Source organism: Procambarus clarkii, chromosome 52, assembly GCF_040958095.1.
Source record: "Procambarus clarkii isolate CNS0578487 chromosome 52, FALCON_Pclarkii_2.0, whole genome shotgun sequence".
In the NCBI taxonomy this organism is placed as follows: domain Eukaryota; kingdom Metazoa; phylum Arthropoda; class Malacostraca; order Decapoda; family Cambaridae; genus Procambarus; species Procambarus clarkii.
In genome coordinates, this window is record NC_091201.1 from 6060363 (window position 1) to 6132451 (window position 72089).

Genomic DNA, 72089 nt, shown 5'->3' on the forward strand with positions numbered 1-72089 from the left:
GTCATGATATTCCCTTTGTCCCCTCTTCTTTTTCAGTCACTCATTCAGTGTTCTGCGGCCCGTATCTTAGTGATTAAATGGTATATAGTCTTTTCCATTTATCTCTCCCCAATTATCCTGCTTTCTCTTCTTGATCTTAAACACCTGTTGGCCTCCTTAATAGAGCATGTGCTCATTTTGGGTGATTTTACTGTTGGCCTACCCTCTGGGGTGATGCTCTGGCAAACACCCGAGGCCACCTTCTCGAACCATTTGTCCTCTCTTTTTCTCTGTCTCTTCTGAATTCTGGTGAGCCCACACATGTTAACTCAAAATAATTCTTTTATTTTCTTTGGAAAGGTTTGTGCGGTGCCATCCATAAGGCTAAACATGAGGGTTGGAGTTCTTTCCTTTCCACCATTACGTCTGACACTCCTCTGCCCCATATCTGGAAGAAAATCCGCAAGATAGCGGGTAAGTTTGTTTCAGATAAGATATCTCGCCAGTCCTTCACCTCCGTGGTTCTATTGTGGCGGATCCAGTGGCGGTCGTGACCGAACTGGGTTCACATTTTTCGACTGTTGGCTCCGGCTGTCATCTTCCTCCTTCTTTCCCTACTCGTAAGCCCCTGTTTTAATCTTTTCCCTTAGATTTTCGCACACATCTTCAGCTTTTCTATAACGATCCTTTCTCTCTCTCAGAACTGAATCTGTCCTGGCACTCTGCGGTTCAACAGCGGCGGGTTCAGATAATGTTCATTGTGAGATGCTTCGCCATCTCCCTCCATGCACCTTTCAGCATTTTACTGAATGTTTATGAACGTATCTGGGAGTAGTCGTCAGTCCCTAAGGACAGACTTGAGGTGGGTGTTCTTCCTATTCAGAGACCTGGTTCTCTAGGGTCATTCCCTATAGACTTCCGCCCCATTTCTCTAACGAGTTGCGTCTGGAAACTCTTTGAATGTATGGTCAATGTCTGTCTGACGTGGTTCTTGGAACACTATCACCTCCTCTCCCCTTTTCAATTTGGCGTTTACTAGTGTTTCGGCACGACTGATGTCCTCGTGAACTTGGAGGTCTGTATTCGCACGGCCTTTGCTGCGAAGCCCTCCGTGGTTACTGTCATTTTTGACCTGGAAAAAGCGTTTGGAGATACCTGTAGATACCATATTCATTTGGAGATACCTGGAGATACCATATTCATTTGGAGATACTATATTCCGTCCCAACTCGTTTCTTTTGGCTTTCGTGGTACTCTCCGTCTCTTCCTCCAAAGCTTCCTCTCTCGTCGTTCCTTTCGAGTGCGGCTTGGTACCGCTCTCTCTGCCTCTTTTTGGGAATACGAAGGTGTGCCCTAAGTTAGTGTTCTGAGCACTACTCTTTTTCTGGTTGCCCTCAATGGTCTTCTTTCCTCCCCTTCCCTCTGACATTTTCTCCACTCTTTATGATGACAATCTAACTCTGCTGTCAAGGTGATGACTCGCTTTTCCTCCAACGGTGGCTTCAACTTGCGATTGATGCTGTGTCGTCTTTGGACACCAATCATGGCTTCAAGTTTTCTACAGCTAAGTCTTGTGTTATGATCTTTACTCGGAAGTAAGTTGTTCTTTGGCACCACTTTTGTCGCTTTATGGTAATCTTCTTTTGTATAAGAATTCTGCTGTCTTCTGGGGTTAATCTTTGACGCTCGTTTGTCTTGGTCGCCCCATATCTCTTACCTCCGAGCTGAATGCTCTAAGGCCCTTAATTTACTTAAGGTCCTGTCCCATACTTCTTGGGGAGATGATAGGCACACGCTTCTCTCTTTACATTCCTCTCTCGTGCTGTCTAAACACAATTTTAGCTGTCCTGCTTACTCATCTACCTCTGCCTCAACTCTTCGCCGTCTTGATGCTCTAGACCATACTGGGCTACACCTCAGCTCTGGTGCCTTTCGTTAGACTTCTACCCAGATCCTGCTTGGTGCCTTCTTTGATAATTACTTACTTACTTACCCAGAGCCTGCATGTTTAAACCGGCATCCTGTCTCTACAGGATCGCCGTGATCGCTATTGTCTTCGCTACTTTGCGCGGTCCCTACAACACCCTCACTCTCATTTATTTCAAAGTTTCACCATTTCCCCTTCTGTGGTCCCTCTTCCCTATCACCACCTTTTCCTTTCTGTACGGTTGTCTCGTTTGCAAGGTTATCTCTCGGTTCGTGTTACCAATGTTTCTCCTCGTATCGTTCCGTCCTCGTCCCTGTGGAGGGTACCTCTTCCTAAGTTTTGAACAGTCTTGACCTGCATGACAAAAGCTTTTACCCCTCCTTCAGTTCTGAAACGCTTTTTCCTTGCACAATTTTCTTCGCACTCCTGTTCCATCTCCGTCTTCAGAGATGGGGTCTAAGACCCATCTGACGGTGAAGACTACTCCGTTGTGTTTCCTGACCACACCTATGTGTGTCGCCTGCCTCCAGAGACTAGCATCTTCATGACAGAACTTTAAGCAATTCTGTATGATCTTCATCAACTGCTTTCTCACCGTAATTCTTCCTTTGTTGTTGTATTTGACTCTCGCAGTGCCCTCATGGCTCTAGAGGCCTTTAATCCAGTCCATCCTGTGGTCGTCGAAATTCAGTATTAGCTGTTTCTTATCCCCAGCAGATTTAAGACAGTGGAGTTTTGCTGGGTTCCCAGTCATATTGGTGTCCTTAAATGAGTGTGTGGACGCTGCCGCTTAGGAGGCTATCCGCACTTGTCCCATCTCCTGTTAATGTGTTCCTTATTCCGACTTGTAACCCAGTTATTCATTCCTCCATCCTTGCTCGTGAGCAGGGTCGTTGGTTTTCTGTTACTGGTAACAAACTGCATGTTCTTCAGGGCAGTGTGTCCCCGTGGCCTTCCTCCTACCACCGTAACCGGCGGTGGGAAACGGCTCTGGCGATGTTATGTATTGGCCATTCCCGTTTAACTCACGGCCTCTTAATAGAGCGCTGCTCTGCTCCTTATTGTCTAAACTGCATTGTCCCTCTTAGAGTCGTGCATATCCTTGTTGAATGTCCGGACTTCCAGGATGTGTGTGTGTGTCTAGCTTCCCGACCGTCTCTCGCGGTCACAGGTTCCTCGATAGAATCCTTGATGAATCGGATACCTTTGATGTTGTTCGCCTTATGCGCTTTTGTTCACGTATTGGCATCCTTAGTGATATTTAGCGCTTTTTGAATATCCCGCACATTTGTCGGTGCTACATAGCCTTCCTGGCTTGGTGCCTTCATTTGATAATTACTTACTTTCTCAGAAGAGAACTATTGGATCGGTGGTGTAATGGCTAATACTGGCACTTAAGGAGGCCTTATGATATGACCTCACATTACGGTACTAGCTGGAGCAACTCAGAGCCGCCAGGAGAAGGGAAGAACTGTCCCCCTAATCCTCAAAGGTCACACCATTATATAATGAACCCCGTCTTTTAATATTTATTTCAGATTTAATACAATTCTTGGATGATTAAAAATACAGTGAGAGCAATTTTGTGAAATTAACTTTAAAACGAGCATAATCTTATGAGATTAACTGTAAAATGAGCATAATCTTGTGAAATTAACTTTAAAAAGAGCATAATCTTGTGAGATTAAATGAAAAATGACCATAATGTTGTGAGATTAACTTTAAAATGAGCGCAATATTGTGAGAATAACTTTAAGATTAGCATAATCTTGTGAAAATACCTTTATAATAAGTACTAAATATTATTATATTAATAATATTTAATTTGTTATATTTGTTAAGTATTCTAATGTTTTACAATAATATTTTGTTTCACCTTAACTGTAATTCAGAGACTTAGACGAGCCCATAGCATGTTATATTATATATAATATATATATATATATATATATATATATATATATATATATATATATATATATATATATATATATATTATATATATATATTATATATATATATATATATATATATATATATATTATATATATATATATATATATATATATATATATATATATATATATATATATATATATATATATATATATATATATATATATATATATATATATATATATGACAATGTCAGACCATTTCCTCCGTGGTCTGACATTGTCACATTCTTAATCACGTGTTTATTTTCGTGATATACACACACACACACACATATATATATATATATATATATATATATATATATATATATATATATATATATATATATATATATATATATATATATATATATATGTTATGGCAGAGATAAATGACAAGTTTTTCCCTGAATGCTCTGTGTTCCCTTCTCTGAGGCTGTGGGTCCCTATAATTACACCAGAGGTGGTACCCCCATATATATATATATATATATATATATATATATATATATATATATATATATATATATATGTCGTACCTAGTAGCCAGAACTCACTTCTCAGCCTACTATGCAAGGCCCGATTTGCCTAATAAGCCAAGTTTTCATGAATTAATTGTTTTTCGACAACCTAACCTACCTAACCTAACCTAACCTACCTTTTTGGGCTACCTAACCTAACCTAACCTATAAAGATAGGTTAGGTTAGGTTAGGTTGGGTTGGTTAGGTTCGGTCATATATCTACGTTAATTTTAACTCCAATAAAAAAAAATTAACCTCATACATAATGAAATGGGTAGCTTTATCATTTCATAAGAAAAAAATTAGAGAAAATATATTAATTCAGGAAAACTTGGCTTATTAGGCAAATCGAGCCATGCATAGTAGGCTGAAAAGTGCGTTCTGGCTACTAGGTACGACATATATATATATGTCGTACCTAATAGCCAGAACGCACTTCTCAGCCTACTATTCAAAGCCCGATTTGCCTAATAAGCCAAGTTTTCATGAATTAATGTTTTTTCGTCTACCTAACCTACCTAACCTAACCTAACCTAGCTTTTTTTGGCTACCTAACCTAACCTTACATATAAATATAGGTTAGGTTAGGTTAGGTAGGGTTGGTTAGGTTCGGTCATATATCTACGTTAATTTTAACTCCAATAAAAAAAAATTGACCTCATACATAGAGAAAAGGGTTGCTTTATCACTTCATAAAAAAAAAATTATAGTAAATATATTAATTCAGGAAAACTTGGCTTATTAGACAAATCGGGCCTTGAATAGTAGGCTGAGAAGTGAGTTCTGGCTACTAGGTACGACATATATATATATATATATATATATATATATATATATATATATATATATATATATATATATATATATATATATATATATATATATATATATATATATATATATATATATATATATATATATATATATATATATATATATATATGTCGTACCTAGTTGCCAGAACGCACTTCTCAGCCTACTATGCAAGGCCCGATTTGCCTAATAAGCCAAGTTTTTATGAATTAATTGTTTTTCGACTACCTAACCTACCTAACCTAACTAACCTAACTTTTTCGGCTACCTAACCTAACCTAACCTATAAAGATAGGTTAGGTTAGGTTGGGTTGGTTAGGTTCGATCATATATCTACGTTAATTTTAACTCCAATAAAAAAAATTGACCTCATACATAATGAAATGGGGTAGCTTTATCATTTCATAAGAAAAAAATTAGAGAAAATATATTAATTCAGGAAAACTTGGCTTATTAGGCAAATCGGTCACATATTCTCCTCTATCACATTCTTTCCTACATTCAAGACATTTATAATTTTCTTACATTTTTCTTAGATTATTTTCTTACCATTTTTTTTCAAAAGAAGATTTATTTCTAAGTAATGACTATCTTGCTAGAGTGAGGTCTGGAGCGTTCATGTGACATAGTTCACTTTACATGGTCTCCATCACTGAAGACTTTGTTACCACTGTGTAACACAGCTATGTAACGTATCCAGATAGATTTATTCTCGAACAATAGTTCCGTCTGTTGTGATCTATTTGGCAACATTTCGACCTGGCAATGGGGCGGGGGGGGGGGGGGGAGGGGCTCTTCATTGTGGTATACAATGACTGGGTTATCATTGTTATATACAATGACTGGGTTATTATTGTTGCATACAATGACTGGGTTATTATTGTTGCATACAATGACTGGGTTATCATTGTTGCATACAATGACTGGGTTATCATTGTTGCATACAATGACTGGGTTATCATTGTTGCATACAATGACTGGGTTATCGTTGTTGCATACAATGACTGGGTTATGGCGTTACTCTCTTTATAATGTTTTAATCATCATACCATTCTGTTTCCACCTCGATAGTTTTCAGAACCGGGGCACAAGAACGAACGCAAATGGCCGCGCACACGCACGCACACGCGCACGCACACGCACAAACGTGCGTCAAGGGTAGAGGAAGGTGATGAAGGGCAGGGAAGGTGGTGAAGGGCAGGGAAGGTGGTGAAGGGTTAGGGAAGTTTTTTTTTCAGGGATATTCCTGCGCGGGCCCTAAGCCTCTGGCTGGCCCACTAAGTGTTGCTTGTTTCTGTTTTACTTGGGCGGAGTATGAGTATTTATGACTCGTATGGTCGCTTCAGGAAGATTTTGTCCCATGTGTTTAACAACTTCTTCTGTGCTGTTGAATCTAAGTTGAAATATTAATGGGTTTGTAACTGTGCACTGTGTTAGGTAAGTAAGTAGTAAGTAATTATCAAAAGAAGGCACCAAACCGGGAAGGCTAAGTAGCACCATCAAATGTGTGGGATAATCAGAGGGCGCTAAATATCAGCAAGGATGCCAATACGAGAACAAAAACGTATAAGGCGAACGATATCAAATGTATCCGAGTCACCAAGAATTCTGTTGAGGAACAGGTGACCACGAGGGACGGTCGGAAAGAAAGACACACGCTCCTCCTGGAAGTCATGACATTAAACAAGGATATGCACGACTGTAAGAGGGAGGGACAATGAAATTAGGACAATAAGGAGCAGGGCGGCACTCCATCAAGTGACCATGGGTTAAGCGAGTATGGCCAATACACAACCTCGCCAGAGCCGTTTCCCATCGCCGGTTACGGTGGTAGGAGGATGGCCACGAGGAAACACAACATTTAAGAGTATGTAGTTTGTTACCAGTAACAGACGACCAAGAAGCCAGCCAACGGGTAAGGATGGAGGAATAAATAACTGGGTAAAAGTCAGAATATGGAATACCTTTACGAGAGATGGGACAAGAGCGGACAGCTTCCCTGGCAGCAGCATCCGCACGCCCATTTAAAGACACACCAATATGGCTGGGAACCCAACAAAACTCAACCGACTTAAATTTACTGTGAACAAGAATCAGCCAATAATGGATCTCGACAACTACTGGATGAACCGGATTAAAGGACCCAAGAGCCATGAGGGCACTACGAAAGTCAACAACAACTACAAAGGAAGACTGACAACAAGAAAGCAGGAGACGAAGAGCATAGAGAATAGCATAAAGCTCCGCTGTGAAGATGCTAGTCTCCGGAGGTAAGCGACACATATAAGTGCGATCAGGAAAAATAACAGAGTAACCAACACCTTCCGCAGACTTAGACCCATCGGTGAAGTCAGAAACGGAGCGGAAGTGAGAAGAAAAGTGCTCAAGGAAAAGGCGTTTTAGAACCGTAGGAGGGGTAAAAGCTGTAGGGTCAAGGAAGTACAAAACTGCGGAAGGGGGATTCTCCACGGGGGGCAAAGAAGGAACAACACGAGGAGAAACATTAGAAATACAAACGGAAAGAGAATCCTGTAAGCGAGATAACCGGACAGAAAGAGGGAGGTGGTGAAGAGGAACAGGAACCGCAGGAGGGGTAAAAGTTAAAGCACGACAGAGGCGAGAAGAAGGATGTTGTAAGGACCGCGCAAGATAGTGAAGACAGTAGCGATCACGGCGGTCCTGGAGAGACAGGAAGCCAGTGTCAACATACAAGCTAAGGGCGGGAGTCAAACAAAAGGCACCAAAACTTAGGCGCAACCCAGTATGGTGCAAAGCATCAAGATGGCGAAGAGTAGAAGGAGAAGCAGACGAGTAACAGGGCAACCATAATCGAGCTTAGACAGGACGAGTGAGGAATATAGAGCAAGGAGAGTGCGCCTATCCGCTTCCCAAGAAGTATGGGACAATACCCGAAGGAGGGTAAGAGCCTTAGAGCACTCAACACAGAGGTAAGAGATATGGGGAGACCAAGACAAACGAGTGTCAAGGAATAACCCCAAAAGCTTTGCGGAATCTTTGTACTCAAAGGGATGACCATAAAGTGACAAAGAGGGACGAAGAACAACCCATTTCCACGTAAAAGTCATGGCACAAGTCTTAGCAGTAGAGAACTTGAAGCCATGATCGGTGGCCCAAGACGACACGGAATCAATCGCAAGTTGAAGCCGGCGTTCAAGGAGAGGCGAATCATCACCCTGACAGCAAAGGGTAAGATCATCGACATAGAGAGCGGAGAAGACGCCTGAAGGAAGAGAGGAAAGAAGACCATTGAGGGCAACTAGAAAAAGAGTATTGCTCAGAACACTACCCTGGGGCACACCTTTGTATTGCTGAAAAGAGGCAGAGAGAGCGGTACCAAGCCTCACCCGAAAGGAACGACGAGAGAGGAAGCTGCAGAGAAAGAGAGGGAGATGACCACGAAGGTCAAAAGAATGAAGCTGGGATAGAATATGATATCGCCAAGTGGTGTCGTAAGCCTTTTCCAGGTCAAAAAGGACGGCAACAACGGAGGTCCTCGCAGCAAAAGCAGTACGAATATAGACCTCCAAGTTCACCAGGACATCTGTCGTGCTGCGGCACTTGCGGAAACCAAATTGAGAAGGGGAGACGAGGTGATGGTGTTCCAGAAACCACATCAGACGAACGTTAACCATACGTTCAAAGAGGTTTGCAGACACAACTTGTAAGGGCAATAGGGCGAAAGTCCTTAGGGGATGTTCCCAGAGACCCTGGTTTGCAAACAGGGAGGACAACGGCATCGAGCCAGTCCTCAGGGACTGACGACGACTCCCAGATCCGTTTATACAGACTCAGTAAATACTGAGACGTGCATGGAGGGAGATGGCACAGCATCTCATAATGAATAACATCGGAGCCCGCCGCCGTAGAACCGCAGAGGGCCAGGGCAGAACGAAGTTCAGAGAGAGAGAAGGGATCGTTATAGGGAAGTCGAAGACGAGTGCAGAAATCTAAAGGACGAAACTCAAGGACATAAGATGCCCAACATTCACGTTTAGCCGTACGGATGGCCCTACGGGCCACTGCACTCGCCTTCCGAAAGAATAGAAAAGAATCGCCCATCTGCCGACGGCGGTGTCTCTTCCAGGATGCACGCTTACAGTGGACAGCCCGAGCACAGTCTGCATTCCACCAGGGAATGCACTTCCGTGGACCCCGAGAGGAAGAGCGAGGAATAGAGTGGAGGGCAGCGTCAAAGACAGTGTCATGAAAAAGGAGGAGGGAGCGAGGGAGAGGTTAGAGAGAGCAGCGCTGAGGGTAAAGAGGTCCCAGTCCGCTTTCGCAAACTGCCACCTAGGGAAGGAGAGGGGAGGGAGAAAAGAGAAAAAGGTAACAAGGATGGGGAAATGGTCACTGCCATGGAGGTCATCAAGAACCTGCCACGTGAAATCTAAGTATAGAGAAGAAGAGCAAAGAGAAAGATCAAGACAGGAATGGATGTGAGTCCGAGAGTCTAAATGCGTGGGCTCACCAGAATTCAGAAGAGACAGGGAAGAAGAGAGGATAAATGGCTCAAGAAGGTGACCCCGGGTGTTCGTCAGAACATCATCCTAAAGGGAATGACGATAATTGAAATCTCCCAGCAGGAGCACAGGCTCCAGCAAGGAGTCCAGTAAGTGTTTCAGATCAGGAAGAGAAAGCGGGATACTCGGGGGGAGATAAATGGAACAAACAGTGTACCATTTCCCCACAAAGATACGAGCAGCAGAACAATGGAGAGGCGAAGGAAAAAGTAAGGGGACAAAGGGAACATCAGAGCGAATCAAGAGAGCAGAAGAGTTAGGAGCCCGTTGCTGGGGGAAGGGGGGGGGGGAGAGAAAGGAATAGCCACGAAAGCGACCAGGACAAGCACCAAGTATCGGCTCCTGGAGACAGACACAAAGGGGCGAAAAACCACGAAATCAGAAGTTGGAGTTCGAGGAAATTGGCGTAATAACCTCGAACGTTCCATTGAAGAATAGACATCGACGAGAAGAGAAAGGACAACAACAGAGAACAAGGAAGAAACAAAGGCAAAAGAGCAACACAGCACGTTAAAGAAGATCAGGGTTGGGATCAGGGTCAGCAAAGTCAGGGTTAGGGGGCATGGGTAAACTGAGCAAAGATGGAGGGAAGGAAGCGGGAGAACAGACCAAAGGTGGGTGGGCGGGGTCTGGAGGAGGAGGAGGAGGAAGAGGAGGAGACAACGGAGAGGAGCAGTCAAGGACAGCAGCAGGAAGAGGGCGAGTAGAAAGAGGGGAGTGCACCTCAGCAAGGGCAGCAACCGAGAGGGAAGCGGAGGCCAAAGAAACCTCCATAGCAGGAACAGGTAGTGCAGCCACCGAAACGGGAGGGGGAAGGAACAATAGTGTCAGTAGTAGGGGCTGAGGAATAGAATGAAGCCTTCTTACCCGCCAGGGAGGAGGAAGGAGAGGAGCCAGGCTCACGCTTCTAATTACTTTCTTAATCATTTACATATGTAAATGTCTACATTTCTTCGCTTAGTTGCAAGTTTTGCAGCTTCGTCTGCAATGTCATTTCCTATTATTCCCACATGACTTGGCACCCAGTTGATAAATAACTGACGGCCTTGCCGTTTGAGTGTCTGCATTAATGATATGACATTTGTGATCAAATGTATGTTATCATGTATGTGTACTTGTTGCAAGGTTTCAATGGCAGTTCTCGAATCTGTATGTATGATAACTTGTTGTTGGTGTTCAGCAAGAGAATGTTCCAAAGCCTTTTGAATGGCTAACATCTCAGTTTGTAAAGTTGAACACCAGTTTGAGAGTCTCCAACTATTTACAGAGTTTCCTGCTTTAACTGCAGCTCCGGTTTCTTGTCCCTACTGGTCTACTGATCCATCTGTGAAGTAAGTGAAGCTGTCGGATGCCACGTTTGCTTCCATATGCATTTGTGCAATATTACGTAGCAGATGAGGAGTTGTCTGGTTCGTTTTTCCGTCAAGAACCATAATCTTCTGGTGACGGAGATTCCCAAGGGGACTGCATAACAAAGTGTGGATGCATTTCCTCGACACCCTTCTCAGTGACTGTGTTTGTTATATTTGGAATGTATTGATGGTGTTTATCGCACAATGGGTCCACCAGTTGCTATTGGAGGCTCTTCTGTCCAGAGTTAGTGTTCCAGTGATTATATCTTTAAGTGAACTGATTCTTGGTCTAGTCAATATCTTGGGAAGGTGGTGAAAGGTAAGGAAGGTGGTGAAGAGTAGGGAAGGTGATGATCACTGTAAATAGGGTTGTCAGCGGTGCGAGGACAGTGAAAATGGTTACAGTGATGAGAATAATAGTGAGTATTGTCTATATATCAGCCCATCTTCCCGTTTATACAGTACTCTCTGTATAAACGTGGCCACCGTGCATATACTGACGTAGCGGACAATTAGATGGTAAAATTTGGTACTATTCACTTCACAGAGTCCGGAAAAATTAACCTAACAGTCGAACCTAAATAATCCTAGGTCTAGTATAACACAAATAGGTAATACATTAGGCCTCAGATAGCGTGCATTAGGCCTAGGAAGGTTAGGTTAGGGTTTCTGTGCCACATCAGCACTAAAGCGTCTCTAATTTGTCACCAATCAATACAACCGAATTACATAATCACTCACCAGATGTAGTTACCATTGCACTGATGAGATATTAATAATCCCAACTTTAGTATCTCCTCAGGTCAGGGGTTACAAGATGTGGTGAGTGATCAAGGAGCCAAGGAGCCTGTTACCCCCTATGCTTACACCTCTCCCCAGGACATCTGACCTAGTGTCATAAAAGCCCCCTACAGGTCATTGGCGCTCACTGCTGAAGAGGATCCCGAGTTGGGATTGAAATAAGCAGTCTACATTTCCTCGTGTTTTGAAAATTGTGGGTTATTATTCTCATTGATTAGCGCGATATTGCATTTCAATCTTATATATATATATATATATATATATATATATATATATATATATATATATATATATATATATATATATATATATATATATATATATATGTCGTACCTAGTAGCCAGAATGCACTTCTCGGCCTACTATGCAAGGCCCGATTTGCCTTATAAGCCAAGTTTTCATGAATTAATTGTTTTTCGACTACCTAACCTACCTAACCTAACCTAACCTAACTTTTTCGGCTACCTAACCTAACCTAACCTATAAAGATAGGTTAGGTTAGGTTAGGTAGGGTTGGTTAGGTTTGGTCATATATCTACGTTAATTTTAACTCAAATAAAAAAAAATTGACCTCATACATAATGAAATGGGTAGCTTTATCATTTCATAAGAAAAAAATTAGAGAAAATATATTAATTCAGGAAAACTTGGCTTATTAGGCAAATCGGGCCTTGCATAGTAGGCTGAGAAGTGCGTTCTGGCTACTAGGTACAACATATATATATATATATATATATATATATATATATATATATATATATATATATATATATATATATATATATATATATAATTACTGGTGTAATTTGCAGGATATCCAGGCCATGTTGCCTGGTTCTTGAAATCATCGTTCATGTGGTGTTGTCAGACGAGAGTTTGGTCCACCTGCCATGGCCCATGTGGCCCATCCTCTGACCCCGAAACAACACGTACTGTCAGAAACGGGTTTGGTCTGACACCTCCGCTTCCTCCCCTACTCCATTACCCTCAACTGCCTTCTCCTTAGCCACCACCACCTTCTGCCCGCTATCATCACCCTCCTCCGCTTCCTGGACGCTATCCTTCAAGATATCCTCATCGTCACCTTCCTGGATGTGGCCGAGCTTGCTATCCTCCATGACAATGGGGACCTGGGAGCTCCTCCGTCGGCGGCTGACCCCGGTCATCTCCGAGATGATGCAGACGCAGGCCTGGCCGTGAATGATGAGCTCGTGGGAGTGCTGGTGGTGCTTGTCAGAGATGGGCTGCAGGAACTCCTCCGTGTGGTACTGCCAGTACTCCAGCCCGCCGAAGAACGTCAGCAGCCCCAGGTGGACCAGGTTCAGCACCGCTGTGGAGGGGCAACGACGGCTAGTGGTTATTGACTTATCAGTGTTAATTACACTGTGTGTACCTTAGGATCACTATCTTCACTAAGCAGTGTACCATATGCAACATTTATCACAACATGCAGAGTGCAATAGCATCAATGTCTTCATTAAAGTGTACACCATCAACACCCTCGCTAATCAGTGTAGCAGTCATTAACACCCTCGCTAATCAGTGTAGCAGTCACTAACATGTATAATTAACAGTCATCAACATCTGCACTAAACAGTGCAATAGAGCAGCAAATATCTACGGTTTAGAAGTATAATTATAACTCTAAACCGGTAACAGGTAAGATTTCAGAGACTCTAAACCAAGTTTACCGTTAACGTGGACCATTGATGTAGGGAGACGAGACTTACTGTTGGCATAGACCATGGAGTTGATGTAGGGCGGGTAGCAGGGGAAGAAGTTGTAGTTGCCCAGGATGGTGACCGCCACCTCAAGCACCTTCAGCAGCACCAGCACCACCAGCATTGTTCCGTACTTCCTCTGACGGGGAGAGGGAAGAGGGAAGTAGCAGGTGAAAGCTCAGAGCCACTACGACACTGAGGCACTTGAACGGATGTGAGGACAAGAAGCTGGGATATGAGGACAAGGAGCTGGGATATGAGGACAAGGAGCTGGGATATATGGGATGATCATATTTAATAATGGAAAACGACCTTGAACAATAATGAATAATGATCGTCTATAATGCAGTAGAATAACTATCTATAATAATGTATGTATATATATATATATATATATATATATATATATATATATATATATATATATATATATATGTACGTGTGTGTGTGTGTGTGTGTGTGTGTGTGTGTGTGTGTGTGTGTGTTTGTGTGTGTGTGTGTGTGTGTGTGTGTGTGTGTGTGTGTGTGTGTGTGTGTGTGTGTGTGTGTGTGTGTGTGTGTGTGTGTGTGTGTGTGTGTGTGTACTCACCTAGTTGTACTCACCTAGTTGTGTTTGCGGGGGTTGAGCTTTGGCTCTTTGGTCCCGCCTCTCAACCGTCAATCAACAGGTGTACAGATTCCTGAGCCTATTGGGCTCTATCATATCTACACTTGAAACTGTGTACGGAGTCAGCCTCCACCACATTGCTTCTTAATGCATTCCATTTGTCAACCACTCTGACACTAAAAAAGTTCTTTCTAATATCTCTGTGGCTCATTTGGGCACTCAGTTTCCACCTGTGTCCCCTTGTGCGTGTTCCCCTTGTGTTAAATAGACTGTCTTTATCTACCCTATCAATTCCCTTCAGAATCTTGAATGTGGTGATCATGTCCCCCCTAACTCTTCTGTCTTCCAGCGAAGTGAGGTTTAATTCCCGTAGTCTCTCCTCGTAGCTCATACCTCTCAGCTCGGGTACTAGTCTGGTGGCAAACCTTTGAACCTTTTCCAGTTTAGTCTTATCCTTAACTAGATATCGACTCCATGCTGGGGCTGCACACTCCAGGATTGGCCTGACATATGTGGTATACAAAGTTCTGAATGATTCTTTACACAAGTTTCTGAATGCCGTTCGTATGTTGGCCAGCCTGGCATATGCTGCTGATGTTATCCGCTTGATATGTGCTGCAGGAGACAGGTCTGGCGTGATATCAACCCCCAAGTCTTTTTCCTTCTCTGACTCCTGAAGAATTTCCTCTCCCAGATGATACCTTGTATCTGGCCTCCTGCTCCCTACACCTATCTTCATTACATTACATTTGGTTGGGTTAAACTCTAACAACCATTTGTTCGACCATTCCTTCAGCTTGTCTAGGTCTTCTTGAAGCCTCAAACAGTCCTCTTCTGTTTTAATCCTTCTCATAATTTTAGCATCGTCCGCAAACATTGAGAGAAATGAATCGATACCCTCCGGGAGATCATTTACATATATCAGAAACAAGATAGGACCGAGTACAGAGCCCTGTGGGACTCCACTGGTGACTTCACGCCAATCGGAGGTCTCACCCCTCACCGTAACTCTCTGCTTCCTATTGCTTAGATACTCCCTTATCCACTGGAGCACCTTACCAGCTACACCTGCCTGTCTCTCCAGCTTATGTACCAGCCTCTTATGCGGTACTGTGTCAAAGGCTTTCCGACAATCCAAGAAAATGCAGTCCGCCCAACCCTCTCTTTCTTGCTTAATCTTTGTCACCTGATCGTAGAATTCTATCAAGTCTGTAAGGCAAGATTTACCCTCCCTGAAGCCATGTTGGCGATTTGTCACGAAGTCCCTTCTCTCCAGATGTGTTACCAGGTTTTTTCTCACGATCTTCTCCATCACCTTGCATGGTATACAAGTCAAGGACACTGGCCTGTAGTTCAGTGCCTCTTGCCTGTCTCCCTTTTTGTATATTGGGACCACATTCGCCGTCTTCCATATTTCTGGTAGGTCTCCCGTCTCCAGTGACTTACTATACACTATGGAGAGTGGCAAGCAAAGTGCCTCTGCACACTCTTTCAGTATCCATGGTGAGATCCTATCTGGACCAACAGCCTTTCTAACATCCAGATCCAGCAGGTGTCTCTTGACCTCCTCTCTCGAAATTTCGAACTCTTCCAAGGCCGCCTGGTTTACCTCCCTTTCTCCTAGTACAGTGACCTCACCTTGTTCTATTGTGAAGACCTCCTGGAACCTCTTGTTGAGTTCTTCACACACCTCTCTGTCATTCTCTGTATACCTGTCCTCTCCTGTTCGAAGTTTCAATACCTGTTCTTTCACTGTTGTTTTCCTTCTGATGTGACTGTGGAGTAGCTTTGGTTCGGTCTTGGCTTTGTTGGCTATATCATTTTCAAAACTTTTCTCTGCTTCTCTTCTTACCCTGACGTACTCATTTCTAGTTCTCTGGTATCTCTCTCTGCTTTCTGGTGTTCTGTTATTCCGGAAGTTCCTCCACGCCCTTTTGTTCAGTTTCTTCTCTCCTTGCATGCCCTATTATACCATGGATTCTTCTGTTGCTTCTCGGATTTTTCCGTTTGGGCCGGGATGAACCTGTTTACTGCCTCCTGACACTTTTGGGTAACATAGTCCATCATACCCTGTACAGACTTATCTCTGAGGTCTGTGTCCCAAGGTATTTCACTCAGGAAACTTCTCATCTGTTCATAATTCCCCTTTCGGTATGCCAGCCTTTTGATTCCTAGTTCTTTTTTGGGGGAGATAAGTCCTAGCTCTACCAGGTACTCAAAGTTCAATACACTGTGGTCACTCATTCCCAAGGGCGCTTCCATCTTAACTCCCCTTATATCCCACTCATTTAGGGTAAATATCAAATCAAGCATTGCTGGTTCATCTTCTCCTCTCATTCTTGTTGGTTCTTTGATGTGCTGGCTTAGAAAGTTTCTTGTTGTCACGTCCAGCAGCTTAGCTCTCCATGTTTCTGGTCTTCCATGTGGGTCTCTGTTCTTCCAATCTATCTTCCCATGGTTGAAGTCTCCCATAATTAGTAGTCCAGATCCATTCCTGCTAGCAACAGAAGCTGCTCTTTCTATTATGTTAATGGTGGCCATGTTGTTTCTATCATATTCCTGTCTAGGTCTTCTGTCATTTGGTGGTGGTGGTGTGTGTGTGTGTGTGTGTGTGTGTGTGTGTGTGTGTGTGTGTGTGTGTGTGTGTGTGTGTGTGTGTGTGTGTGTTAATCACGGAAGTTAACACGTGATGAAAAATGTGACAATGTCAGACCACGGAGGAAGAATTGAAAAAGGAATTTCCTTAAGTACTTTCGTTTTTAAAACGAAACGGGACGAAACGTGGGGAGCAAAGTTAGTAGATGTTATAGACAGGAATTTCCTAACACAGCATGTGAAGGAAAACAGGAGGGAAAAAGGATGAGCGCTATGATGCTGATGATGAGCATCATAGTGCTCATCATATGAGTACTATGATGTGAATGACCCTATATAATGATAAAGAATGACCCTATATAATGATAAAGAATGACCCTATAATAAGAATGACTTTATATAATAATGTACAATGATCCTTCATAATGACATAGAATTTATCTATATTATCAATAGAAGATGCGTATATATAATGTATAATGATGCATGTTGACTATACTTTCAAAACGCTTAAATGTCTTGCCTTTTTCTTACTGTATAATGATGCAGAATGGATCTAAATAATGATGTAGAATTGCTCTAAATAATGAAGTTAAATGACTCTATATATATTGATGTAAAATGATTCTATATATATTGATGTAAAATGATTCTATTTAATGATGCAAAATGACTATATAATGAAGCAAAATGACTATATAATGATATATAATGACTATATAATGATGTAGAACGTCTCCATATGGTGATGTAGAATGAACTTATAATGATGTATAATAGCTCTACATAATGTAGAATTACCCTATATAATGATGTTGAATGAATATATAATGATGTATAATGACCCTGTATAATGAAGTAGAATAGCCATGCATATAAATATGTATAATGATCCTATATAATGAGGTGGAATAGCTATATAATGATGTAGTTATAGCCAGACCTAGCTAACAATATAATGAAAGAGCCAGAGTTAGCTAACTCTATTATGACAGAGCCAGAGCCAGAGCCAGAGCTCAACACAAGTCAAAGAAATCTGCCCCAGATGTTAAAGAATAGCATTAACAGGATGGTGAGGATACTATAGGACGATACGAGTTGCTAGTAGAAGGCTTAGCACTACTAGTCCATGATGATGAGTTGCTAGTAGAAGGTACCATTACTAGCTGACGATGGGAGCTCCTTACCTTGTAGTTGAAGGCTCCGAGATGGTCCTTGACGAGGTGGCCCAAGACTGTGAAGGCGTAGATGGCACTTAGAGATGAGATGATGTTTATAGCATCAAGGCACAGGTACCCGTAGTTCAGCGTGATCTGTTGACGGGTGAGGGGGTGAGGTGAGTGATCTGTTGACGGGTGAGGGGGTGAGGTGAGTGATCTGTTGACGGGTGAGGGGGTGAGGTGAGTGATCTGTTGACGGGTGAGGGGGTGAGGTGAGTGATCTGTTGACGGGTGAGGGGGTGAGGTGAGTGATCTGTTGACGGGTGAGGGGGTGAGGTGAGTGATCTGTTGACGGGTGAGGGGGTGAGGTGAGTGATCTGTTGACGGGTGAGGGGGTGAGGTGAGTGATCTGTTGACGGGTGAGGGGGTGAGGTGAGTGATCTGTTGACGGGTGAGGGGGTGAGGTGAGTGATCTGTTGACGGGTGAGGGGGTGAGGTGAGTGATCTGTTGACGGGTGAGGGGGTGAGGTGAGTGATCTGTTGACGGGTGAGGGGGTGAGGTGAGTGATCTGTTGACGGGTGAGGGGGTGAGGTGAGTGATCTGTTGACGGGTGAGGGGGTGAGGTGAGTGATCTGTTGACGGGTGAGGGGGTGAGGTGAGTGATCTGTTGACGGGTGAGGGGGTGAGGTTAGTGATCTGTTGACGGGTGAGGGGGTGAGGTGAGTGATCTGTTGACGGGTGAGGGGGTGAGGTGAGTGATCTGTTGACGGGTGAGGGGTTATGAATGATCTGTTGACGGGTGAGGGGGTGAGGTGAGTGATCTGTTGACGGGTGAGGGGTTATGAATGATCTGTTGATGAATGAGGGGTGATCTGTTGACATTTTATGGATGATTAATTGCAGACAATGAGTCACAATCACGAGGCCACAATCATATGTTGACCAGACCACACACTAGAAAGTGAAGGGACGACGACGTTTCGGTCCGTCCTGGACCATTCTCAAGTCGATTGTGATTCCATTCCATCCATTCTCACAATCCCCAACAAGTCCATTCTCACAATCGACTTGAGAATGGTCCAGGACGGACCGAAATGTCGTCCTCCCTTCACTTTCTAGCGTGTGTGGTCTGGTCAAGATGATTAATTGATGAATTAGGATGATCCACTGATGAGTCAGCAGCTCCTAGTAGTTTAACTTAATTATCTTTGGTGTTATTGAAAAATATTTGTATATATATATATATATATATATATATATATATATATATATATATATTTTCCCATATTTCCGAAGGTCATCAATATATCAAACCTTAATTATTGACATGACTTTCTATCTCGAATGTTTTAGGATAGTGCCTGATTAGATATGTCTATCTATCCTTACCTAACCTATCCTAACCTAACCTAACCTAACCTATCCTAACTTAATCTAAACTAACCTAACCTAACTTATCCTACCCTAATCTTACTAAGCCTAATCTAACCTAACCTAACCTATCCTACCCTAATCTAACCAAGCCTAATCTAACCTAACATAACCTAACGTATCCTAATCTAATCTAACCAAGCCTAACCTAACCTAACATAACTGACATGTACAGATGCCTTTGATAATTTTATAATCTTATAATTAATTAACGTAACTATTTTGTAAGGATGTGTTTGATAATCTGGTTAACTAGCCTAATTTAACCGTTGGGTACATATGTCATTAATAGTCTAGTAACTACCCTAACTTCACCTAACTTAACCACTGTGTAGTTATGTTATTAATTGTGTAGTTAACCATCTTATCTTTACTAATCTTAACCTAACCTAACTGACCCTAAGTAAATCTATGATAAGCAAACGTTCTTCTGGCGCAGAGGTAACATTCCCTTCGCGTGCGGCTTAGCCTGGTTCGTATCCTGGCCGAGGAGGATTGATTGGGTACCAATCGTCAACTGTACGCCTCTGTTCACCCAGCAGTGAATGGTTAGTTGATTTTTAACGGGGAAAATTAAGATTAAGGACCTGTCTGAAACGCTATACCTGCTAGTGGCTTTACAAGAATGTAAGAACTCTTGTATATTAATACATAAAAAGACTTACCAGACAAGTGAATGTGTTCTTGAAGGACTTACCAGACCCTGTGAGTGTGTTCTTGAGTGACTTACCAGACCCTGTGAATGTGTTCTTGAGTGAATTACCAGACCCTGTGAATGTGTTCTTGAGTGACTTACCAGACCCTGTGAGTGTGTTCTTGAGTGACTTACCAGACCCTGTGAGTGTGTTCTTGAGTGACTTACCAGACCCTGTGAGTGTGTTCTTGAGTGACTTACCAGACCCTGTGAGTGTGTTCTTGAGTGACTTACCAGACCCTGTGAGTGTGTTCTTGAGTGACTTACCAGACCCTGTGAGTGTGTTCTTGAGTGACTTACCAGACCCTGTGAGTGTGTTCTTGAGTGACTTACCAGACCCTGTGAGTGTGTTCTTGAGTGACTTACCAGACCCTGTGAGTGTGTTCTTGACTGACTTACCAGACCCTGTGAGTGTGTTCTTGAGTGACTTACCAGACCCTGTGAGTGTGTTCTTGAGTGACTTACCAGACCCTGTGAGTGTGTTCTTGAGTGACTTACCAGACCCTGTGAGTGTGTTCTTGAGAGACTTACCAGACCCTGTGAGTGTGTTCTTGAGTGACTTACCAGACCCTGTGAGTGTGTTCTTGAGAGACTTACCAGACCCTGTGAGTGTGTTCTTGAGTGACTTACCAGACCCTGTGAGTGTGTTCTTGAGTGACTTATCAGACCCTGTGAATGTGTTCTTGACTGACTTACCAGACCCTGTGAATGTGTTCTTGAGTGACTTACCAGACCCTGTGAGTGTGTTCTTGAGTGACTTACCAGACCCTGTGAATGTGTTCTTGAGTGACTTACCAGACCCTGTGAGTTGCTCTTAGCAGCGGTCCAGAAGATCTCCAGAAAGAAGTAGACGGTCTGACTGTAAGGGAACTGCCACAACAACCACTTCAAGACCCTCAGACGAGTCCTGGTGGAGAGAGAGACAATCTAAGCTCAAGGAGGAGGATTGACTTGACCAAATCAACCACCAATCTAAGACCCTCAGATTACTCCTAAGAAAGTATAGAGGTAAAGAGATATTATCTACTTTCATTAGGATAACTGACTCTAACAATATCTAACAAAACTTGTACAATTACATTTAGATGTAAGATTTTAGATCTAATGTTATACATTTTGAACTTGAAGATAAGTATTTGAAGATCGCAAGTTTGTCTGAATCTGCAACAATTTTTAAAAGAAACTTATTAATCGAACTTTTCAAAAATAATTCAGAGTTGAATATTAATTAAAGTAAATGTAACATAATGTAATTTAGAACACGTAAAAAAATTATTGATATATAATGTGAATCTTAAGAAATATATGCAAGTCAGCATTAAATTTTTTTTTAAGGGACTAAAAACTTTTTTATATGACTGACCTAAGCCTAAAAGTATTATTTTAAGACTAAAAAAACTGACCTAAAAGTATTATTCCCATATTATTAAATGTGAATCTTAAGAAATATATGCAAGTCTGCATTAAAAAAAAATTTTAAGGGACTAAAAACTTTTTGATATGACTGACCTAAGCCTAAATGTATTATTTTAAGACTTAAAAAAAACTGTCCTAAAAGTATTATTCTCATATTAATATATGTATCAGGAGAGGCTAAATATAGTCTACGGCTCAAATTGGCCATTAGAGGTCAATCACGAAAGAGTTTAGAGTTCTTAATGGTTAAGAACTATGAGTTCTTGGTTAATGATGCGTGTTTGTTTTTCCTATGGCCTCGTTAGTGGAGTATCTCACGAAGATCTTAACGAGTCATTAGAAATGTCTTAACGATGTCTCTGTAGCTTATCTTGATGTTTCTTGTGCAACACATTGTTTAGTGTGGGCTTATTCTGGTGATGGGGGGAGATGTCAGTGATGGTGTAGGAGCAGATGTCAGTGATGGTGTAGGAGCAGATGTCAGTGATGGTGTAGGAGCACATGTCAGTGATGGTGTAGGAGCACATGTCAGTGACGGTGTAGGAGCAGATGTCAGTGATGGTGTAGGAGCAGATGTCAGTGATGGTGTAGGAGCAGATGTCAGTGATGGTGATGGGGGGAGATGCCAGTGATGGTGTAGGAGCAGATGTCAGTGATGGTGTAGGAGCAGATGTCAGTGATGGTGATGGGGGGAGATGCCAGTGATGGTGTAGGAGCACATGTCAGTGATGGTGTAGGAACAGATGTCAGTGATGGTGTAGGAGCAGATGTCAGTGATGGTGATGGGGGGAGATGCCAGTGATGGTGTAGGAGCAGATGTCAGTGATGGTGATGGGGGGAGATGCCAGTGATGGTGTAGGAGCAGATGTCAGTGATGGTGTAGGAGCAGATGTCAGTGATGGTGTAGGAACAGATGTCAGTGATGGTGATGGGGGAGATGCCAGTGATGGTGTAGGAGCAGATGTCAGTGATGGTGAAGGAGCAGATGTCAGTGATGGTGTAGGAGCAGATGTCAGTGATGGTGTAGGAGCAGATGTCAGTGATGGTGTAGGAGCAGATGCCAGTGATGGTGTAGGAGCAGATGTCAGTGATGGTGTAGGAGCAGATGTCAGTGATGGTGTAGGAGCAGATGTCAGTGATGGTGTAGGAGCAGATGTCAGTGATGGTGTAGGAACAGATGTCAGTGATGGTGTAGGAGCAGATGTCAGTGATGGTGATGGGGGGAGATGCCAGTGATGGTGAAGGAGCAGATGTCAGTGATGGTGTAGGAGCAGATGTCAGTGATGGTGTAGGAGCAGATGTCAGTGATGGTGTAGGAGCAGATGTCAGTGATGGTGATGGGGGGAGATGCCAGTGATGGTGTAGGAGCAGATGTCAGTGATGGTGAAGGAGCAGATGTCAGTGATGGTGTAGGAGCAGATGTCAGTGATGGTGTAGGAGCAGATGTCAGTGATGGTGTAGGAGCAGATGTCAGTGATGGTGTAGGAGCAGATGTCAGTGATGGTGTAGGAGCAGATGTCAGTGATGGTGTAGGAGCAGATGTCAGTGATGGTGATGGGGGGAGATGCCAGTGATGGTTTAGGAGCAGATGTCAGTGATGGTGTAGGAGCAGATGTCAGTGATGGTGTAGGAGCAGATGTCAGTGATGGTGTAGGAGCAGATGTCAGTGATGGTGTAGGAGCAGATGTCAGTGATGGTGTAGGAGCAGATGTCAGTGATGGTGATGGGGGGAGATGCCAGTGATGGTGTAGGAGCAGATGTCAGTGATGGTGATGGGGGGAGATGCCAGTGATGGTGTAGGAGCAGATGTCAGTGATGGTGTAGGAGCAGATGTCAGTGATGGTGATGGGGGGAGATGCCAGTGATGGTGAAGGAGCAGATGTCAGTGATGGTGTAGGAGCAGATGTCAGTGATGGTGTAGGAGCAGATGTCAGTGATGGTGATGGGGGGAGATGCCAGTGATGGTGAAGGAGCAGATGTCAGTGATGGTGTAGGAGCAGATGTCAGTGATGGTGTAGAAGCAGATGTCAGTGATGGTGTAGGAGCAGATGTCAGTGATGGTGATGGGGGGAGATGTCAGTGATGGTGTAGGAGCAGATGTCAGTGATGGTGATGGAACAGATGTCAGTGATGGTGTAGGAGCAGATGTCAGTGATGGTGTAGGAACAGATGTCAGAGGAAGGGAAGACTCACTTGGTGATGGTTGGGGAGGGAATACAAGGACAACACCGAAGCAGACCAACGTGGAAGTCAAAGCTGGAGTCTTTCAGCTTGCCCAACATGCCCTTCTCACAGCCAAACATGAGGACGGTCAGGTCGACGAAGTGGCGGACCCCGAGTGAGAAGAACCTGTGGAGGCCCCACACACACACCTGATGTTATTAACCTCTAAATCAGTATATACCTTTATGGCACTTGTGTGGAATAGGAGACAGACTAAGAACTGTGTTTGGTGACCCAGGAGCCAGCTTGGGTCACAAAAAACACCACCCAGGTACACCAAACACTACCCAGGTAGCCCAAACACTACCATGGTAGCCCAAACACTACCATGGTAGCCCAAACACTACCATGGTAGCCCAAACACTACCCAGGTAGCCCAAACACCACCCAGGTAGCCCAAACACTACACCAGGTAGCCCAAACACTACCCAGGTAGCCCAAACACTACCCAGGTAGCCCAAACACTACTCAGGTAGCCCAAACACCACCCAGGTAGCCCAAACACTACCCAGGTAGCCCAAACACTACCCAGGTAGCCCAAACACTACTCAGGTAGCCCAAACACCACCCAGGTAGCCCAAACACTACACCAGGTAGCCCAAATACTACTATGGTAGCCCAAACACTGCCCAGGTAGCCCAAACACTACCATGGTAGCCCAAACACTATCCAGGTAGCCCAAACACTACCATGGTAGCCCAAACACTACCCAGGTAGCCCAAACACTACCATGATAGCCCAAACACTACCATGGTAGCCCAAACACTACCATGGTAGCCCAAACACTACCATGGTAGCCCAAACACTACCATGGTAGCCCAAACACTACCATGGTAGCCCAAACACTACCCAGGTAGCTCAAACACTACCCAGGTAGCCCAAACACTACACCAGGTAGCCCAAACACTACCCAGGTAGCCCAAACACCACCCAGGTAGCCCAAACACTACACCAGGTAGCCCAAACACTACTATGGTAGCCCAAACACTACCATGGTAGCCCAAACACTATCCAGGTAGCCCAAACACTACCATGGTAGCCCAAACACTATCCAGGTAGCCCAAACACTACCATGGTAGCCCAAACACTACCATGATAGCCCAAACACTACCATGGTAGGCCAAACACTACCATGGTAGCCCAAACACTACCATGGTAGCCCAAACACTATCCAGGTAGCCCAAACACTGCCCAGGTAGCCCAAACACTACCATGGTAGCCCAAACACTGCCCAGGTAGCCCAAACATTACTATGGTAGCCCAAACACTACCCAGGTAGCCCAAACACTACCCAGGTAGCCCAAACACTACCATGGTAGCCCAAACACTACCATGGTAGCCCAAACACTACACCAGGTAGCCCAAACACTACCCAGGTAGCCCAGACACTACCATGGTAGCCCAAACACTACCATGGTAGCCCAAACACTACCCAGGTAGCCCAAACACTACCCAGGTAGCCCAAACGCTACCATGGTAGCCCAAACACTACCATGGTAGCCCAAACTCTACACCAGGTAGCCCAAACACTACCATGGTAGCCCAAACACTACACCAGGTAGCCCAAACACTACCATGGTAGCCCAAACATTGCCCAGGTAGCCCAAACACTACCCAGGTAGCCCAAACACTACCATGGTAGCCCAAACACTGCCTAGGTAGCCTAAACACTACCATGGTAGCCCAAACACTACCCAGGTAACCCAAACACTATCATGGTAGCCCAAACACTACTCAGGTAGCCCAAACACTATCATGGTAGCCCAAACACTACCATGGTAGCCCAAACACTACCATGGTAGCCCAAACACTACCATGGTAGCCCAAACACTGCCCAGGTAGCCCAAACACTACCATGGTAGCCCAGACACTACCATGGTAGCCCAAACACTACCATGGTAGCCCAAACACTACCATGGTAGCCCAAACACTGCCCAGGTAGCCTAAACACTGCCCAAGTTGCCCAAACACTACCATGGTAGCCCAAACACTACCATGGTAGCCCAAACACTACCATGGTAGCCCAAACACTACACCAGGTAGCCCAAACACTACCATGGTAGCCCAAACACTACAATGGTAGCCCAAACACTACCCAGGTAGCCCAAACACTACCCAGGTAGCCCAAACACTACCATGGTAGCCCAAACACTACCATGGTAGCCCAAACACTACCATGGTAGCCCAAACACTACCATGGTAGCCCAAACACTACCCAGGTAGCCCAAACACTACCCAGGTAGCCCAAACACTACCATGGTAGCCCAAACACTACCCAGGTAGCCCAAACACTACCATGGTAGCCCAAACACTACCATGGTAGCCCAAACACTACCATGGTAGCCCAAACACTATCCAGATAGCCTAAACACTACCATGGTAGCCCAAACACTACCCAGTTAGCCCAAACACTACCCAGGTAGCCCAAACACTACCATGGTAGCCCAAACACTACCATGGTAGCCCAAACACTACCATGGTAGCCCAAACACTGCCCAGGTAGCCTAAACACTACTATGGTAGCCTAAACACTACCATGGTAGCCCAAACACTACCATGGTAGCCCAAACACTACCATGGTAGCCCAAACACTACCCAGGTAGCCCAAACACTACCATGGTAGCCCAAACACTACCATGGTAGCCCAAACACTACCCAGGTAGCCCAAACACTACCATGGTAGCCCAAACACTACCATGGTAGCCCAAACACTACCCAGGTAGCCCAAACACTACCATGGTAGCCCACACACTACCATGGTAGCCCAAACACTGCCCAGGTAGCCTAAACACTACCATGGTAGCCCAAACACTACCATGGTAGCCTAAACACTACCATGGTTGCCCAAACACTACCATGGTAGCCCAAACACTACCATGGTAGCCCAAACACTACCCAGGTAGCCCAAACACTACCATGGTAGCCCAAACACTACCATGGTAGCCCAAACACTGCCCAGGTAGCCTAAACACTACCCAGGTAGCCTAAACACTACCATGGTAGCCCAAACACTACCCAGGTAGCCCAAACACTACACCAGGTAGCCCAAACACTACACTAGGTAGCCCAAACACTACTCAGGTAGCCCAAACACTACACCAGGTAGCCCAAACACTACCATGGTAGCCCAAACACTACCATGGTAGCCCAAGCACTACCCAGGTAGCCCAAACACTGCCCAGGTAACCCAAACACTACACCAGGTAGCCCAAACACTACACCAGGTAGCCCAAACATTACTCAGGTAGCCCAAACACTACCCAGGTAGCCCAGGCACTACCATGGTAGCCCAAACACTACCATGGTAGCCCAAACACTACCCAGGTAGCCCAAACACTACCCAGGTAGCCCAAACACTACCTAGGTAACCCAAACACTACCCAGGTAGCCCAAACACTACCCAGGTAGCCCAAACACTACCCAGATAGCCCAAACACTACACCAGGTAGCCCAAACACTACACTAGGTAGCCCAAACACTACTCAGGTAGCCCAAACACTACACCAGGTAGCCCAAACACTACCATGGTAGCCCAAACACTACCATGGTAGCCCAAGCACTACCCAGGTAGCCCAAACACTGCCCAGGTAACCCAAACACTACACCAGGTAGCCCAAACACTACACCAGGTAGCCCAAACATTACTCAGGTAGCCCAAACACTACCCAGGTAGCCCAGGCACTACCATGGTAGCCCAAACACTACCATGGTAGCCCAAACACTACCCAGGTAGCCCAAACACTACCCAGGTAGCCCAAACACTACCTAGGTAACCCAAACACTACCCAGGTAGCCCAAACACTACCCAGGTAGCCCAAACACTACCCAGATAGCCCAAACACTACCCAGGCAGCCCAAACACTACCATGGTAGCCCAAACACAACCCAGGTAGCCCAAACACTACCCAGGTAGCCCAAACACTACCATGGTAGCCCAAACACAACCCAGATAGCCCAAACACTACCCAGGTAGCCCAAACACTACCATGGTAGCCCGTACTCTCACAATTAATGCTGGTAGCGTCTCCAACAATTACACCGTCCCGGGGACTATTTAGCAGGCAACGTGGTCCTCCTCGCTCGCCGTAACGATGTTTCTGCATTTTTCTTAGATACTAATTAATAATACGTGTCCCTGTGTGTGTACACGTGTCCCTGTGTGTGTACACGTGTCCCTGTGTGTGTACACGTGTCCCTGTGTGTGTACACGTGTCCCTGTGTCTGTACACGTGTCCCTGTGTCTGTACACGTGTCCCTGTGTCAGGGCGCCGATGTGTCCGTGAGGGAAGGGAACTATCAGGGGAGATCGAGCTCCGAGCCATTACATCTATATAGCACTTGGAAAGGGATCGGGATAAGGATTTGGGATGGGACAGGTGGAAAGGAATGGTGCTCAACTGCTTGGATGGTTGGGGATTGAACGACGACCTGCATGAAGCCAGACCGTCGCTCTACCGTGCTGCCCAAATGGTTGTGGTAAAGTATGTGTGGGCGCCGACGTGTCTGGTTCCTGACTACTGATCAGTTTCGTTTCAAGTGACTACAACTACCTTATTTGTGGCTTAGTTTGGCCACTTTTGTCGTTCTCAGATGGTTTCTCTGCTTCTCTTCTGCCTCTGACATATTTACTGCACGCTATGTGTTTCTTTTAGGGCAGTCTACCCTCGAACGTTATGCTAACGTTTTTTGTGTTTCTTAAACTCCGTGCTTTCTCTCTCAACGGACCAGGAACTATAGAACCGTATTTTGCTTCGGGGCCTCTTTATAATTTATGTGAATTAATCTTTGGCGTGTGGGCATTACAGTTCTAAATCTAGACCGACAAAACTCCTCAAGAATAGAAGGCGGGGTGGGGGTAAACCTATGACATGCCGCCGGTTTCCTGCCCCCTACTAGGTCACCAGGTAGACCTAGTGACCAAGTAGGTTCACTACTCTGCCCCAGCTAAGTGAGAAAAGTGGCCCTCAGGAAAATGCACGTAAATTTCCTGCTTTGTCCCCTCAGCTTAATCTCCCAAGTCACACTGTCTCACAGCTTAATCTCCCAAGTCACAGTGTCCCTCAGCTTAATCTCCCAAGTCACAGTGTCCCTCAGCTTAATCTCCCAAGTCACACTGTCTCTCAGTTTATTCTTCCAAGTCACACTGTCTCTCAGCTTAATCTCCCAAGTCACAGTGTCCCTCAGCTTAATCTCCCAAGCCACACTGCCTCTCAGCTTAATCTCCCAAGTCACACTGCCTCTCAGCTTAATCTCCCAAAGTACACTGTCTCTCAGCTTAATCTCCCAAGTCACACTGTCTCTCAGCTTAATCTCCCAAGTCACACTGTCTCTCAGCTTAATCTCCCAAGTCACACTGTCTCTCAGCTTAATCTCCCAAGTCACACTGCCTCTCAGCTTAATCTCCCAAAGTACACTGTCTCTCAGCTTAATCTCCCAAGTCACACTGTCTCTCAGCTTAATCTCCCAAGTCACACTGTCTCTCAGCTTAATCTCCCAAGTCACACTGCCTCTCAGCTTAATCTCCCAAGTCACACTGTCTCTCAGCTTAATCTCCCAAGTCACACTGTCCCTCAGCTTAATCTGTCAAAGTAGATTACGTAAAGACTCACAAACGCTCTCGTCCAGTTTGCAGATCCCCTGAGCGCTCTCTCAGGTCCTCTTGATGGATGTCAACACGACGTGATTAAGACCCAAGGCACGGAGGACACCATCTCACAGCACCTTGAGGGCCACCAACATCCGCCTCATTCTGGGTGAGTAACTAGGTCTTGTCCGCCTGATTCTGGGTGAGTAACTAGGTCTTGTCCGCCTCATTCTGGGTGAGTAGCTAGGTCTTATCCGCCTCATTCTGGGTGAGTAACTAGGTCTTGTCCGCCTGATTCTGGGTGAGTAACTAGGTCTTGTCCGCCTGATTCTGGGTGAGTAACTAGGTCTTGTCCGCCTCATTCTGGGTGAGTAACTAGGTCTTGTCCGCCTCATTCTGGGTGAGTAGCTAGGTCTAGTCCGCCTCATTCTGGGTGAGTAACAAGGTCTTGTCCGCCTCATTCTGGGAGAGTATCTAGGTCTTGTCCGCCTCATTCTGGGTGAGTAACTAGGTCTTGTCCGCCTCATTCTGGGTGAGTAACTAGGTCTTGTCCGCCTCATTCTGGGTGAGTAGCTAGGTCTTGTCCGCCTCATTCTGGGTGAGTAACTAGGTCTTGTCCGCCTCATTCTGGGTGAGTAACTATAGGTCTTGTCTGCCTCATTCTGGGTGAGTAACAAGGTCCACTTCTCATTCTAGATGAGTACCTAGATTTTGTCCCCCCCCCCCCAACCCCCGGAGATCGAATTACTAACCCCGCCCAGGATTCAACCCCAGAACAAGCTAACTAACTCCTGAAAACCTACTTTCTGCTAGGTGAACAGTCCCATTAGGTGATAGGAAATGTACCTAACTATTTCTGTCCCGCCTAGGATTCGAACCCGGAATTCTCGATTGTGTGTCGAGAACGAATCCGCATGTACTGCCGCCACCCTAAAAGCGAGGGGATCGGGCTGGTATATATGTGGGTGACCACGCAGCTAGCTTCACCTTACCATGGCTAGGAGGACCTTGCTAGGAGCGACAGCTAGGCTTCTAGCTGTGCCTTCCTAGCAGCTAGGGGTGAGGTCAAGCTCTTCATGCCCCCACCTACCAGCCGTGCTTCTGTTATGTTTAATTGTCCTGCCGTTCGAGGCCCTCATTGTATCTGGCCTTAAAACAGTGGCTGGAGGAGGCTTCCAGGACTTCCTCCACGTGTTCACAATACCCGTACATGGTTTGCATATTTTTGTTTATGGGAAGCTCACCCATCTGCGAGTCCTTTTGCCGGATTCCCATTTGAAGTTAAATAAATTTTGGAATATCTTCATTTAAATGTAAAAAATTCTTGTCTGTGTCATGCCATACATATATTGTTATTCAATAATTTGAATATTCAAGTTATTCAATCACTTAATATTTAGTCTCAAACGAAAGACATAAAGTATTTTAGTTTCCTTAAGTTAATACTGTTATTAGTTATTTTCTTTAGTTAATATTTTAGAGAAAACGAAAATAAATTTAGGGGTAACCCAATTGTCTTATCAAAAAGTTGCTGCTGCGTTATTTTTTCTTCATGGGCTGGGATTGGAAGTGCATGTCCGCTCGCTTTTCAGTGGGTAACTCGTTGTTCCATCCGGTTATTTAGGGCAGTTGGTTGTTCCAACCGGCTTTTGTAAATTGCTAGCTATTCTATAGCATTTTATAGTTCTATTACTATTTTGAGAAAATCTGTAGGAACCGTGATGAGGATTCATACCTCTGCGGTGAGTGATCCCACGCACACGCCCCACACAACCAGACCACGACATGAGACCTGTGCCTGGGAACACCTACCGCATAAGTTCGAACCCTCGCCATGGCTCCTATGGATTTTCTCATTGATACATCACGTTAGGGCGATTGCTCTCTGTATGTATATTCATATATAGTTGTAGGCATCCATCAGTCTCAGGAGACTGGTTGTCGGTCTGGAGTGGCCTCTCCAGGGCGCAAAGCCAGGGTAGGTTAATACGCGGGGGAGAAGCTGTTACCCATGCAGCGGGTCCCCGCTCTGCACTGCGCCGTAAGTCTCCAATGGAAAGGCAAATACCAATACGATTGGTTCCAGCGCCGTCGCAGAAATGGATATATATATATATATATATATATATATATATATATATATATATATATATATATATATATATATATATATATATATATATATATATATATATATGTCGTACCTAGTAGCCAGAACTCACTTTTTGGCCTACTATTCAAGGCCCGATTTGCCTAATAAGCCAAGTTTTCCTGAATTAATATATTTTTTCTATTTTTTTTCTTATGAAATGATAAAGCTACCCATTTCATTATGTATGAGGTCAATTTTTTTTTATTGGAGTTAAAATTAACGTAGATATATAACCGAACCTAACCAACCCTACCTAACCTAACCTAACCTATCTTTATAGGTTAGGTTTGGTTAGGTAGCCGAAAAAGTTAGGTTAGGTTAGGTTAGGTAGGTTAGGTAGTCGAAAAACAATTAATTCATGAAAACTTGGCTTATTAGGCAAATCGGGCCTTGCATAGTAGGCTGAGAAGTGCGTTCTGGCTATTAGGTACGACATATATATATATATATATATATATATATATATATATATATATATATATATATATATATATATATATATATATATATATATATATATATATATATATATATATATATATATATATATATATATAGAGATTTATTTATTAATATCAATTGTCAACCAATATATTTATTAGGTGAAAGAAAATTAATACATTTGCATATAAATACTCACACAATTTTGACAGCATTACAGAGGTCGTGAGACCTCGGGACGACCAGCGCCAGAGTGGTCATGAGGGCCCCCACCTGAGGACACGCAGGTTATAGCTTGTTATCAAGAAAAACTGAATTCAGTAACATTATAAAGGGAACAGAGTTAATTGAATACAATAATTAAACTACCCTGTTTTCTTGTCTAATAATGAACCTACCCTGTATCTTAGTCTAATAATTAAAATGCCCAGTTACCTAGTATAATAATGAAACTACTCTGTTACTTAGTCTAGCTCTCTAAGATTTCGAGCACTATTATTATTTGTTTTATTATTATTTTCTACCACAAACGTGGCCAGACATTTACAATGCTAACCAACATATATACATTTTCTTCTGTCCTCCATGGACAGGGTGAGAGATATGTTAAACATATAGTTCAGGGATTTATTGAACAATCAACCACAGAAGGTGATTGTAGTGCTTTTAAAATGCTAATCTAACCTACAGACATAAATACACAAATTTACGTCTGTCCAACATAAACAGTGTTCGAGGTATCTTTTACATAGTGTCATTAATGTGCGTTTACAAAGGTGAAATGCAATTCTGACCAGCGTCTACATATCCTGTATACATATACACATATACATATACATTTATGTCTCTCCTACTGTAACAGGGTTGGATAGCTGCTATAGAAACTAGTGTGTTATTAAGCACTTAACCACTGAAGGTGATTAAGGTGCTTTTCCAAGCTCAGGTTATATAGTTACATCACATACATACATTGTATAATTGATACATTACATGGTTAATCTTGGATACAAGTCCAATATATCATCAAGTGTTCCAGTACTCATATAGTAATTACACAGTTCAGCATACCTTAGCCCAGGAGGGCGAAAGTCAGTCAATATGGGACATTCTACAATATAATGTTCAAGGGCGTGCATGTTTTCTCTTTCACAAAGTTGTCACATTGTGTACTCGACACTTTCACAAAGTTGACACATGGTGTATTCGACTCTTTCACAAAGTTGACATATGGTGTATTTGACTCTTTCACAAAGTTGACATATGGTGTATTCGACTCTTTCACAAAGTTGACACATGGTGTATTCGACTCTTTCACAAAGTTGACACATGGTGTATTCGACACTTTCACAAAGTTGACATATGGTGTATTCGACTCTTTCACAAAGTTGACACATGGTGTATTCGACACTTTCACAAAGTTGACATATGGTGTACTCGACACTTTCACAAAGTTGACACATGTAGTATTCGACATTTAGATTTTGAGAAAGCTGCCAGATACGTCTATATATATATCCCAGGCGTATTCTGGCCACTATAACATCACATTGCTGAGTTCTTGTTCTATTAGTTCTATATGTGAAAGTCTCCTCACGATATTTATCATCATTTTTAATGGTAAAACTTTAAGGTCTTTGTGAATTTGTTAGGTCGGTGAGATTTTCATTAGATATTTGTTTAAGTATTTTCTTTGTCACTGCTAATGAAACACCCACATCAATTTCTACCACTGGTTTTCCACAGGCTGTCTTTGCAAGCATATCAACAGTTTCATGCTTTGAGATGCCAACATGTGATGGTATCCAAAGGAATTTTATTGCAAATATGTTTTCTTTAGCAGCTAAAACATTCATTCGAATATCACTGACTATTTTCTGGGTGTCACTACTATGTGCATTCAATGCCTGGAGTGCACTCTGCGAGTCACAGTATATAAGTCCACTGCCTTTGTCTTTTAAAAATTCAGTGGCAAGGTATATGCCTGCAAGTTCGGTTTGAGTTGTACTTGCCCAGTCATTGACGCGCTTCATTGCTGTATGTACGAGAGAAGATTGTTCAAATATTACATGCACATCCGGTACATCGTCCACCTTCTTCTACAGAGCCGTCGGTATAGCACTGATACACATCATTACCCATACCCTGAGTACTCTTAATGATGCTTTTCAGTGTTAACTGTTTTAATAATGTAGAGTGTACACTATCTTTCTTGGGTGCATTTACAAAATCAGCTGATAGATCCCAGTTATCCCAAGGATTAATTGGGTTATTAATCATTAATTGAGTTGGGTACATATTTAATATTTTGATGGAGTTGGCTACCTTGTAGAACCAAAATGCATAATCAGATTTCGCTCTTCTTCTATAGACCTCAGGTGTGTGTAGAAAGTTTAGCTTGAAACTTCATGTGTTGTCTAGATCTACTCAATGCCTTCACGCCGAAAACTGTGCTAATAGACAAAATTCTCTCACTTATGGTAGGTAAGTTTAACTCTGCTCTCATATTAACTATTCTCGTGGACTTTGGAGCCCCAAGGATGAGACGCATAGCTTCATTTTGCAAGGTTTCAAGAGATTTCAGCTCTTTGTCAGTATACAGTGTGAGATGTAGAGCATTGTAGTCAATCACAGAGCGTATAAATGATACATGAAACATTCTAGCAAGTCTCACGTTAGTACCATGATTGACACCAACAAGGACGTCTTAGTGGTAACATGTCAGGACACAGAGTCATTAGTGACCATGATAAACTCTGCGTAATCCTTCTCCCTCAGAAGACCAGAGTTCGAGCCCCGTTACAGCTGTGGAGGATTCCCAAGTCTCCCTCGTTGTTTGAAATACTCTTAATAAAACATCTTAAGGCATGCTCAACTGAGGAAGACTTTCCTCAGCCCAGACACACGGCAAGTACAAATGACCATAGTAACGAGGAGATCAACATCACTTTAAGACAACACACAAGAAAGTTTGATCATTAAAGACAGACAACAAGTTCCAACCTACCGGGTAGAAGCAGGCGATCCAGTTGATGTGTCTGCGGTAGACGGTGTTGGTGTTCTTGTAGGTGAAGACGATGTGTTCACAGTAGAACACGAAGAACGCGGCGGTGATGAGGGAGCCGACGGTGTGTATGGCTGTCCTGTACATCCCCAGAGCTGCCAAGTGGGTGAGGAGAGATGGGTGACGTGTGGGTGATCCTCTAGGTATAGATAAGCCCCCTTGGGCTGCAGGGGTAATGGGCTAGGAGGGCTGGGCTATATCCAAGTGGGAGGAGAGATGGGTGACGTGTGGGTGATCCTCTAGGTATAGATAAGCCCCCTTGGGCTGCAGGGGTAATGGGCTAGGAGGGCTGGGCTATATGTTAAGGGCTACTTGTTATGGGGCTACATATTAATGGGCTTCATGTTAGGAACCACATGTTTGGGGCTACTTAATAGGAGACCAGATTAGGGGGTTTATAAGTTAGGGGCTACATGTCAGAGGGATACACATTTGGGACTATGAGTTAGGAGGCTACAAACTAGAAGACTACATATTAAACACGGAAAGATTAGAAGTATATTGTAGGCTCAGGTACTGGACAGCAGCGGTTGGAAAACTAAGCAATTAATGTTTGACTTGGAGTTGACGTTAAGGCTTATCAACCTTAAGGCTATCAACCTCACCACAACAATCTACTGACTATAACCAGCAAGTATACCATAGTCCTGAACATACTCGGTGTATACTGTATACAAATATTCCCTTACTGTATATATATAGTGTATTCCTTTAACACATAGAATGTCAGTCTACAGTTCTCTATAAAAGACTTGTTTCAGGCTGCGAGAACGACGCATCGTCTCATCTACGTCGTTCCATGTTCATCGACCAATCAGTTAAAAAATGCGACGTATTTCTATAAATAAAAGCAACTTTTTTTTGTACATCAGCTTCGATGGGTTAGGTGGGTTGCTGGGGTTTGTATGTTTCTGGTTAGGCCAAACAGCGGCATTTCTGTACGGAGCGCAGCCTATCCTTCTGGTAGACACAGGGAGAAGCGTCTTGCAAGGTTCGAGTTCGATCCCCGATGGTCCAAGTACATGGGAACTGTTCCTTCACTTCGTCTTCATATCTTCAGCTCTCATTGTCCTCATACCCCAGCTCCTTGTCCTCATATCCCAGCTCCTTGTCCTCATATCCCAGCTCCTTGTCCCCATATCCCAGCTCATTGTCCTCATATCCCAGCTCCTTGTTCTCTTATCCCATCTCCTTGTCCTCATATCCCAGCTCCTTGGCCTCATATCCCAGCTTCTTGTTCTCATATCCCAGCTCCTTGTCCTTATATCCCAGCTCCTTGTCCTCATATCCCAGTTTCATGTCCTCATATCCCAGTTCCTTGTCATCATATCCCAGCTCATTGTCCTCATATCCGAGCTCCTTGTTCTCTTATCCCAGCTCCTTGTCCTCATATCCCAGCTCCTTTTCCTCATATCCCAGCTCCTTGTCATCATATCCCAGCTCCTTGTCATCATATCCCATCTCTTTGTCCTCATATCCCAGCTCCTTGTCCTCATATCCCAGCTCCTTGTCCTCATATCCCAGCTCCTTGTCCTCATATCCCAGCTCCTTGTTCTCTTATCCCAGCTCCTTGTCCTCATATCCCATCTCCTTGTCCTCATATCCCAGCTCCTTGTCCTCATATCCCAGCTCCTTGTCCTCATATCCCAGCTCCTTGTTCTCTTATTCCAGCTCCTTTTCCTCATATCCCAGCTCCTTGTCCCTCATATCCCAACTCTTGGTCCTCATATCCCAGCTCCTTGTTTTCTTATCCCAGCTCCTTGTCCTCATATCCCTGCTCCTTGTCCTCATATCCCAGCTCCTTGACCTCATATCCCAGCTCCTTGTCCTCATATCCCTGCTCCTTGTCCTCATATCCCAGCTGCTTGTCCTCATATCCCAGCTCCTTGTCCTCATATCCCAGCTCCTTGTCCTCATATCCCAGCTGCTTGTCCTCATATCCCAGCTCCATGTCCTCATATCCCAGCTCCTTGTCCTCATATCCCAGCTCCTTGTCCTCATATCCCAGCTCCTTGTCCTCATATCCCAGCTCCTTGTCCTCATATCCCAGCTCCTTGTCCTCATATCCCACCGGCTTGCCTCCTCTTGCCGACACGGCCAAGCAAATATAGCCAAACAGCAGCATATATGTTGTTTGTCAGCGGCCACCACGCTTTGATGGTGGCCGCGGCATTAGGATTTGCAGACCGTTCATTCACTTTCCTGAGAAGGTCTGTATGTTTCCCTGGTGCAAATGGGCGCGCTGCTTTTGGGATGTGGGGAAGAATTCTGGTGGTGGATGCTTTGATGGCCCCTAGGAGGTCATCTGATGACATGAAGTTTGCTGGGATGTGTGGGGGTGCCGGGGGGACCTGTGGGGGTGCCGGGGGGACCTGTGGGGGTGCCGGGGACCTGTGGGCCTGCCTGGGAGGGTGTGAGGAGGAGGGTCATAAGCTGCCCAGGTCTTGGGCTGAGCGGACGTGTACCGTCTCTCCCGTCTAGGGGTTAAGACCCCCCGTACCCATCCCCTGATCGCCTGCAGTTGTATCGACACAATTCTGTGTTGCTGAGTGCTCTGACACCATTGCATAGTTCATCAGTATAAAGAGGACACCCTAAAGTGAATTAATATCCTGGGAGAACACTCAGGCATAGTCGCTTGGGGTCTCGGGTTTTCTTCCTATTGGGGAGTGCTGTACAGTATGACCACTCACAGGATGAGTGGCGCTGCCCAGTAAACTCGCCCCTCGAGGCAAAATTTAAAAACAAAATTAACCAAGGAGAGTCGAGTGGGACCGAAACCTGATCCCCACGAGCCCCTGACCCTTACGGTCAGGTCACTGACCCAACGGTCTCTACCATCCCTTCCCTAACAGGAGGGTGACACAGCCACCAACACTACAATGATGCAAGCTTTATACAGAGCACCTGTACATCCTTAGTTAAAAGACTTATCTTCCCTTCTTTCTCTTTGCTCTTCTCATTTCGCCATTTCAACAGGTCAAGTGGAACGGTCCAGTGGCCCATGCGGTTACCTGTAGAATCTGGGGGCCACTTGATCTGGGCATCTGTTCACCCTTGTAGCAGGGTTAGGCTGTCTTAGGGGACCTTCTGTGCACACATAGGACATAGGAGAATAAGTCCCTGAGGGCTAGCCTCTACGAGTCCCAAGCAAGTGGAAGGACGGAGTGCCTGGCCCTCAGCTAAGGAGAGCTTATTCTTAGGAAGGGAAAGGAAGAGGAAAGCAAGAAAACAAAGTAGAATGAACAAGTACTGAGATAATGAGAGGCTACAGAGTAAAAACCTGCCCCCTTGAGTGGGGGGGAGGGGGGACAAGCTATGATAAACAGAAGGAACTAGCCAATCTGTTGTCCTCTCTCAAAGTACGATTTTCAAGATTAATACCCACAAAGAACTCCTCACTCATAGCACTATGCTACCAGGATGAAGATGTTGACATCGTAATCAAGGGAGAAAACATACGTAAATTGAAGGATAAAAGTTTTCAGGTCATTATTTACCCTGAGCTGCAGGCCAGGAAGACAATAGTCTTGAAGAGACTCGATGCAGCACTTACTAGAGAAACCCCTGAAAATATTAGATACAACACAGAACAAAAATGACTGGGCCAACGTAAAAGAAGTAATTCTCATGTCGACATTGACAACATTGATGAAAGTAAGATATGAAGAAATCTCCGTGGCACAATAAACCGTCACCTAAGGTATCCACTGTCGCTACTCCCACCTGAGCACACCCAACTACAACCTAGAACAATAAGAATATTTCAACATAAACCCATGTTGGACATGCTACAAGCACACACCACAGACTGCCAACATGGGGATATGAAAGTATGTTCTGAATGTGGCCAGCAAGGACACATATTCAGAGATTGCAGAGATAAAAATAATCCCAAATGTTTCAATTGTGAGGGTCCCCGCCACAAACTGGCATCCATCTGTCCCACATGGAAAAATATCCTAAGCAAAAAAGTGTCGAAGCTGCAGCAAAAAAATATAGCAAAAGCCAACAATACCTATACAGGCATCACTACCACAAATGCTTGGACAAATACGGCATCACACAACCCAGTAAACACTACCCTACAGGTAAATGGTGACGTACCAACAAAGATCCAGAGCAGTATGATCTATGCCCACCTAGAAAACTTAGTAAGGCCAAGGTCATTCGGATCCGTGGGTAAAGAAACATACAGGAGGCATGATCTCCCAGAAATAGACTTCCCAGGCAATGCTTCTTCCCTTAACACCATAAAAGCCCTGGTGGCCAGCAATATTATCAGCACTCCCAGAACTGTGACTAACTCCCAGCAAGTGCCAGGAACTACGAATGCAGAAACCCTCAGTGAATTAGAGGAGGAAGTTGAAACAACACAAGCAACTACCACTAATGACCCCCAAAGGAGCCCTATAAACATATAAGCACCATAGGAGACACACCAATTAGTGAATAGTGATAAGGTAACTGAGGCAGACCACAAACACACACTGGGCATCAATGCTTATCACACACTGTTACGGACCCGAGTCCAGCGTCGTAGCACGGAGCAGTGACGACAACGCCATCTGTGAGTCCGCTCCCGAAACCCCCTCCAAATGGACAACGCTATCTAGTGAGGATGGGATATACCGGCCACAGGTGCTGGATTCCCGTCTTAATCAGCTCGTAACATAGCCGCTGCTGACCTCTGGTGAGGTGGCGCTTAGACAGCAACGCCATCTATGGAGTGGATAGGTGGGCGTTTGTGTCTAAGCCTGTAAGTGAGGTGCCCTAGAGTGTCCCTAGTACTAATGACGTGTCTGATTACAGAGTCGACCTGGGACTGCTGTATTGGACGATGGAGCAGTCTACCCAAGGCAGCAAGGTCTCTTCACGAGTTTGCTCTGCAGAAGCTGTGAGTCACCCCCAGACGAACTTTACTGAGAGTGTTAGCCTGCCTGTGACGTGGCAGTATTAGGAATCGCCTTATCCGGGGCTGGATGGTGGAAGAGACTAGCCACTGTGGTGCTGAGAGAGGAGAGTGATCAGCGGAATTACACGAGGCTCCTGCCTAGGGCTCGCAACCCTAGTATCGGTCGTGGAGTGGCCTGCACAGTGGAGCTGATCGGAACCTGCCAGCTACAGGCTGGATTGTGGTTGAAGGCCTCCACGACGGAGCACCCAGTGGGACTGTGATTTGGCTGGCCTGTGGCCAGGGTAGATTCGCCGAGAGAATAAAAAAGGATTCATCGTGGGCCGAAGAAGAGAACCAGGGCTACTCATCGTGAGCACCGTGGAGCATCCTGTGTCTTCAGAGGAAGACAATTCTGTACATTATAGTGTTTATAACCCCCCGTGTGACTGTTTATATATTGATTTATGGTGGTGGTGTAATTATATATATAAATCAGAACATTTGTATCCCTCCCCCTTTAAATTAACTTGCGTTACGGAACACATCCCTTGAAAGCCTCTACTAGCTTGGGGCCGGATTCCCAAATCCTAATAACATCAGAAAGAACACGGTTACGCCCCAGTAGGGCCTTAACACACACCCACAGACAATGCTGCACATTCACACACATACACCCAGGACTCAGTAGATATCCCAATCAATATCGAATTCTTCTCAAGAAACATAACCCACACGGTTAACCGCCAGACCCTCCAAGAACGTATACAAAATCATCACATCAAATTCTAACACAACATTCCCAATGTCGAAACGAGTGACGTCTACGAACATATAATGGCGCAAGCTTTCAACCAAACCCCCATAACCATTCAGCTGATAAGCAGCAGTAAGTTGAACACAATGCGCAACGGATTCGCATCGACCCCAAGCAATCCACGAGGTGGAAGCGACCCATCAGTTTCAACATAGCCATCCAGACAGTGCCAATAATTCAACACAATGTTCTAAGCTGGACTCCGCACAGAGCATTGGAACTCAGCAACTTGTACAGAGAAACAGACCCAGATATAATACTCATTAACAACCATGAGGAAAAGGAAAGTGAGAAGATCTTCAACTGCAAAACTTACCAGGTCAACGGAGCTGACCAGGCCAACGATGGAGCAGCAGTTGCTGTAAGAATTCCACACAAAATTCAAGATAATTTTCAAGAAAACTTCCTGGCAATTGAACTCCAAACTACGAAAGGTATAATGTTGACAGGAACATGTTACCAGCCACCAAGACGACCTTACCTTCCCCTGGCAGACATCTTGACACTAACCAGCAGGAACAGTCCCGCCTACTTCCTGGGAGATATGAACACCAAGCACAGAACACTGGGACACGGAACACTGGGACACGGAACACTGGGACACGGAACACTGGGACACGGAACACTGGGACACGGAACACTGGGACACGGAACACTGGGACACGGAACACTGGGACGCAGAACACTGGGACACGGAACACTGGGACACGGAACACTGGGACACGGAACACTGGGACGCAGAACACTGGGACACGGAACACTGGGACACGGAACACAAGGACACGGAACACTGGGACACGGAACACTGGGACACGGAACACTGGGACGCAGAACACTGGGACACGGAACACTGGGACACGGAACACAAGGACACGGAACACTGGGACACGGAACACTGGGACGCAGAACACTGGGACACGGAACACTGGGACGCAGAACACTGGGACGCAGAACACTGGGACGCAGAACACTGGGACACGGAACACTGGGACACGGAACACTGGGACGCAGAACACTGGGACACGGAACACTGGGACGCGGAACACTGGGACGCAGAACACTGGGACGCAGAACACTGGGACACGGAACACTGGGACACGGAACACTGGGACACGGAACACTGGGACACGGAACACTGGGACGCAGAACACTGGGACACGGAACACTGGGACACGGAACACTGGGACGCAGAACACTGGGACGCAGAACACTGGGACACGGAACACTGGGACACGGAACACAAGGACACGGAACACTGGGACACAGAACACTGGAACACGGAACACTGGGACACGGAACCCTGGGACACAGAGCACTAGGACACGGAACCCTGGGACACGGAACACTGGGACACAGAACACTGGGACACAGAACATTGGGACACGGAACACTGGGACACGGAACACAAGGACACGGAACACTGGGACACGGAACACAGAACACTGGGACACGGAACACTGGGACACGGAACACAAGGACACGGAACACTGGGACACAGAACACTGGGACACGGAACACTGGGACACGGAACACTGGGACACGGAACCCTGGGACACAGAGCACTAGGACACGGAACCCTGGGACACAGAACACTGGGACACAGAACATTGGGACACGGAACCCTGGGACACGGAACACAGAACACTGGGACACGGAACACTGGGACACGGAACACAAGGACACGGAACACAGGGACACGGAACACTGGGACACGGAACACTGGGACACGGAACACTGGGACACGGAACCCTGGGACACAGAGCACTAGGACACGGAACCCTGGGACACGGAACACTGGGACATGGAACACAAGGACACGGAACACTGGGACACAGAACACTGGGACACGGAACACTGGGACACGGAACACTGGGACACGGAACCCTGGGGCACAGAGCACTAGGACACGGAACCCTGGGACACGAAACACTAGGACACGGAACCCTGGGACACGGAACACTGGGACACGGAACATTGGGACACGGAACCCTGGGACACAGAACCCTGGGACACGGAACACAGAACACTGGGACACGGAACACTGGGACACGGAACCCTGGGACACGGAACACTGGGACACGGAACCCTGGGACACGGAACACTGGGACACAGAACACTGGGACACGGAACCCTGGGACACAAAATACTGGGACACGGAACCCTAGGACATGGAACCCTGGGACACGGAACCCTGGGACACGGAACACTGGGACACAAAATACTGGGACACGGAACCCTGGGACATGGAACCCTGGGACACGGAACCCTGGGACACGGAACACTGGGACACAGAACACTGGGACACGGAACCCTGGGACACGGAACCCTGGGACACGGAACCCTGGGACACGGAACACAGGGACACAGAACACTGGGACACGGAACCCTTGGACACGGAACACTGGGACACGGAACACTGGGACACGGAAACCTGGGACACGGAACACTGGGACACGGAACACTGGGACACAGAACATTGGGACACGGAACCGTGGGACATGGAACCCTGGGACACGGAACACTGGGACACAGAACACTGAGACACGGAACCCTGGGACACGGAACCTGGGACACGGAACATTGGGACACGGAACCCTGGGACATGGAACCCTGGGACACGGAACACTGGGACACAGAACACTGGGACACGGAACCCTGGGACACGGAACACTGGGACACGGAACACTGGGACACAGAACACTGGGGCACGGAACACTGGGACACGGAACCCTGGGACACGGAACCCTGGGACACGGAACCCTGGGACACGGAACACTGGGACACAGAACACTGGGGCACGGAACACTGGGACACGGAACACTGGGACACAGAACATTGGGACACAGAACACTGGGACACAGAACCCTGGGACACGGAACCCTGGGACACGGAACACTGGGACACAGAACACTGAGACACGGAACCCTGGGACACAAAATACTGGGACACAGAACACTGGGACACGGAACACTGGGACGCAGAACACTGGGACACGGAACACTGGGACACGGAACACTGGGACACAGAACACTGAGACACGGAACCCTGGGACACAAAACACTGGGACACAGAACACTGGGACACGGAACACTGGGACACGGAACCCTGGGACACGGAACCCTGGGACACAGAACACTGAGACACGGAACCCTGGGACACAAAACACTGGGACACAGAACACTGGGACACGGAACACTGGGACACAGAACACTGGGACACGGAACCCTGGGACACGGAACACTGGGACACAGAACCCTAGGACACGGAACACTGGGACACAGAACACTGGGACACAGAACACTGGTCCCTGGGACACAGAACACTGGTCCCTGGGACACAGAACACTGGAACACAGAAGCCTGGGACACAGAACACTTGGACACGGAACCCTGGTACACGGAACACTGGGACACGGAACACTGGGACACGAAACACTGGGACACGGAACACTGGGACACGGAACACTGGTACACGGAACACTGGGACACGGAACACTGGGACACGGAACCCTGGTACACGGAACACTGGGACACGGAACACTGGGACACGGAACCCTGGTACACGGAACACTGGGACACGGAACACTGGGACACGGAACCCTGGTACACGGAACACGGAACACTGGGACACGGAACACTGGGACACGGAACCCTGGTACACGGAACACTGGGACACGGAACACTGGGACACGGAACACTGGGGCACGGAACACTGGGACACGGAACACTGGGACACGGAACCCTGGTACACGGAACACTGGGACACGGAACACTGGGACACGGAACCCTGGTACACGGAACACTGGGACACGGAACACTGGGACACGGAACACTGGGGCACGGAAGGAACAATCAGGCAGGAGAAGCCATCCACAATATGATAAGGAACGGAAATCTAACCCACCTGGGCCCAGAGTTCCCAACTTGCGTCAGACAAGGCCACAGTATCACACCAGACATAATACTCTCAAACAATCACCACTTCCTAAACACCACCATAGAAAGGGGCCCTGTGAGCACAAGCGACCACCTACCAATAATAATGACGTTATCAACAAACCCCATTCAGAAACCCTCACCACCAAGACTTCAATACAGTAAAACTGACTGGGAGGCGTTCAAAAGCAGTGCACAGGAAATCAATATTACAGACTTTAATGGAAAAGAACCATCATGTATAAACACAGAGTTAAATACATGGAGTAGCACCATAGAAAAATGCATGAACGATCATATCCCCGTAGCTCACCACATAACGCTCCCACACCCCCAGCCACTGAGGCGCTCAAGACACGGCAAACCAGATATAACAATCTTCTACAACTCATAACACAAAGTGGGTGGACGGATGAGCGCAAAAGACTACAACGGGAACTTCAAGATGAGCTGCAAGATCTAAGCAAAACAGAGTACACCAAAAAATGGGATGACCAAATAAGCAAAATCCAAGTCGACTACAGAAACCCAAGAAAGTTCTGAAAAAAAGTAAAAACCTTGATGAGAAACTCAGCTGAGGAAACACCCTACATCATAGACGCCTAAGGAAATATACTCTATGAGGAGAGAGAACAAGAACAGGAATTCAGGAAGTTCTGGGGAAAACTCTTCTGGATGAACCCAGAAAAAATCTAAATTTTTGCCCATTAATGAAAGGGAAATTATAACTCAAGTCGTTAACAGAGCTGCAGCACTACTCTCGACGCAAACACTAGATCTTAACAACATTCGCAATGACTGCCCCCTGATGCATATAGCCATTGCAGAGGGCCATAAAACAATTATAGGTTTCAAGAACAAGCCGTGTATTGAGCTCGGTTTCACTCTCCACAAACAAGACAAAAGCATACTCTCATCACAAGAGGGGAGAAAATGAAGAACTACAAATTAATGGTGTAACTCTTGAATGGGTTGAGGGCTATAGCTGTATGGGCCCCGCACAGGGGCCCATACAGCTATAGCCCTGATCTACGAGCATATAGCCAACGCAATGTCGAGAAAAGATCAGTGTAATATAGTGTTTAGAGACGTCTCGAAAGCCTTCGACAAAGTGTGGCACACAGGCCTAAAATATAATATATCTGAACTAGGACTTCCTGAGAGATTTATTGGTACTATCTGCAGCTTTATAGACAACAGAACTGCTAGGCTTAATATCGGCAGCTACTTGGGTGACATAATAGAACTGAAAAGTGGAGTACCACAAGGAAGCTGCCTCTCCTCCACTGTATTCAACATCTATACAGCTGACCTACCCAACCCCAGCATGGGGTTGGGGTTGGGTAGGTCAGCTCAACATAATTACATACGCTGACGATGTCACCCAAATAATATGCCAACCGGGACCATCAAAGCCGTTACTAGCCAACAAGACCAAGGCAACAATTGAACTCATAAACAACTTTGAGAAGAAATGGAAAATTAGCACAAACAAACTAAAGTTCCAGATATACACATTGCGAAAAGAAACCCAAACCACATTATCCTTGACAACCGTCGTATCCAATATGCGGAGGTAGGCAGAATACTGGGACTCGTGATCAATAGAACAAGGATAAAAATTCATGTAAGGGACCGACTAAACAAAGCTAAAGCAGCCTTAGGAAAACTGAGGAGATTCCGAAGCCTCACTATAAACATACAGATACACCTATATAAGGTTCTAGTTCAGCAGCATTTAGAGTATCCCCCAGTACCACTACACACCTTATAGAAAACTAACATGCAAAAACAGCAAACAGTGCAAAATAAGGCACTAAGGAGAGCAGCAAAACACCGTCCACCATATGATCAGACAATCCAGGAGCTCCATGAGTTCCTGAACATACAGCCACTAAACATCAGACTGCAGCACCAAGCCATCAGGGTGTGGAACACCATTGAAATGTTAGAGGACCCAATGTTAGAAAGGTGAGATGCCCCACTCCCACAGCTGGTGGCCCAAGATGAGACGCCCCGCTCCCACAGCTGGTGGCCCAAGATGAGACGCCCCGCTCCCACAGCTGGTGGCCCAAGATGAGACGCCCCGCTCCCACAGCTGGTGGCCCAAGATGAGACGCCCTGCTCCCACAGTTGGTGGCCCTATGAACATATAAATGGAAGTAACTGCAGAAGGTCTATTGGCCCATACTTCCTCTTGCTGCTTCCATATTGGTTCGGGGTCTTGAAGTAGGTAGAATATAGTTGTGCATTAATTGGCTGTTGATTGCTGGTGTTGACTTTTTGATGTGTAGTGCCTCGTAGACGTCAAGCCGCCTGCTATCGCCGTACCTATCGATGATTTCTGTGTTGTTTGTTAAGATTTCTCTGGTGATGGTCTAGTCGTGAGAAGAGATTATGTGTTCCTTAATGGCTCCCTGTTGCTTATGTTGTCTTGCCTATATACTGAGTTCTTTGGGGCTTACAGTCCCCAAGTGGGCATTTAAAGGCATAGACGACATTGTTCTCCTTCAAAGCGTTCTGCTTGGTGTCTGGGGAGTTTTTAATGAGTAGATTGGCCGTTTTTTTAGTTTTATAATAAATTATCAATTGTATTTTCTGATTTTTGTCTGTAGGGATGATGTTCCTACCAACAATATCTTTCAGGACCCTTTTCTCCATTTTATGAGCCGTCGAAAAGAAGTTCCTGTAAAATAGTCTAATTGGGGGTACATGTGTTGTGTTGGTTGACTCTTCAGAAGTTGCATGGCGTTTTACCTTTCTTTTTATGATGTCTTCAACGAAACCGTTAGAGAAGCCATTGTTGACTAGGACCTGCCGTACCCTACAGAGTTCTTCATCGACTTCTTTCCATCCTGAGCTGTGGCTGAGAGCACGGTCGGCGTAAGCATTGACAACACTCCTCTTGTACCTGTCTAGGCAGTCCCTATTGGCATTGAGGCACATTCCTATGTTTGTTTCTTTGGTGTAGACTGCAGTATGGAAGCCTCCGCTCCTTTCCGTGACTGTTACATCCAGAAAGGGCAGCTTCCCATTGTTTTCCATCTCGTACGTGAAACTCAACACAGAATTCTGCTCAAATGCCTCCTTCAGCTGCTGCAGACATCTGGCATCAGGTACCTGTGTAAAAATATCGTCAGCATACCTGCAGTATATGGTAGGTTTCAAGTCCATGTCAACTAATGCCCTCTGCTCGATGGTGCCCATGTAGAAGTTCGCAGACAGGACACATAGGGGAGAACCCATGGCCACCCTATCTACTTGCTTATACATGTGCCCATCCGGGCTCAAGAAGGGTGCCTCTTTAGTGCAGGCTTGGAGTAGTTTCCACAGTATGCTTTCTGGCATGTTAAGAGGAGTGTAAACTGGGTCACGATACACTCTGTTATCATCTCGATTGTCTCGTCCACAGGTAAGTTGGTAAATAGTGACTCCACATCCAACGAGGCTCTTATTCCCGTGATCCGCGCAGTAAGTCGACAAATTCCTTGGGAGACTTCAAGCTGAAAGCACAGGGTACATAAGGAGTCAGCAACCCGTTAAATCGCTTAGCCAGTCTATATGTGGGTGTGGGTATCTGGCTGATGATTGGCCAAAGTGGGTTTCCAGGCTTGTGGGTCTTGACATTTCCATAGGAATACCCAGGTTTGTATTCCCCAACAACTTTTGGCAGGTGGAGTCCGGATTTCTTGGCATTCACAGTTTCGATCAATCTGTTTACCTTCGTTTTCAATTCGGCTGTAGTGTCCTTTGTTACCCTTTGGAATTTAGTTTGGTCAGAGAGTATGAGGTTCATTTTCGCCAGATATTCGTCTTTTTTAAGAATGACGTATATTAGTGACTTGTCACCTCTCCTAATGACTATCTCCTGGTTCTCACAAGCCTGGAAACCCACTTCGGCCAATCATCAGCCAGATACCCACACCCACATACAAGACTGAACGTACATCAGATGCATTGCTTCTGGCAGTATGGGTTCGAGTCACTTCTGGGGTGTGAGTTTTCAGTTGCATATATGCCTGGAGACCGTTCAGGCTTGTTCGCATATATATATATATATATATATATATATATATATATATATATATATATATATATATATATATATATATATATATATATATATATATATATATATATATATATATGTCGTACCTAGTAGCCAGAACGCACTTCTCGGCCTACTATGCAAGGCCCGAATGGCCTAATAAGACGAGTGATTTTCTTTATTTTGAATAAATTGTTTCCTATTGGTTTAGTTTAAATATTATTATTATATTATATTAAGAACATAAATTATTGATTTAGTTATGTTAGTTTAGGTTAGGTTAAGATAGGTTAGGTTAGGTTAGGTAGGGTTGGTTAGGTTCGGTCATATATCTACGTTAGTTTTAGCTCAAATTAAAAAAAATGAACTCATACATAGTGAAATGGATAGCTTTATCATTTCGTGAGAAAAAATTAGAAAAATATATAAATTCAGGAAAACTTGGCTTATTAGGCAAAACGGGTCTTGCATAGTAGGCCGAGTACGACGTTCTGGCTACTCATATATATATATGTTGTTAAATATGAACGATAAAGTAAGATTAATAATTCTAACACGAATTTTCTCAATATTTCTTATGTTTCTTTTCACTGTCGATGGTTACCACCAACAGTGAAAAGAAACATAAGAAATATTGAGAAAATTCGTGTTAGAATTATTAACCTTACTTTTTCGGTCATATTCTTCGTACTTATATAAGTACGAAGAATTTGTGTGTAAATTAAGTCTTTGAAAATGTAATACGAATTACGAAACGCGTTCAGGCGTCAGACAATTAAAAAATGAATTTCGGAGAATTGTTATTTTTCTTACCACCGACATTGAAGAAAAACATAAGAAATTTTGAGAAGATGCGTGTTAGAATTATTAATCTTACATTTTGGGTGATATTCAACAACATATGTTTACAAGAAAGACTGCTACAAAAATATACTAATATATATATATATATATATATATATATATATATATATATATATATATATATATATATATATATATATATATATATATATATATATATATACGAACAAGCCTGAATGGTCCCCAGGACAATATGCAACTGAAAACTCACACCCCAGAAGTGACTCGAACCCATACTCCCAGATGCCACGCAACTGGTATGTACAAGACGCCTTAATCCACTTGACCATCACGACCGGACATAATGAGGTGATAGCCGAGGCTATTTGAACCACCCCACCGCCGGCACTCGGATAGTAATCTTGGGCATAGCATTTAACCAAATCACCTCATTCTTTGGGGCACACGTGAGGAACACAAATGCGAACAAGCCTGAATGGTCCCCAGGACAATATGCAACTGAAAACTCACACCCCAGAAGTGACTCGAACCCATACTCCCAGATGCCACGCAACTGGTATGTACAAGACGCCTTAATCCACTTGACCATCACGACCGGACATAATGAGGTGATAGCCGAGGCTATTTGAACCACCCCACCGTAGGCACTCGGATAGTAATCTTGGGCATAGCATTTTACCAAATCACCTCATTCTTTGGGGCACACGTGAGGAACACAAATGCGAACAAGCCTGAATGGTCCCCAGGACAATATGCAACTGAAAACTCACACCCCAGAAGTGACTCGAACCCATACTCCCAGATGCCACGCAACTGGTATGTACAAGACGCCTTAATCCACTTGACCATCACGACCGGACATAATATATCATATATATATATATATATATACATATATATATATATATATATATATATATATATATATATATATATATATATATATATATATATATATATATATATGAAAATATATATATATGTATACATATATAAATAAATAATAATAATAAAATAAATAGCGTTGAACATAACAACATGTGTGGAAACATCGGAGTGTGTATATATGAATGCTACACAGTATTTATCTATAGACATCCATATATGGTGAAACACATGTGAAGAACCTTTCACACACTCACAGCTCCCTGACAAGAGGAAGCCAGCTTAGCTTAGCTGCCAACACCCACACATCGTGTCAGCAAGGCGGACAGCCCGCCTGCTTTCCTAATTCCCACTGTATTTCCCATTTCGAAACTTCCCTTCACACACATGACCAATGACTAGAATAAGTATGTAACAATTAGCCATGCAGTGTAAAATACAGCCAGGGAAAAAAAGAGAGACTTATGTGATAGAGATGAAGTCAATAGAGCTCAGAGGTCTTCAGGGGCGGAATTATGATTTCTGTTGCAGAGGTTTTCGTCCATCGTTACATGCAATGACGGCCAGCGCCGGAGTGACTGTTTGTCCCCCTCAGTTGATGGAGGTAACTGCTTTGAATAACACGGTACAAAGTCTCCATGGAGGAGAAAACTCCCTAATACGACCCTGACACAGAAGAGAACTCCCTAATACGACCCTGACACAGGAGAGAACTCCCTAATACGACCCTGACACAGGAGAGAACTCCCTAATACAACCCTGACACAGGAGAGAACTCCCTAATACGACCCTGACACAGGAGAGAACTCTCTAATACGACCCTGACACAGGAAAGAACTCCCTAATACGACCCTGACACAGGAGAGAACTCCCTAATACAACCCTGACACAGGAGAAAACTCCCTAATACGACCCTGACACAGGAGAAAACTCCCTAATACGACCCTGACACAGGAGAAAACTCCCTAATACGACCCTGACACAGAAGAGAACTCCCTAATACGACCCTGACACAGGAGAGAACTCCCTAATACGACCCTGACACAGGAGAGAACTCTCTAATACGACCCTGACACAGGAAAGAACTCCCTAATACGACCCTGACACAGGAGAGAACTCCCTAATACAACCCTGACACAGGAGAGAACTCCCTAATACGACCCTGACACAGGAGAGAACTCCCTAATACGACCCTGACACAGGAGAGAACTCCCTAATACGACCCTGACACAGGAGAGAACTCCCTAATACGACCCTGACACAGGAGAGAACGCCCACATACGACTCTGACACAGGAGAGAACTCCCACATACGACCCTGACACAGGAGAGAGCGCCCACATACGACCCTGACACAGGAGAGAGCGCCCACATACGACCCTGACACAGGAGAGAACGCCCACATACGACCCTGACACAGGAGAGAGCGCCCACATACGACCCTGACACAGGAGAGAGCGCCCACATACGACCCTGACACAGGAGAGAGCGCCCACATACGACCCTGACACAGGAGAGAACGCCCACATACGACCCTGACACAGGAGAGAGCGCCCACATACGACCCTGACACAGGAGAGAACACCGACATACGACCCTGACACAGGAGAGAGCGCCCACATACGACCCTGACACAGGAGAGAACGCCCACATACGACCCTGACACAGGAGAGAGCGCCCACATACGACCCTGACACAGGAGAGAACACCGACATACGACCCTGACACAGGAGAGAGCGCCCACATACGACCCTGACACAGGGGAGAACGCCCACATACGACCCTGACACAGGAGAGAACGCCCACATACGACCCTGACACAGGAGAGAACGCCCACATACGACCCTGACACAGGAGAGAACGCCCACATACGACCCTGACACAGGAGAGAACGCCCACATACGACCCTGACACAGGAGAGAACGCCCACATACGACCCTGACACAGGAGAGAACGCCCACATACGACCCTGACACAGGAGAGAACGCCCACATACGACCCTGACACAGGGGAGAACGCCCACATACGACCCTGACACAGGAGAGAACGCCCACATACGACCCTGACACAGGTGAGAACGCCCACATACGACCCTGACACAGGAGAGAACGCCCACATACGACCCTGACACAGGAGAGAACGCCCACATACGACCCTGACACAGGAGAGAACGCCCACATACGACCCTGACACAGGAGAGAGCGCCCACATACGACCCTGACACAGGAGAGAACTCCGTCATAGTACTGTCCAGTGTAACAGATGGGCCAGGTAGACTGGACAAAATTCGGTGAGAATTTGCTGACAGTGTGACCAAAATGAGGCACAAGACGTACGGATGGACCGCATTTTCCTGGACTATCACAAAGTCGTAGTTCAAGCCGTTCTCGCACTTACTTATAGTCAATATCTTGCTTATGAATAAGTGCATATGTGACATACTAATTTATTGTGAATATTTGAGTTTACCTTGAAAAGCTGAATAGAGAACCACAACCTAACCTAACCTTCTTAGTATGTTAAGATATTACAATTAGTACTGAACCTGTACCTATACTGATATTACAGTTTAAAAAAAAAATAATAAAACAAAACTAAAATATTTAAGTAAATTGTAAAGTAACTCAGGATATTGTCAAATTTTGAATAAAATCTCTATTGTTTAATAAAACTGAGAGAAAAAGTTAGTGCCTTGAAAAAATAGGGCTTGGAACATGTTACATATGTACTTATTTATAAGCGAAATAATAACTGTAAGCAAAAAGTCATATATGAGCTGTCTTGGGCGAGAGCAGGTTGCAACGATAGCTCCCCCCCCCCTCCCCTTACAAAAAGCTATCAGAAGAGAGATCAAGAACTATACTCCATTAAGAGCACAAGTCTGAAGGACTCACATTTACCTTCTCGACAAAATAAAAATTTGTCATGGTGTGAGAAAAGCAGAATTAGCTGGTGATCTGTTAACAGCCAACCAGGGCAAAGCTTAGTGATGTTAAGCTGACGAAGTAAAGCATAATACTGCATGTTGTTGTTGTTCAGGATTCGCTACCTGAAACAAGTTCCAAGTAGCACGGGCTATGGTGAGCCCGTAGTTTTTTTTATATATAATGCCACAGCTTGAGTACTCTGGGGGTACGAAGTCTCCAGCCAAGTTAACTTTCTGGAATACCGCTATCTGATTAAAGTCTTTGAAAACATTATTTGCTTCTATATCTCTATATCTATATTTGCTTCTATATCTCTAAATCTATTTGGATATTAAATTTATCTACTTATATAGTAATCAGGGGACAGATTCGCGAAGCACTTACGAACGTGTACATCTTTCCTCAATCTTTAACGGCTGTGGTACATTTATTAAACAGTTTACAAGCATGAAAACTTACCAATCAACTGTTGTTATTGTTATAAATAGCCGCCTGGTGCTTTGGAGCTCATTAACTGTTTAATAATTGTAAACAAATACACCAAAGATTGAGAAAAGATGGACAGGTTGGTAAGTGCTTGCGTAACTGCTTCGTGAATCTGGCCCCAGTACTTGTTCTGGCTTCCTCTCTCTCTATCGTGGAAGTTTTATAGTTACTTATATAAGCCTCGTTAATGAAAGTGGTTAATAAAAGGTAGCGGAGAGTTTACTATGTCCTGGACAAATGTCTAGACAAAAATATACTCGCTGGCTGGCCAGTAAGCTATTGTGGTGGCCTTAATGCCAAATACACGAGTATTCTTGTATACAGTTTACCTAATAAGTGTTAAATAAGAGTTATACTACAAGGAATACCTTAAATGCTACTGCCATTGAACATGTCTCATTTAAGTAGTAATTTAATTCAAGCAATCTAATTTAATCTAATTTAAGTAATTTAAGTAACATAGCATATTGTAATATACGATTCAATGAAATCTTTATAACATCCCTCTTATAATTATAATTTGTTTAGTAGTTGCCAGTATTTGATATGGTCGGTACAGCGCTGGACTCGTTTCTTGCAGGTCGGGGTTCAATCCCCGAAGATCCTGGTGGGAGGAGTGCACTCTTTCGTCATATCCCAACTCTTATCCTATCCTCATATACCAGTTCTTAGTCTGTCCTTGTATCTCAGCTCTTGATCTCTTATTATATCCCAGCTCTTAGTCTGTGTAATATCCCAGCTCTTAGTCTGTCTCATATCCCAGCTCTTAGTCTATCTCATATCCCAGCTCTTAGTCTATCTCATATCCTAGCTCTTAGCCTCTATCTTAACCTAGCTCTTAGCCTGTTCCTCACGTCTCAGCACTTAGTCTGTCTCATATCCCAGCTCTTAGTCTGTCTCATATCCCAGCTCTTAGTCTGTCTCATATTCCTATCCCGTGCGCTATAGAGGGGTGAACTAACCTTCAATGTACTCAGGAATGGTGGGAGTGTAGCCGTACACGCACTCGGCCGAGTAGTTCAGCCAGTCCTGAGAGTGCAACGCTGGTTGCTGCGGCTCGTCCTGTCAGAGGTCAAGATTGAAATTTAGTATTAATTTTAGACCTTAGTTTTAGACCTAAGTTTTAGATCTTAGTTTTAGACCAAAGTTTTAGATCTTAGTTTTAGACCTAAGTTTTAAATCTTAGTTTTAGACCTAAGTTTTAGATCTTAGTTTTAGACCTAAGTTTTAGATCTTAGTTTTAGACCTAAGTTTTAAATCTTAGTTTTAGACCTAAGTTTTAGATCTTAGTTTTAGACCTAAGTTTTAGATCTTAGTTTTAGACCTAAGTTTTAGATCTTAGTTTTAGACCAAAGTTTTAGATCTTAGTTTTAGACCTAAGTTTTAGACCTTAGTTTTAGACCTAAGTTTTAAATCTTAGTTTTAGACCTAAGTTTTAGATCTTAGTTTTAAACCTAAGTTTTAGACCTTAGTTTTAGACCTAAATTTTAGATCTTAGTTTTAAACCTAAGTTTTAGACCTTAGTTTTAGACCTAAGTTTTAGATCATAGTTTTAGACCTAAGTTTTAGACCAAAGTTTTAGACCAAAGTTTTAGACCAAAGTTTTAGACCAAAGTTTTAGACCAAAGTTTTAGATCATAGTTTTAGACCTAAATTTTAAACCAAATTTTCGTTTTCTCCGTCAAATGTTTTGATAATAATGTAAATATCTGAAACACGAAGAACAAAACGTTGTTCGCTTTAACGGGAAGAAGGAGTTGGTATAGGGGGGTTAAATGGAGGTAACTCTGCAGAATGCCACCCACAACAGCTCCGTATCTCCCGGCTACTTATTTACCGCGAGGTGAACACAAGCCACAAGGCCTAGGGGGGGGGGGGGGGGGAGGAACATCCTTGTGGGTGACATTCTCGGTAAAAGTCATTTGTTTGCCTAGATGGAACTTATACCTGATGCCTCTGTTCACCTAACAGTAACATAGGCATCCTGGGGGGCCATCAGTGGTAGGCATAGTGAGGACCTGGACATGTCTGATAGACTTCCAGCATCACAATCATCACAGCAACACAATCATCACAGCATCACAATCATCACAGTAACACAATCATCACAGCAACACAATCATCACAGCAACACAATCATCACAGCAACACAATCATCACAGCAACACAATCATTACAGCAGCACAATCATCACAGCAACACAATCATCACAGCAACACAATCACCACAGCAACACAATCATCACAGCAACACAATCATCACAGTAACACAATCATCACAGCAACACAATCATCACAGCAACACAATCATCACAGCATCACAATCATCACAGCAACACAATCATCACAGCAACACAATCATCACAGCAACACAATCATCACAGCAACACAATCACCACAGCAACACAATCACCACAGCAACACAATCATCACAGCAACACAATCATCACAATAACACAATCATCACAGCAACACAATCATCACAGCAACACAATCATCACAGCAACACAATCGTCACAGCAACACAATCATCACAGCAACATAATCACCACAGCAACACAATCATCACAGCAACACAATCATCACAGTAACACAATCATCACAGTAACACAATCATCACAGCAACACAATCATCACAGCAACACAATCATCACAGCAACACAATCATCACAGCAACACAATCAACACAACAACACAATCATCACAGCAACACAATCATCACAGCAACACAATCATCACAGCAACACAATCATCACAGCAACACAATCATCACAGCAACACAATCACCACAGCAACACAATCATCACAGCAACACAATCATCACAGTAACACAATCATCAGTAACACAATCATCACAGCAACACAATCATCACACCCTCACAATCATCACAGCAACACAATCATGACAGCATCACAGTCATCACAGCAACACAATCATCACATCAACACAATCATCACAGCAACACAATCATCACAGCAACACATTCATCACAGCAACACAATCATCACAGCAACACAATCATCACAGCAACACAGTCATCACAGCAATACAATCATCACAGCAACACAATCATCACAGCAACACAATCATCACAGCAACACAATCATCACAGCAACACAATCAAGACAACAACACAATCATCACAGCAACACAATCATCACAGTAACACAACAACACAATCTTCTCAGCAACACAATCATCACAGCAACACAATCATCACAGCAACACAATCATCACAGCAACACAATCATCACAGCAACACAATCATCACAGCAACACAATCAACACAACAACACAATCATCACAGCAACACAATCATCACAGCAACACAACAACACAATCTTCTCAGCAACACAATCATCACAGCAACACAATCATCACAGCAACACAGTCATCACAGCAACACAATCATAGCAACACAATCATCACAGCAACACAATCATCACAGTAACACAATCATCACAGCAACACAGTCATCACAGCAACACAATCATCACAGCAACACAATCATCACAGCAATACAATCATCACAGCAACACAATCATCACAGTAACACAATCATCACAGCAACACAGTCATCACAGCAACACAATCATCACAGCAACACAATCATCACAGCAATACAATCATCACAGCAACACAATCATCACAGCAACACAATCAACACAACAACACAATCATCACAGCAACACAATCATCACAGTAACACAATCATCACAGCAACACAACAACACAATCTTCTCAGCAACACAATCATCACAGCAACACAATCATCACAGTAACACAATCATCACAGCAATACAATCATCACAGCAACACATTCATCCCAGCAACACAATCTTTTCAGCAACACAATCATCACAGCAACACAATCATCACAGCAACACAATCTTCTCAGCAACACAGTCATCACAGCAACACCATCATCACAGCAACACAATCATCACAGCAACACAATCATCACAGCAACACAATCATCACAGCAACACAATCATCACAGCAACACAATCATCACAGCAACACCATCATCACAGCAACACAATCATCACAGCAACACAATCTTCTCAGCAACACAATCATCACAGCAACACCATCATCACAGCAACACAATCATCACAGCAACACAATCATCACAGCAACACAATCATCACAGCAACACAATCATCACAGCAACACAATCATCACAGCAACACAATCATCACAGCAACACAGTCATCACAGCAACGCAGTCATCACAGCAACACAATCATCACAGCAACACAGTCATCACAGCAACGCAGTCATCACAGCAACACAATCATCACAGCAACACAATCATCACAGCAACGCAGTCATCACAGCAACAATCATCACAGCAACACAATCATCACACCCACACAATCATCAGAGCAACACACCAGACGAGAAGGGACAGGAACATGGCTCCACAAGTCATCACCTGAGTGTCCAAGTAACCAACAGACGCCATATCTGGGAAGTGTGTCGGGAGCGGCGCGTGTGTCCCCTACCTCACCGTCCTGGACACTGACGGGCCTATGGTGGGTAGGCCACCAGTCCTCACGTGACGTCACGCCCTGGTACCGCCCACTTCTGCTGACGTCACTTCCTGGAGCTCATCTCCTTGCTAGTGAATTCACTCGTTGTAGCGTATCTTAAGATGTCTAGGCTCCTTCTGGCAAAGTTAAGATGACTTTGTTGTCTTCTAAAAGAAAATGTGTAGCGTCACTCCTACCTTAGCCAAACTTCAGACACTTCTCCTGAGGTCAAGCTCTGAGATGTGGGTGAACCTCAAGCTTCAAGGGGAAGCCTCCTAGCTGGCCCTCCACCCCCCCCCAGGTAGTCACTTGACCCCCGGGGGTCACACTCTGACCTAAGTGATCTATACACACATTGTAATATCCGGGACCCAAGAGCTGAACATGATTCAGGAGGACGCAAAATGAAGCGTCAAGCAATGTCGCTGACGCAAATTTGAATTGATTCCCTGTCAGTTACCCCCCCCCCCCCCCACTCCTGTCAGCTACCCCCCCCCCCCTCCTGTCAGCTACCCGCCCCTCCTGTCAGCTACCCCCCCCCTCCTCCTGTCAGCTTAAACATTCAAGTCAAGTTGGTCTTGACCATCTGAAAGTTCAGTAAACCAAATAAGATTTCAACAAAGATTTAACAGAGCAGAAGAAGTTGTTCAACACTGGACATTATCTTATTGGGGCCAGCCAGCGGCTTGGGGCCCGCGCTGGATCACAACACTCTCGATGAGGGTAAAACCAGGCTTAGTGCAACACAAGGCCCACCACAACACAAGGCCCACCACAACACATGGCCCACCACAACACAAGGCCCACCACAACACAAGACCCACCACAACACAAGGCCCACCACAACACAAGGCCCACCACAACACAAGGCCCACCACAACACAAGACCCACCACAACACAAGGCCCACCACAACACAAGACCCACCACAACACAAGACCCACCACAACACAAGACCCACCACAACACAAGGCCACCACAACACAAGGCCCACCACAACACACGACCCACCACAACACAAAGCCCACCACAACACAAGGCTCACCACAACACACGACCCACCACAACACAAGGCCCACCACAACACAAAACCCACCACAACACACGGCCCACCACAACACACGGCCCACCACAACACAAGACCCACCACAACACAAGGCCCACCACAACACACGACCCACCACAACACAAGGCCCACCACAACACAAAACCCACCAAAACACAAGGCCCACCACAACACAAGGCCCACCACAACACACGGCCCACCACAACACACGGCCCACCACAACACAAGACCCACCACAACACAAGACCCACCACAACACAAGACCCACCACAACACACGGCCCACCACAACACACGGCCCACCACAACACAAGACCCACCAAAACACAAGGCCCACCACAACACAAGGCCCACCACAACACAAGGCCCACCACAACACAAGGCCCACCACAACACACGGCCCACAACAACACAAGGCCCACCACAACACACGGCCCACCACAACACACGGCCCACCACAACACAAAATCCACCACAACACAAGGCCCACCACAACACAAGGCCCACCACAACACAAGGCCCACCACAACACACGGCCCACCACAACACAAAATCCACCACAACACACGGCCCACCACAACACAAGGCCCACCACAACACACGGCCCACCACAACACAAGGCCCACCACAACACAAGGCCCACCACAACACAAGGCCCACCACAACACAAAATCCACCACAACACAAGGCCCACCACAACACAAAACCCACCACAACACAAGACCCACCACAACACACGACCCACCACAACACAAGGCCCACCACAACACACGACCCACCACAACACAAGACCCACCACAACACAAGACCCACCACAACACAAGGTCCACCACAACACAAGGCCCACCACAACACAAGACCCACCACAACACAAGGCCCACCACAACACAAGACCCACCACAACACAAGACCCACCACAACACAAGGCCCACCACAACACAAGGCCCACCACAACACAAGACCCACCACAACACAAGGCCCACCACAACACAAGGCCCACCACAACACAAGACCCACCACAACACAAGGTCCACCACAACACAAGACCCACGACAACACAAGACCCACCACAACACAAGGCCCACCACAACACAAGACCCACCACAACACAAGACCCACCACAACACAAGGCCCACCACAACACAAGGTCCACCACAACACAAGACCCACCACAACACAAGACCCACCACAACACAAGGCCCACCACAACACAAGACCCACCACAACACAAGGCCCACCACAACACAAGACCCACCACAACACAAGGCCCACCACAACACAAGGCCCACCACAACACAAGGCCCACCACAACATAAGACCCACCACAACACAAGGTCCACCACAACACAAGACCCACCACAACACAAGGCCCACCACAACACACGGCCCACCACAACACAAGGCCCACCACAACACAAGGGCCACCACAACACAAGGTCCACCACAACACAAGGACCACCACAACACAAGGTCCACAACAACACAAGACCCACCACAACACAAGGCCCACCACAACACACGGCCCACCACAACACAAGGCCCACCACAACACACGGCCCACCACAACACAAGGCCCACCACAACACACGGCCCACCACAACACAAGGCCCACCACAACACACGGCCCACCACAACACAAGGCCCACCACAACACAAGGCCCACCACAACACAAGGCCCACCACAACACAAGGCCCACCACAACACAAGGCCCACCACAACACAAAGTCCACCACAAGACAAGACCCACTACAAGACAAGGCCCACCACAGCACAAGACCCACCACAACACAAGGCCCACCACAACACAAGGTCCACAACAACACAAGACCCACCACAACACACGGCCCACCACAACACACGGCCCACCACAACACAAGACCCACCACAACACACGGCCAACCACAAAACAAGACCCACCACAACACAAGACCCACCACAACACACGGCCCACCACAACACAAGACCCACCACAACACACGGCCCACAACAACACAAGACCCACCACAACACAAGGCCCACCACAACACAAGACCCACCACAACACACGGCCAACCACAAAACAAGACCCACCACAACACAAGACCCACCACAACACACGGCCCACCACAACACAAGACCCACCACAACACAAGACCCACCACAACACACGGCCAACCACAAAACAAGACCCACCACAACACAAGACCCACCACAACACACGGCCCACCACAACACAAGACCCAACACAACACACGGCCCACAACAACACAAGACCCACCACAACACAAGGCCCACCACAACACAAGACCCACCACAACACACGGCCCACAACAACACAAGACCCACCACAACACAAGACCCACCACAACACAAGACCCACCACAACACACGGCCCACAACAACACAAGACCCACCACAACACACGGCCCACCACAACACACGGCCCACCACAACACACGGCCCACCACAACACAAGAACCACCACAACACAAGGCCCACCACAACACACGGCCCACAACAACACAAGACCCACCACAACACACGGCCCACAACAACACAAGACCCACCACAACACAAGACCCACCACAACACACGGCCCACCACAACACAAGACCCACCACAACACAAGACCCACCACAACACAAGACCCACCACAACACAAAGGCCACCACAACACACGGCCCACAATAACACAAGACCCACCACAACACACGGCCCACCACAACACACGGCCCACCACAACACACGGCCCACCACAACACAAGGCCCACCACAACACACGGCCCACAACTACACAAGACCCACCACAACACAAGACCCACCACAACACAAGGCCCACCACAACACACGGCCCACCACAACACACGGCCCACCACAACACAAGACCCACCACAACACACGGCCCACAACAACACAAGACCCACCACAACACACGGCCCACAAAAACACAAGACCCACCACAACACAAGACCCACCACAACACACGGCCCACCACAACACAAGACCCACCACAACACACGGCCCACCACAACACACGGCCCACAACAACACAAGACCCACCACAACACAAGACCCACCACAACACAAGACCCACCACAACACAAGACCCGCCACAACACAAGACCCACCACAACACAAGACCCACCACAACACAAGACCCACCACAACACACGGCCCACAACAACACAAGACCCACCACAACACACGGCCCACCACAACACACGGCCCACCACAACACAAGACCCACCACAACACACGGCCCACCACAACACAAGACCCACCACAACACACGGCCCACCACAACACACGGCCCACAACAACACAAGACCCACCACAACACAAGACCCACCACAACACACGGCCCACCACAACACACGGCCCACAACAACACAAGACCCACCACAACACACGGCCCACCACAACACAAGACCCACCACAACACTAGACCCACCACAACACACGGCCCACAACAACACAACACCCACCACAACACACGGCCCACCACAACACACGGCCCACAACAACACAAGACCCACCACAACACACGGCCCACCACAACACAAGACCCACCACAACACAAGACCCACCACAACACACGGCCCACAACAACACAAGACCCACCACAACACAAGACCCACCACAACACAAGACCCACCACAACACAAGACCCACCACAACGCAAGACCCACCACAACACAAGACCCACCACAACACAAGACCCACCACAACACAAGACCCACCACAACACAAGACCCACCACAACACAAGACTCACCACAACACAAGACCCACCACAACACAAGACCCACCACAACACAAGACCCACCACAACACAAGACCCACCACAACACAAGGCCCACCACAACACAAGGCCCACCACAACACAAGGCCCACCACAACACAAGACCCACCACAACACAAGACCCACCACAACACAAGACCCACCACAACACAAGGCCCACCACAACACAAGGCCCACCACAACACACGGCCCACCACAACACAAGGCCCACCACAACACAAGACCCACGACAACACAAGGCCCACCACAACACAAGACCCACCACAACACAAGACCCACCACAACACAAGGCCCACCACAACACAAGACCCACCACAACACAAGACCCACCACAACACAAGACCCACGACAACACACGGCCCACCACAACACAAGACCCACCACAACACAAGACCCACCACAACACAAGGCCCACCACAACACAAGGCCCACCACAACACAAGGCCCACCACAACACACGGCCCACCACAACACAAGGCCCACCACAACACAAGACCCACCACAACACAAGGCCCACCACAACACAAGGCCCACCACAACACAAGACCCACCACAACACAAGACCCACCACAACACAAGACCCACCACAACACAAGGCCCACCACAACGCAAGACCCACCACAACACACGGCCCACCACAACACAAGACCCACCACAACACAAGACCCACCACAACACAAGACCCACCACAACACAAGACCCACCACAACGCAGCCCTTTAACATATAAACAACATCAACATTTCAACAAAAACATAGCTTCGACAAACACACACACAAAATATTATGGAACATTGGCAACAAAGTCAATATTCTGGTGGGGCAGTTGGTGCGTATTCCAGGGCGCAGAGAGTGACGAGCCGCATCCACACCCTGATGGCCTCAGGGCCTGACGCCTGCTGGGTCGTAAGTTTGTTTTCAATGTTAATGGATTAATTGATGGTTTGTGAACAAATACATTCCCTCCACTGCGTGTGTGGGTGTGTTTACCTGTTTGTACATGCTTAATTGAGCTGGTAAGCTCTTGGGCCCCGCCTTTCTAATCATCGGTTGTCTATAATTCTGGCTTCCTACCTATTTTTTTTTTTGTATTACATGTACTAAATCTCTCTCCCAGATAGTCCAAGTGGTTGGGCACCATTCCTTTCCCCTGTCCCATCCCTAATTCTTATCCTAATCCCTTCCCAGTGCTATAGAGTCGTAATGGCTAGGTGCTTTCTACTCATAGTTCCCTAATATACTCTCTCTCTGTCTCTGTCTTTCTGTCTCTGTCTCTCTGTCTCTGTCTGTCTGTCTGTCTGTCTGTCTGTCTGTCTGTCTGTCTGTCTGTCTGTCTGTCTGTCTGTCTGTCTGTCTGTCTGTCTGTCTGTCTGTCTGTCTGTCTCTCTCTCTCTCTCTCTCTCTCTCTCTCTCTCTCTCTCTCTCTCTCTCTCTCTCTCTCTCTCTCTCTCTCTCTCTCTCTCTCTCTCTCTCTCTCTCTCTCTCTCTCTCTCTCTCTCTCTCTCTCTCTCTCGTGGTCACTTGACCTGATCTCCCGTGTATCAACCTGTTGAGCCAACAAGTTCTACATACGAGTCAGTCTAGACATGAACGATCGATGATGGAGTGATGTTCTTGAGAAAGCGTTCCAGCGTATGTGAGTTGAAGGTTGTTAGGTGGCAACTACAGGTAGTCCACGGAGTTGGGCCAGGTGCGTAACTTTGGGGAAGTTGTCCTCGTACATAATAGTAATACCAACAACGTCCCGACGGTGTTGCAGGCTCTGCAACACCTTCTACAGCCCAAGCCTGTATGTCAAATACGGACTTATGTACTTTATACGCTGTTATGGACGCCTGGTGCCCGCTACCTCAGCCAGGCCTGGTGCCCCACACACACCTCAGCCAGGCCTGGTGCCCGCTACCTCAGCCAGGCCTGGTGCCCCACACACACCTCAGCCAGGCCTGGTGCCCACTACCTCAGCCAGGCCTGGTGCCCACTACCTCAGCCAGGCCTGGTGCCTGCTACCTCAGCCAGGCCTGGTGCCCCACACACACCTCAGCCAGGCCTGGTGCCCGCTACCTCAGCCAGGCCTGGTGCCCCACACACACCTCAGCCAGGCCTGGTGCCCACTACCTCAGCCAGGCCTGGTGCCCACTACCTCAGCCAGGCCTGGTGCCTGCTACCTCAGCCAGGCCTGGTGCCCCACACACACCTCAGCCAGGCCTGGTGCCCCACACACACCTCAGCCAGGCCTGGTGCCCACTACCTCAGCCAGGCCTGGTGCCCACTACCTCAGCCAGGCCTGGTGCCCACTACCTCAGCCAGGCCTGGTGCCCGCTACCTCAGCCAGGCCTGGTGCCCACTACCTCAGCCAGGCCTGGTGCCCACTACCTCAGCCAGGCCTGGTGCCCGCTACCTCAGCCAGGCCTGGTGCCCCACACACCCCTCAGCCAGGCCTGGTGCCCGCTACCTCAGCCAGGCCTGGTGCCCCACACACACCTCAGCCAGGCCTGGTGCCCACTACCTCAGCCAGGCCTGGTGCCCGCTACCTCAGCCAGGCCTGGTGCCCACTACCTCAGCCAGGCCTGGTGCCCACTACCTCAGCCAGGCCTGGTGCCCACTACCTCAGCCAGGCCTGGTGCCCGCTCCCTCAGCCAGGCCTGGTGCCCGCTACCTCAGCCAGGCCTGGTGCCCACTACCTCAGCCAGGCCTGGTGCCCGCTACCTCAGCCAGGCCTGGTGCCCACTACCTCAGCCAGGCCTGGTGCCCGCTACCTCAGCCAGGCCTGGTGCCCACTACCTCAGCCAGGCCTGGTGTCCGCTACCTCAGCCAGGCCTGGTGCCCGCTACCTCAGCCAGGCCTAGTGTCCGCTACCTCAGCCAGGCCTGGTGCCCGCTACCTCAGCCAGGCCTGGTGCCCGCTACCTCAGCCAGGCCTGGTTCCCGCTACCTCAGCCAGGCCTGGTGCCCACTACCTCAGCCAGGCCTGGTGCCCTCACACCTCAGCCAGGCCTGGTGCCCGCTTCCTCAGCCAGGCCTGGTGCCCCACACCTCAGCCAGGCCTGGTGCCCGCTACCTCAGCCAGGCCTGGTGCCCGCTACCTCAGCCAGGCCTTGTGTCCGCTACCTCAGCCAGGCCTGGTGCCCGCTACCTCAGCAAGGCCTTGTGTCCGCTACCTCAGCCAGGCCTGGTGCCCGCTACCTCAGCCAGGCCTGGTGCCCGCTATCTCAGCCAGGCCTGGTGCCCACTACCTCAGCCAGGCCTGGTGCCCGCTACCTCAGCCAGGCCGGGTGCCCACTACCTCAGCCAGGCCTGGTGCCCGCTACCTCAGCCAGGCCTTGTGTCCGCTACCTCAGCCAGGCCTGGTGCCCGCTACCTCAGCCAGGCCTGGTGCCCGCTACCTCAGCCAGGCCTGGTGCCCGCTACCTCAGCCAGGCCTAGTGCCCACTACCTCAGCCAGGCCTGGTGCCCCACACCTCAGCCAGGCCTGGTGCCCGCACACCTCAGCCAGGCCTGGTGCCCGCTACCTCAGCCAGACCTGGTGCCCGCTACCTCAGCCTGGCCTGGTGCCCGCTACCTCAGCCAGGCCTGGTGCCCGCTACCTCAGCCAGGCCTGGTGCCCGCTACCTCAGCCAGGCCTGGTGCCCCACACCTCAGCCAGGCCTGGTGCCCGCTACCTCAGCCAGGCCTGGTGCCCGCTACCTCATCCAGGCCTGGTGCCCGCTTCCTCAGCCAGGCCTGGTGCCCGCTACCTCAGCCAGGCCTGGTGCCCGCTACCTCAGCCAGACCTGGTGCCCGCTACCTCAGCCAGGCCTGGTGCCCGCTACCTCAGCCAGGCCTGGTGCCTGCTACCTCAGCCAGACCTGGTGCCCGCACACCTCAGCCAGGCCTGGTGCCCGCTACCTCAGCCAGGCCTGGTGCCCGCTACCTCAGCCAGGCCTGGTGCCCGCTACCTCAGCCAGGCCTGGTGCCCGCTACCTCAGCCAGGCCTGGTGCCCGCTACCTCAGCCAGGCCTGGTGCCCGCTACCTCAGCCAGGCCTGGTGCCCGCTACCTCAGCCAGGCCTGGTGCCCGCTACCTCAGCCAGGCCTGGTGCCTGCTACCTCAGCCAGGCCTGGTGTCCGCTACCTCAGCCAGGCCTGGTGCCCGCTACCTCAGCCAGGCCTGGTGTCCGCTACCTCAGCCAGGCCTGGTGCCCGCTACCTCAGCCAGGCCTGGTGCCCGCTACCTGAGCCAGGCCTGGTGCCCGCTACCTCAGCCAGGCCTGGTGCCCGCTACCTCAGCCAGGCCTGGTGCCCGCTACCTCAGCCAGGCCTGGTGTCCGCTACCTCAGCCAGGCCTGGTGCCCGCTACCTCAGCCAGGCCTGGTGCCCGCTACCTGAGCCAGGCCTGGTGCCCGCTACCTCAGCAAGGCCTGGTGCCTGCTACCTCAGCCAGGCCTGGTGCCCGCACACCTCAGCCAGGCCTGGTGCCCGCTACCTCAGCCAGACCTGGTGCCCGCTACCTCAGCCTGGCCTGGTGCCCGCTACCTCAGCCAGGCCTGGTGCCCGCTACCTCAGCCAGGCCTGGTGCCCGCTACCTCAGCCAGGCCTGGTGCCCGCTACCTCAGCCAGGCCTGGTGCCCGCTACCTCAGCCAGGCCTGGTGCCCGCTACCTCAGCCAGGCCTGGTGCCCGCTTCCTCAGCCAGGCCTGGTGCCCGCTACCTCAGCCAGGCCTGGTGCCCGCTACCTGAGCCAGACCTGGTGCCCGCTACCTCAGCCAGGCCTGGTGCCCGCTACCTCAGCCAGGCCTGGTGCCTGCTACCTCAGCCAGACCTGGTGCCCGCACACCTCAGCCAGGCCTGGTGCCCGCTACCTCAGCCAGGCCTGGTGCCCGCTACCTCAGCCAGGCCTGGTGCCCGCTACCTCAGCCAGGCCTGGTGCCCGCTACCTCAGCCAGGTCTGGTGCCCGCACACCTCAGCCAGGCCTGGTGCCCGCTACCTCAGCCAGGCCTGGTGCCCGCTACCTCAGCCAGGCCTGGTGCCCGCTACCTCAGCCAGGCCTGGTGCCCACTACCTCAGCCAGGCCTGGTGCCCGCACACCTCAGCCAGGCCTGGTGCCCGCTACCTCAGCCAGGCCTGGTGCCCGCTACCTCAGCCAGGCCTGGTGCCCACACACCTCAGCCAGGCCTGGTGCCCGCTACCTCAGCCAGGCCTGGTGCCCGCTACCTCAGCCAGGCCTGGTGCCCGCTACCTCAGCCAGGCCTGGTGCCCGCTACCTCAGCCAGGCCTGGTGCCCGCTACCTCAGCCAGGCCTGGTGCCCGCACACCTCAGCCAGGCCTGGTGCCCGCTACCTCAGCCAGGCCTGGTGCCCGCTACCTCAGCCAGGCCTGATGCCCGCACACCTCAGCCAGGCCTGGTGCCCGCTACCTCAGCCAGGCCTGGTGCCCGCACACCTCAGCAATAAGGACATTAGCATGAGGGAAGGCAACATATCAGAGAAGGGAGAACTCTCTCAAGGAACAAGACAAGATTACCGAATTGCTCGTTATCTTGGTCAGCCTCTGGAGGGTTATTTGTGGCTCCTTCCTTCCTGTCAAGACCACTGCTGGCTCCATACCTGACACCCCACACACCTGGCTGTGTGCTCCACACACCTGGCTGTGTGCTCCATACACCTGGCTGTGTGCCCCACACACCTGGCTGTGTGCTCCATACACCTGGCTGTGTGCCCCACACACCTGGCTGTGTGCTCCACACACCTGGCTGTGTGCCCCACACACCTGGCTGTGTGCTCCATACACCTGGCTGTGTGCCCCACACACCTGGCTGTGTGCTCCACACACCTGGCTGTGTGCCCCACACACCTGGCTGTGTGCTCCATACACCTGGCTGTGTGCCCCACACACCTGGCTATGTGCTCCACACACCTGGCTGTGTGCTCCACACACCTGGCTATGTGCTCCACACACCTGGCTGTGTGCTCCACACACCTGGCTGTGTGCTCCACACACCTGGCTGTGTGCCCCACACACCTGGCTGTGTGCTCCACACACCTGGCTGTGTGCCCCACACACCTGGCTGTGTGCCCCACACACCTGGCTATGTGCTCCACACACCTGGCTGTGTGCCCCACACACCTGGCTGTGTGCTCCATACACCTGGCTGTGTGCTCTATACACCAGGCTGTGTGCTCCATACACCAGGCTGTGTGCTCCATACACCTGGCTGTGTGCTCTATACACCAGGCTGTGTGCTCCATACACCAGGCTGTGTGCTCCATACACCAGGCTGTGTGCTCCATACACCTGGCTGTGTGCTCCATACACCAGGCTGTGTGCTCTATACACCAGGCTGTGTGCTCCATACACCAGGCTGTGTGCTCCACACACCTGGCTGTGTGCTCCATACACCAGGCTGTGTGCTCCATACACCTGGCTGTGTGCTCCATACACCAGGCTGTATGCTCCACACACCTGGCTGTGTGCTCCATACACCAGGCTGTGTGCTCCATACACCTGGCTGTGTGCTCCATACACCAGGCTGTGTGCTCCATACACCAGGCTGTGTGCTCCATACACCTGGCTGTGTGCTCCACACACCTGGCTGTGTGCTCCATACACCAGGCTGTGTGCTCCATACACCTGGCTGTGTGCTCCACACACCTGGCTGTGTGCCCCACACACCAGGCTGTGTGCTCCACACACCTGGCTGTGTGCTCCATACACCTGGCTGTGTGCTCCACACACCAGGCTGTGTGCTCCATACACCAGGCTGTGTGCTCCATACACCAGGCTGTGTGCTCCATACACCTGGCTGTGTGCTCCATACACCTGGCTGTGTGCTCCACACACCTGGCTGTGTGCCCCACACACCTGGCTGTGTGCTCCACACACCTGGCTGTGTGCTCCACACACCTGGCTATGTGCTCCACACACCTGGCTGTGTGCTCCATACACCTGGCTGTGTGCTCCATACACCAGGCTGTGTGCTCCACACACCTGGCTGTGTGCTCCATACACCTGGCTGTGTGCTCCATACACCAGGCTGTGTGCTCCACACACCTGGCTGTGTGCTCCATACACCAGGCTGTGTGCTCCATACACCAGGCTGTGTGCTCCATACACCAGGCTGTGTGCTCCACACACCTGGCTATGTGCTCCACACACCTGACAACTCGGCGGAAATGTAATAAATTGGACCAAGATGACCAATTTACCCCCCCCCCCCGAGTCATGTATATCAGCAGTACGGGCAGGTATGGAGGCATGTATACGTGCCTACTCTCACTCGCGCCGCGTGCTTAATACATGCGTATGTATGATGTATACATCACGACCCACGAATAAGTCATGAGCACCATGGCTCAGGCTTGGGCCAGACGGCTGAGTGGACAGCGCTCGGGTTTCATAGTCCTGAGGTTCCGGGTTCGATCCCAGGCGGAGGCGGAAACAAATGGGCTGAGTTTCTTTCACCCTAATGCCCCTGTGAAAGTCTGCTTCGTTCTCGACTGTCAATCGAGAGTCTGGAGTTTACAAGCTGGGTCTGGAGTTTACAAGCTGGGTCTGGAGTTTACAAGCTGGGTCTGGAGTTTACAAGCTGAGTCTGGAGTTTACAAGCTGGGTCTGGAGTTTACAAGCTGGGTCTGGAGTTTACAAGCTGTGTCTGGAGTTTACAAGCTGGGTCTGGAGTTTACAAGCTGTGTCTGGAGTTTACAAGCTGGGTCTGGAGTTTACAAGATGGGTCTGGAGTTTACAAGCTGGGTCTGGAGTTTACAAGCTGGGTCTGGAGTTTACAAGCTGGGTCTGGAGTTTACAAGCTGTGTCTGGAGTTTACAAGCTGGGTCTGGAGTTTACAAGCTGGGTCTGGAGTTTACAAGCTGGGTCTGGAGTTAACAAGCTGGGTCTGGAGTTTACAAGCTAGGTCTGGAGTTTACGAGCTGGGTCTGGAGTTTACAACCTGGGTATGGAGTTTACAAGCTGCTGTCTGGAGTTTACATGCTGGGAGTAGAGTTTACAAGCTGGGTCGGGAGTTTACAAGCGGGGTCTGGAGTTTACAAGCTGGGTCTGGAGTTTACAAGCTGGGTCTGGAGTTTACAACCTGGGTCTGGAGTTTACAAGCTGGGTCTGGAGTTTACAAGCTGGGTCTGGAGTTTACAAGCTGGGTCTGGAGTTTACAAGCTGTGTCTGGAGTTTACAAGCTGGGTCTGGAGTTTACAAGCTGTGTCTGGAGTTTACAAGTTGGGTCTGGAGTTTACAAGCTGGGTGTAGAGTTTACAAGCTGGGTCAGGAGTTTACAAGCTGGGTCTGGAGTTTACAAGCTGGGTCTGGAGTTTACAAGCTGGGTCTGGAGTTTACAAGCTGGGTCTGGAGTTTACAAGCTGGGTCTGGAGTTTACAAGCTGGGTCTGGAGTTTACAAGCTGGGTCTGGAGTTTACAAGCTGGGTATGGAGTTTACAAGCTGCGGTCTGGAGTTTACATGCTGGGTGTAGAGTTTACAAGCTGGGTCGGGAGTTTACAAGCGGGGTCTGGAGTTTACAAGCTGGGTCTGAAGTTTACAAGCTGGGTCTGGAGTTTACAAGCTGGGTCTGGAGTTTACAAGTTGGGTCTGGAGTTTACAAGCTGGGTCTGGAGTTTACAAGATGGGTCTGGAGTTTACAAGTTGGGTCTGGAGTTTACAAGCTGGGTGTAGAGTTTACAAGCTGGGTCTGGAATTTACAAGTTGGGTCTGGAGTTTACAAGCTGGGTGTAGAGTTTACAAGCTGGGTCTGGAGTTTACAAGTTGGGTCTGGAGTTTACAAGCTGGGTGTAGAGTTTACAAGCTGGGTCTGGAGTTTACAAGCTGGGTCTGGAGTTTACAAGCTGGGTCTGGAGTTTACAAGCTATGTCTGAAGTTTACAAGCTGGGTCTGGAGTTTACAAGTTGTGTCTGGAGTTTACAAGCTGGGGTCTGGAGTTTACAAGCTGGATTTGGAGT

General features: G+C 47.3%; 1 protein-coding gene across 1 annotated transcript; it reads right to left on the reverse strand.

The window, feature by feature from the left end:
• Positions 1-12807: 12807 nt before the first annotated feature.
• On the reverse strand, positions 12808-38590 carry LOC123763693 (organic solute transporter subunit alpha). The gene is made up of 8 exons (XM_069304228.1): positions 38515-38590; positions 34902-35122; positions 32097-32170; positions 23691-23846; positions 20877-20988; positions 17983-18108; positions 13603-13732; positions 12808-13202 (listed from the first exon to the last, which is right to left on the reverse strand). The coding sequence occupies exons 1-8, from the start codon at positions 38588-38590 to the stop codon at positions 12808-12810; spliced, it is 1290 nt and encodes a 429-aa protein (XP_069160329.1).
• Between the last annotated feature and the right edge of the window lie 33499 nt (positions 38591-72089).

Excerpts from the sequence above, each read along its gene's own strand:
- LOC123763693 (XM_069304228.1), bottom strand. The coding sequence starts at position 38,590 with ATGAGAATTACTTCTTTTACGTTGGCCCAGTCATTTTTGTTCTGTGTT. Across the intron at positions 35,123-38,514 it reads TATTTTCAGGGGTTTCTCTA|CCCAAGGGGGCTTATCTATA; the intron begins GTAAGTGCTGCA and ends TTACCCCTGCAG. Across the intron at positions 13,203-13,602 it reads CTCCATGGTCTATGCCAACA|CGGTGCTGAACCTGGTCCAC; the intron begins GTAAGTCTCGTC and ends GCCCCTCCACAG.